At 38.8% G+C, this 72,089-nt stretch overlaps 1 protein-coding gene and 1 non-coding gene across 2 annotated transcripts; both read right to left on the bottom strand.

Annotated features, from left to right (window-relative positions):
* Positions 1-18,303: 18,303 nt before the first annotated feature.
* On the bottom strand, positions 18,304-18,409 carry LOC140858962 (small nucleolar RNA R71). The gene has a single exon (XR_012142365.1). It is a non-coding gene; the product is annotated as a small nucleolar RNA R71 (small nucleolar RNA).
* Positions 18,410-30,460: 12,051 nt separating this feature from the next.
* LOC105034000 (uncharacterized) lies at positions 30,461-45,488 on the bottom strand. Its single transcript, XM_010909019.3, has 3 exons — positions 45,314-45,488; positions 45,134-45,200; positions 30,461-30,805 (listed from the first exon to the last, which is right to left on the bottom strand). The coding sequence occupies exons 1-3, from the start codon at positions 45,447-45,449 to the stop codon at positions 30,661-30,663; spliced, it is 348 nt and encodes a 115-aa protein (XP_010907321.1). The 5' UTR covers positions 45,450-45,488; the 3' UTR covers positions 30,461-30,660.
* Positions 45,489-72,089: the final 26,601 nt, after the last annotated feature.

Here is a 72,089-nt window from a genome sequence, read left to right as displayed (position 1 = left end):
GCTGACTACGCCTTGTGGGAGGTGCATGAAGGAATCTGCGGAAGCCATCTGGGGGCTAGATCTTTATCCCACAAGTTGCTCCACCAAGGATATTACTGGCCGACGATGCATCATGACTCGATTGAATACGTCAGAAAGTGTGACCGATGTCAGAGATATGCCAACATCCAGAGACAGCCCGCCACCAAGCTTACACCTTTGAGTGCCCCATGGCCTTTTGTGCAATGAGAGATGGATATCCTTGGACCCTTTTTCGTGGCATCGGGGCAGAGGAAGTTCCTCCTGGTAGCGATTGACTACTTCACCAAGTGGGTCGAAGCCGAACCACTGGCGAAAATCACAGAAGCTAAAGTGCAAGATTTCGTCTGGAAGTCAATCGTTTGTAGGTTTGGTCTGCCAAGAACCCTAATCACTGATAATGGGCGGCAGTTCGTGGGAGCAAGTTTCCCCGAATTCTGTGAAGATCTAAACATCTCCCACAACTTCACATCAGTAGCCCATCCTCAGGCGAACGGCGAAGCTGAAGTGACCAACAGAACCCTGCTGCAGGGGATCAAGACAAGGCTCGAAAAGGCGAAGGGAAATTGGGCAGACAAACTTTATCATGTGCTGTGGGCATATCGAACTACCCAAAGACAGCCCACGGGGGAGACCCCCTTCGCTCTAGCCTTCGAAACGGAGGCTGTTATCCCAATTGAGCTTAAACTCCCGTCGGCACGAGTCATAGCATTCAACAAACCTCACAATTCGCAAGGTCTTAAAGCAACCTCGACTTACTGGAAGAAAAGCGGGAGGTAGCTCAAGTTTGGATGGCAGCCTACAGACAGAAAGTCATCCGCTATTACAATTCCCATGTCAAGAATAAAGTCTTTAGAGCAGGAGATCTAGTGCTTCGATGAGCCGCTGTCTCGCAACCTCAGGATCGAGGGAAGCTTGCCCCAAATTGGGAAGGCCCGTACAAAGTCAAAGAAGTAGTCCAACCCAGAACTTATTACCTCAAGGAGCTCAGAGGAGTAGACCTCCCGCGACCATGGAGCTCGAAAAACTTACGAATGTATTACCGATAGCTTTATTTTAAATAAAAGTTGCATATCTACATGTCTTCTCCCTTGGCACAAGCTTATATCGACAGGACAGTCAAAATAAACTGTGTCAGAAGCAGGAGGAGAACTTCATCTCGACAAAATTGAAGGCCCGGTTCTCCTTAGATCGGATGGGGGGAGAGGCTCTGCAACGTCCACATGTGCCCCCACAGCCCTGTTAGGGACAGGAGGGGAACCTCGCCCTAACTTGAGCAAAGTTGAATGCCCGATTCTCCTTAGACTGGATGGGGGGAGAGGCCAAACAGCGTCCATATGTGCCCCCACAGCCCTGTTAGGGACAGGAGGAGAACCTTGCCCTAACTTGAGCAAAGTCGAAGGCCCGGTTCTCCTTAGACCGGATGGGGGGAGAGGCCAAACAGTGCTCATATGTGCCCCCACAGCCCTGTTAGGGACAAGAGGAGAACCTCGCCCTAACTTGAGCAAAGTCGAAGGCCCGGTTCTCCTTAGATCAGATGGGGGGAGAGGCCAAACAGCACCCATATGTGCCCCCACAGCCCTGTTAGGGATAGGAGGAGAACCTCGCCCTAACATGAGCAAAGTCGAAGGTCCGATTCTCCTTAGACCGGATGGGGGGAGAGGCAAAACAGCACCCATATGTGCCCCCACAGCCCTGTTAGGGACAGGAGGAGAACCTCGCCCTAACTTGAGCAAGGTCGAAGGCCCGATCACATTTAGACCAGATGGGGGGAGAGGCCCCGCATCGCCCATATGTGCCCCCATAGCCCCGTTACCGACAAGAGGAGGACCTTGTCCTAACCAGAGCTAAAATCAATTATGTCAGAAATAGGGGAAGAACCCCGTCCTGACACCAATTAAGGTCTGATCATTCATGATCGGATGGAAAAAAGGGGACCTTTCCAGCGGCCCCTTCGTGCTCCCGCAACCCCACCAAGAGCAGAGGGAAAAGCCCCACTCAAAAAAGAAAAAGGAGAAAGGGGAGGGGAGTTAAAAAGGAAAGCGATGGACTGCGTCAGCGACAAATAGAAAACAAACGGCATCAAAGATGTAGGGAACCCCATCCCAGCAAGGATTAGGGTTCTTATCAAAAACCCCGGCCTTCAAGAAAGCCCTTAACGTAAGCCCGAGATAAGACGACTTCCTCAGGGTGACGAGAAGCTCGGACCTCCGAGCTTGAACTCTGAGAGAGGGCGTCAAAACTGAGCGGCCCCGGACAAATCTACGGCCATGGATGAAAGGATGGGTCAATGCGACGCAATCGGATATCTCCGAATGGCATCGATTTCAAGCAAGGCGAAAGCCGAAAGAAGCTCGACAAGCGACAATTCAACACATGAGTAAAAGAGGTAGCAGAAAATTTCTTTCTCATATTATTTATTAAATATGCATTACAGAGCCATTAAGGCTTGTTGGGTGTAAAACCCCCCAGCCAAAGTTCATGTCAGGAGTGACCCCTCGGGGATTCTACCGGCGTCCGACCTACGGCGGTGGGGAAACTTTGTCCGGACTCCTACGGGAGCCGGACTTCGTCTCCGACTCTAACTGCAAGAAGACTTCATCTGAACTCCTATGGGAGCCAGACTTCATCCCCGACTTCAGCAGCAGGAAGACTTCGTTCGAACTCCTACGGGAGCCGAACTTCATCTCCGACTTCAGTAGCAGGAAGACTTCGTCCGTACTCCTACGGGAGTCAGACTTCGTCCCCGACTTCAGCGCAGGAAGACTTTGTCCGGACTCCTATGGGAGTCGGACTTCATCTCCGACTTCAGCGGCAGGAAGACTTCGCCCGAACTCCTACGGGAGCCGGACCTCTTCCCCGACTCTGGCTGCAGGTAGACCTCGTCTGGACTCCTACGGGAGCCAGACTCTGCTCACGACTTCAATCACAAGTAGACTTCGTCCGGACTCCTACAGGAGCCGGACTCCGCCCATAACTTCAACCACAGGTAGGCTTCGTCCGGACTCCTACGGGAGCTGGACTTCGCCCCCAACTCCTATTGCAGGTAGACTACGCCCAGACACCTACGGGAGCCGAACCTCATCCCCGACTCTGGCTGCAGGAAGACTTCGCCCGGACTCCTATGGGAGCCGGACCTCGACCCTGACTCCAGCTGCAGGCAGACCTCATCCAGACTCCTACGGGAGCCGGACTCCACTCACGACTTCAATCACAGGTAGACTTCGTCCGGACTCCTACGGGAGCCGGACTCCGCCCACAACTTCAATCACAGGTAGGCTTCGTCCGGACTCCTACGGGAGTCGGACTTCACCCCCAACTCCTATTGCAGGTAGACCACGCTCGGACTCCTACGGAAGCTGGACCTTGTCCCCGACTCCAGCTGCAGGAAGACTTCGCCCGGACTCCTACGGGAGCCAGACCTCATCCCGACTCCGACTGCAGGCAGACCTCATCTGGACTCCTACGGGAGCCGGACTCTGCTCACGACTTCAATCACAGGTAGACTTCGTCTGGACTCCTACGGGAGCCGGACTCCGCCCACAACTTCAATCACAGGTAGGCTTCATCCAGACTCCTACAGGAGCCGGACTTTGCCCCCAACTCCTATTGCAGGTAGACTACGCCCGGACTCCTACGGGAGTCGGATCTCATCCCCGACTTCGGCTACAGGAAGGCCTCGCCCGGACTCCTACGGGAGCCGGACCTCATCCCATCTCCGGCTGTAGGTAGACTTCGTCCGGACTCCTACGAGAGCCGGACTCCACCCACAACTTCAATCACAGGTAGGCTTCGTCCGGACTCCTACGGAGAGCCGGACTTCGCCCCCAACTCCTATTGCAGGTAGACTACGCCCGGACTCCTACGGGAGCCAAACTTCATCCCCGACTTCGACTACAGGAAGACTTCGTCCGAACTCCTATGAGAGTCAGACTTCGAGCTCCTGTTGCAAGCGACCCACTCCGAGTTACCGCTGCAAACGAACTACTTCAAGTTCCTACCACGAGCGGCCTTGGCCAAGACTCCTTGACAAATGATCCCCGTTCGGGCTTCTACGAAGATCGGACTCCAGCCAAACTTCGACCGACAGGCCTGGACCCCGTGGCGAGCCGCAGTGACGGCCACAACTCTGCTCCACTTTCTACAACAGATTTCGTACGGCTCCATCACTCCCTGGCAGGCTGCGGTAACGACCACGATACTGCTCCACTTCCTGCGATAGATTCCGCACGGCTCCATCACTCCCTGGCAGACCACCATAATGACCACGATTCTGCTCCACTTCCTATGATGGATACCACGCGGTTCCTCCACCCTCTGGCAAGTCGCGACAACGGACGCCGCTCCACTCCCCACAACAGACCCCACGTGGCATGTCCCAGTGATGGCCACAATCCCACTCCACTACATTTGCAACAAACTCCTCCTGACCCTGGGCAATCCACGGCCAGACGGTTACAGACATCGCTATCAGTCTACGACTAGCCACGACTCCACCCCATTACTCTTCATGATAAATTCCTCCTGGCCCCGTGCGGCCCACTACGAGGCGGTTACAAGCGTCGCTATCAATCCGTTGCTCCTTCCGCCTATAAAAGGGGGACCCCAGATACGTTATTCTCTAAGCTCTCATTTCTTACCTAAAAACTCTGCTAAAATTTTCGTTCGAGCACTCCATTCTTGTTGAGGCAGAGAACTGACTTGAGTGTCGGAGGGTCTTGTCGGAGCAACTCCAACTTCGATTTAGACTTCTTTAGCAGGTCCCGACGGTGACCGCGACTCCTTCGACTCTAGCTTCTCCGGCGCAGGTAAATTTTTGCACCAATAGGATTGGCCCTAGAAAGAGGGCCGTTTCTTCGCAGTACCCTTGTTCTTAAAGGAGCGCTCAACGAGACCGCCTTCGGTTATCTTTTCCGACGTCCTCTCCTCCTTCCCCCACTAGATCTTCGCCCGATGCCTTCTCGCGAAGCATCCACACGACGACCCACGGCCTCCGCGGCCAAATCTCAGGCTCTAGCCTCGCCTCCAATTTCTTAGGCCCCACATCCTCCGGCAACGGCCGCTGGCATGGAGCGGTCGGACAATCAGCCTCCGATGGATTTCGCCAACACCATCTCAGAAGAATCCTGATAGGGAGTGACCGACGTATTGGTCGGACCTCCCAAGCGGAAAAAGATCGAGGAATCCATAACTTTCATCGAAGAAGATGCTCAGGGAGTTCAATTTCCTCATAACGATGCGGTTGTAGTTTCCTTGAATATAGCTAATTACGACGTCTGCCGCATTCTTGTCGACAATAGAAGTTCGGCCGATATTTTGTTCTATGATGCCTTCTCAAGAATGTCCATCCTTAACGGTCATTTGGGGCCGATTAGCTCCCCTCTAGTAGGGTTTACCAGCGATGCTGTCCCAGTGGAGGAAGTGATAACTTTGACTGTAGCTGCAGGTCGATATCCAAGACAATCCAGGGCTCTGGTGAATTTCCTGGTGGTGAAGGCGCCGTTAACCTACAACGCAATCCTCGGCCGACCTGGCCTCAATGCTCTTCGAGCCATCATGTCAACCTACCATTTGAAGTTGAAATTCCCTATCAACCAGGGGATCGGAGAGGTCAGGGGAGACCAAGCCCTGGCCAGACACTGCTACAACATAGCCTTGCAAAGAAGTGACCAATCCGACCCCTGTCCAGTTGATGGGCTGGATGCCCACGACGACCTCACTAAGGAGAGGGGCGGCCCAATCGAAGATCTGGTTTCGATCCTTTTGAACGACGGGAATGCGGAGCATGTGGTGAAGATTGGCTCCAACCTAGGGGAAGAGGTGCGGACGCATCTCATCGATTTTCTATGAAAGAATGCAGACGTTTTCGCTTGGGTTCCAGCAGACATGTCGGGGATTGACATGGAAGTCATGGAGCACCGCCTGGCCGTCGATCCCAAGCATCGACCGATGAAAGAGAAAATCCGAGGTCATGCACCAGAGAGGCAGAAAGCGATAGCCGAGGAAGTGGACAAACTCCTGAAAGCCGGATTCATTAGGGAAGTCAATTATCTTGACTGAATTTCCAACGTTGTCCTAGTCAAAAAGGCAAACGGCAAGTGGAGGATGTGCATAGACTTCAAAAAGCTGAATAAAGCCTGCCCAAAGGATAGCTACCCTCTGTCCAGAATTGATCAACTGGTGGATGCGACCTCGGGCCATGAGCTCCTCACCTTTATGGATGCATTCTTCGGCTATAATCAAATCAAGATGGCACCAGAAGATGAAGAAAAGACTGCTTTCATTACTAACCATGGCCTTTACTGTTACAGGGTCATGCCTTTCGGCCTCAAAAATGTAGGCGCAACCTACCAACAGCTGGTGAACAAAATCTTCAAGGAGCAGATCGGCCGCAATATGGAGGTCTACGAGGACGACATGCTCGTGAAAAGTAAATCTTCCATGAACCATGTCGCCAACCTTGAGGAGGCCTTCGGCGCCCTCCAGAAATATAAGATGAAGCTGAACCTGACTAAATGTGCTTTCGGAGTGACCTCGAAGAAGTTCCTGGGCTTTATGGTATCGGGATGCAGAATCGAAGCCAACCCAGAGAAAATTCATGCCATCCAGGAGATGGCCGCCCCGAAGTCGATAAAAGAGCTTCAGCACCTTATAGGGAGGGTAGCAGCCCTGAATCGCTTTGTCGCGAGGTCGGTCGAACGGTGCTTACCTTTCTTCCAAACCCTCAAGCGGCTGAAGAACTTCTGTTTAACCCCTGAGTGCCAACAAGCATTCGAAGAACTAAGGAGCTACCTCGGCTCACCTCCGCTGTTGGCGAAGCCAGAGCCTGGAGAGAAACTATTTTTATACCTGGCAGTCTCTCCCATGGCTCTCGCGGTAGTCCTTGTCAAGGAAGAAGGAAAAGTCCAACGGTCGATCTACTACGTCAGTCGCGCATTGAGAGACGCCGAGGCCAGGTATACTAAATTAGAAAAACTGACTTACGCCCTGTTGATTATAGCACGGAGGCTCCGACCATACTTTCAAGGGCACACCGTAACGTTGCTCACCGACCAACCGATCAAGGCAATTCTACACCGGGCGGATGCCTCCGGGAGGATGGTGAAATGGGCGATTGAGCTCACAGAATTTGACATCAACTATCGACCCAGGCCAGCAGTGAAAGCTCAGATATTAGCAGATTTCATAGTGGAGTGTACTATCCTGAAGGAGGCCGAACCTGAACAAGGTGAAATTGACGGCCTGGAGTCCCGATCGAACTCCCCCAAAGAAGAAGCAGATCCCTCTGGTTGCTTTTGGGCCCTCTACGTGGACGGGTCTTCCAACATGTCAGGCACAGACGCGGGCCTGATCTTGATCAGTCTAGAGGGAATCATCGTGGAGTATACTCTACGCTTCGAGTTCCCCACAACAAACAATGGAGTAGAATATGAAGCTCTGATCGCAGGACTGAAGATCGCCAAAGAGCTGGGAGTAGATCAGCTCCAAGTCCACAGTGACTCCCAACTAGTAGTGGGATAAGTCAACGAAAACTACGAAGCAAGGGAGAACAGCATGGCTAAGTATCTTGAAAAGGTAAAGGAGCTCGTCCCCACCTTCAGTAGCTTCAACATCAGGCAGATTCTGAGGATGGAAAATACCAGGGCCGACCTTCTCTCCAAGCTGGCAACACTGGCTCCGGCCGAATTGCCCAAGGGTGTTCTCTTTGAAGTTCTAAAGTATCCGAGTATGGAAGAATCGCGGCCCGTGATGAAAATTGACCACGAGCCCACTGGATCGACCCACTGATAACATATCTCAGAGACGGGGTTCTCCCCCAGGATGCACAAGAAGCTGGAAAGCTCAGAAATCAAGCCTCCCGATACATCCTTTATGAGGACAAGTTGTACAAGAGATCATACACTTTGTCCCTTTTAAAATATCTCCGGCCTTCGAAAGCTGACTACCCCTTGTGGGAGGTGCATGAAGGAATCTGCAGAAGCCATCTGGGGGCTAGATCTTTATCCCACAAGTTGCTTCGCCAAGGATATTACTAGCCAATGATGCATCATGACTCGATTGAATACGTCAGAAAGTGTGACCGATGTCAGAGATATGCCAACATCCAGAGACAGCCCACCACCGAGCTTACACCCTTGAGTGCCCCATGGCCTTTTGCGTAATGGGGGATGGATATCCTTGGACCCTTTCCCATGACGTCGGGGCAGAGGAAGTTCCTCCTGGTAGCGATTGACTACTTCACTAAGTGGGTCGAAGCCGAACCACTGGCGAAAATCACAGAAGCTAAAGTGCAAGATTTTGTCTAGAAGTCAATCGTTTGCAGGTTCGGTCTGCCAAGAACCCTAATCACTGATAATGGGTGGTAGTTCGTGGGAGCAAGATTCACCGAATTCTGTGAAGATCTAAACATCTTCCACAACTTCACATCAGTAGCCCATCCTCAGGCGAACGGTGAAGCTGAAGTGACCAACAGAACCCTGCTGTAGGGGATCAAGACAAGGCTCGAAAAGGCAAAGGAAAATTGGGCAGACGAACTTTATCATGTGCTGTGGGCATATCGAACTACCCAAAGACTGCCCACGGGGGAGACCCCCTTCGCTCTAGCCTTTGGAACGGAGGTTGTTATCCCAATTGAGCTTAAACTCCCATCGGCATGAGTCGTAGCATTCAACGAACCTCACAATTCGCAAGGTCTTAAAACCAACCTCGACTTACTGGAAGAAAAGCACTAGGTAGCTCAAGTTCGGATGGCAACCTATAGACAAAAAGTCACCCGCTATTACAATTCCCATGTCAAGAATAAAGTCTTTAGAGCAGGAGATCTAGTGCTTCGATGAGCCACTGTCTCGCAACCTCAGGATCGAGGGAAGCTCGCCCCAAATTGGGAAGGTCCGTACGAAGTCAAAGAAGTAGTCCGGTCCAGAACTTATTACCTCAACGAGCTCGAAGGAGCAGACCTCCCGCGACCATGGAGCTCGAAAAACTTACGAATGTATTACCGATAGCTTTATTTTAAATAAAAGTTGCATATCTACATGTCTTCTCTCTTGGCACAAGCCTATATCGACAGGACAGTCAAAACAAACTGTGTCGGAAGCAGGAGGAGAACTTCGTCTCGATAAAACTAAAGGCCCGGTTCTCCTTAGATCGAATGGGGGGAGAGGCTCTGTAATGCCCACATGTGCCCCCACAGCCCTGTTAGGGACAGGAGAGGAACCTCGCCCTAACTTGAGCAAAGTTGAAGGCCCGATTCTCCTTAGATCGGATGGGGGGAGAGGCCAAAGAGCGCCCATATGTGCCCCCACAGCCCTGTTAGAGACAGGAGGAGAACCTTGCCCTAACTTGAGCAAAGTCGAAGGCCCGGTTCTCCTTAGACCGGATGGGTGGAGAGGCCAAACAGTGCCCATATGTGCCCCCACAGCCCTGTTAGGGACAGGAGGAGAACCTTGCCCTAACTTGAGCAAAATCGAAGGCCCAGTTCTCCTTAGACCAAATGGGGGGAGAGGCCAAACAGTGCCCATATGTGCCCCCACAGCCCTGTTAGGGACAGGAGGAGAACTTCGCCCTAACTTGAGCAAAGTCGAAGGCCCGGTTCTCCTTAGACCGGATGGGGGGAGAGGCCAAACAGTGCCCATATGTGCCCCCACAGTCCTATTAGGGACAGGAGGAGAACCTCGCCCTAACTTGAGTAAGATCGAAGGCCCGATCACATTTAGACCGAATGGGGGGAGAGGCCCCGCAACGCCCATATGTGCCCCCATAGCCCCGTTAGCGACAAGAGGAGGACCTCATCCTAACCTAAGCTAAAACCAATTACGTCAGAAATAGAGAAAGAACCCCATCCTGACACCAATTAAGATCTGGTCATTCATGATCGGATGAGAAAAAGGAGACCTTCCCAGCGGCCCCTTCGTGCTCCCGCAACCCCACCAAGAGCAGAGGGAAAAACCCCACTCGAAAAAGAAAAAAGGAGAAAGGGGAGGGGATTTAAAAAGGAAAGCGATGGACTGCATCAGCGATAAATGGAAAACAAATGACATCAAAGATGTAAGGAACCCCATCCCAGCAAGGATTATGGTTCTTATCAAAAACCCCGGCCTTCAAGAAAGCCCTCAACGTAAGCCCGGGATAAGACGACTTCCTCAGGGTGATGAGAAGCTCGGACCTCCGAGCTCGAACTCTGAGAGAGGGCGTCAAAATCGAGCGACCCCGGACAAATCTGCGGCCATGGACGAAAGGATGGGTCAATGCGATGGCAATCGGGTATCTCCGAACGGCATCAATTTCAAGCAAGGCGAAAGCCGGAAGAAGCTTGGCAAGCGACAATTCAACACATGAGTAAAAGAGGTAGCAAAAAATTTCCTTCTCATATTATTTATTAAATATGCATTACAGAGCCATTAAGGCTGAAGAAGAAGGATGACTGGAAAGGCGAGCCGATGTGGCAACAACCAGTAACCTCTGGACGACGTCAAAAAAAAAAAAAAAAAAAAGAAAGAGAGAGAAGGGAATACAACAATAACAATGGTAAAGGAAAGAAGTTCGGTAGGTAGCAATTCGACGCAAAGTACGGATGAAGTAACAAAATCTCCTTCTCATTTTTTGATTAACAAGATGTGCGTTACAAGACCCAGAGGGCCAGAAAAAGAAGACATTACTACAAGACTCGAAAGGAATACATCGGAGACCACTTCAAGCTGTCGACTTCTCTTCCCTATTCCGTCCTTCTCAGCAGTATTTTTCAGTGCATGTGATAAACCTCTCGGCTCTCGGACCCCACCTCATTTCGCTCCATCGTCGAAACCCCAACCCTTGGGGGAAAAGGATGGGATAGAATTCAGGGGGCAGCGAAGGCAACGGCAGCGGCGACGATGACCTGCATCAAGAAGAACCGGAGGTACCCCAGAGGCCACGATGGCGTCGGAGGCATGCGCCACCACCGTGTGCTCCACGACAACCACCGTCCTAGCTACTTCGGCAAGGTCGGCATGCGCTACTTCCACCATCCCCGCAACAAGTTCTACTGTCCCACCATCGACGCCGACCGCCTCTGGTCCCTCGGCTCCGACGACATCAAAAATCCCGCCACAGCTTGTGACGACAACTCTGCCCCCTTGACCGGTGTCGCCCCATTCAGCTACTCTGAAATTCTCGAGCGGAATGCATTCACTGGTCATCCCCGTTATTAAATCCCTGTTGTTGAAGGAATTCTCCCTCGAGACCCCTTTGAGATGATTGGAACCCTTAGTAACAGTTCGACGGTCGGAGAACTCGCAGGCCGCTGTCTTCCTCCTCACACTTCTCTTTGTCCGTGGCATTCTCTCGAGGGTGGCCTCCAGGGCGGGAGCCCCGACGGGAGAACCCCTCAGAGAGGCTCGGAGGACTGAAGACGGCGGGGAGCCGACGGGGATTGTGAAGACTGGTGCGAAGGGTGCTCGGAGTCGAAAAGGGCACTGATGGAGTGGCTGAGTGGCTAAACTCTCAGGTGGAAGAAAGGTATCGACCCTCAGACGAAGTGAAGCCCCTGGAGGAAAGGTGGGGGCTTAAATAAGCGATGGGGCCTGGTGCAGTTATGGTGGCAGATATCCCTAGGTCAACCAGTGCCCGCCACGTGTGCCACTCACCGCGGCATAGGGCTGACCGTTGGCGGACCATTATGGTGTGGCGCTTAGGATTACACCCTGGTGGGAGTTTCGAAAGGACTCTTCGGATCGTCTTAATCGGAAAAAGGCTCCAGCACGCGCGCATTAAATGCCAAGATTTTTTAGGGCGGTCGTGTGCAGAATTCAAGGAAATGACTTCAGCTGTGAAAATTTTCTGTACTTCCTTCGATCGAAACTCAAACTTAGAAGTAGGGGGACTGGCGTTGGGTGTAAAACCTCCCCAACCGAAGTTCGTGTCAGGAGTGACCCCTTGGGGATTCTACCGACGTCCGACCTACGACGGTAGGGAAACTTCGTCCGAACTCCTATGGGAGCTGGACTTCATCTCTGACTCCAACTGTAAGAAGACTTCGTCCGGACTCCTACGGGAGCCGGACTCCGCTCACGACATCAATCATAGGTAGACTTCGTCCGGACTCCTAGGGAGCCGGACTCCGCCCACAACTTCAATCACAGGTAGGCTTCGTCCGAACTCCTATGGGAGCCGAACTTCGCCCCCAACTCCTATTGCAGGTAGACTATGCCTGGACTCCTACGGGAGCCGGACCTCGTCCCCGACTCCGACTGCAGGAAGGCCTCGCCCGGACTCTTACAGAAGCCGGACCTCATCCCCGACTCTGGCTGCAGGTAGACCTCGTCCAGACTCCTACGGGAGCCAGACTCCGCTCATGACTTCAATTATAGGTAGACTTCGTCCGGACTCCGCCCACAACTTCAATCACAGGTAGGCTTCGTCCGGACTCCTACGGGAGCCAGACTTCGCCCCCAACTCCTATTGCAGGTAGACTACGCCCAGACTCCTACGGGAGCCGGACCTCATCCCCGACTTCGGTTGCAGGAAGGCCTCGCCCGGACTCCTATGGGAGCCGGACCTCGTCCCCGACTCTGGCTGCAGGCAAACCTCGTCCGGACTCCTGCGGGAGCCGGACTCCACTCACGACTTCAATCACAGGTAGACTTCATCTGGACTCCTATGAGAGCCGTACTCCACCCATAACTTCAATCACAGGTAGGCTTCGTCCAGACTCCTACGGGAGCCGGACGTCGCCACCAACTCCTATTGCAGGTAGACTACGCCCGGACTCCTACGGGAGCCGAACATCATCCCCGACTTCGACTACAGGAAGACTTCATCCGGACTCCTACGGGAGTCAGACTTCGAGCTCCTGTTGCAAGTGACCCACTCTGAGTTACCGCTGCAAACGAACTACTTCAAGTTCCTACCACGAGCGGCCTTGGCCTAGACTCCTCAACAAATGATCCCCGTCCGGGCTTCTACGGAGATCAGACTCCAGCCGAACTTCGACCGACAGGCCTGGACCCCCTGGCGGGCCGCAGTGACGGCCACGACTCTGCTCCACTTCCTACAACAGATTTCACGTGGCTCCATCACTCCCTGGCAGGCCGTGGTAACGGCCACGATACTGCTCCACTTCCTGCGATGGATTCCGTGTGGCTTCATCACTCCCTGGCAGACCACCATAATGACCACGATTCTGCTCCACTTCCTGCGACGGATACCGCACGGTTCCTCCACCCTCTGGCAAGTCACGACAACGGACACCACTCCACTCCCCACAACAGACCCCACATGGCATGTCCCAATGATGGCCACGATCCCACTCCACTACTCTTAGCAACAAACTCCTCCTGACCCTGGGCAGCCCACGGCCAGACGGTTACAGACATCGCTATCAGTCCACGACTAGCCACAACTCCACCCCATTACTCCTCATGATAAATTCCTCCTGGCCCCGTGCAGCCCACTACTAGGTAGTTACAAGCGTCGCTATCAATCCGTTGCTCCCTCCGCCTATAAAAGGGGACCCCAGATACGTTATTCTCTAAGCTCTACTTTCTATCCCAAAACTCTGCTAAAATTTCCGTTCGAGCACTCCATTCTTGTTGAGATAGAGAACTGACTTGAGCATCGGAGGGTCTTGCCGGAGCAACCCCACCTCTGATTTAGACTTCTTTTGCAGGTCCCGGTGGCAACCACGACCCCCTCGACTCTAGCTTCTCTAGCACAGGCGGATTTTTGCACCAATAGGATCCTTGATCCGATCGAAGTACTTTTAGAAATTTTTTGATTTACTTCTCTACTTTACATCTGAATTCTTTAAAATTTTTAAAAATTTTAGATTTGTATCTCATATACTTACCCATACCATAACTAATCATCGATAAAGGTAACGAGGTAGAGACAACTTCTTTTAGTTAATACATCAAATGGGCTACACACATCAAATGTGTACTAGGATAAGTATCTCAGTGATCCTTTTTCTCTTATCTCATAAGAGTAGCTTGATCATTTTTTCTCAAAGAGATGATGCTCAAACTAGATATGACTCAATAGTCAATGAGCCTAAAAGCTCATATTTCTCTAGTCTGTTAATCATTTTTTCTCCTATACGACCTAACATAAAGTTCCACATATACTTAAGTTTTATCTCAACTTTGGATCTCTCAGATCCAAAGGCATTCACTAATTGCTCAATTAAGTTTACAGATACATCACTATGCAAATGATAGAGACTGTTTCTAAGAATTAAATCCAAATGATAATCACAAATGATAGATACCCACAGCCACAATAGTTACTCTTATCATATTGTCAATTTTAAGGGTTACTTTCTCAGCCCTCTACCTTCCCATAGACTCTATACTAAAGTGCATAAAAACATGAGAGTCTAAACTCAACTGGAAGAAAAGAAAATTATAAGGATAGTATTGAGCAATTTCAACAAGCCTACTCAAGGTGTGTCTTTATTTCTTTAGGCTCTTCAGGTATGTACCTTTGAACTTTTCAAAGTTTCTTAGTTACCAATATTTTGACCAATTTAGATAAGATGCCAGGAAGGTCATTCATATGGTAGTTTACCATAAACTACCCATATAAACTAAAAAGAATTGCAGGATCAAATCTATAAGTAATTCCTTGTGTATGGCCATATCGAGCCTTTTAAGCTTCTTAATATCCTTGATTATTATCAAATAATGATCATAGACTACTGCCTATCATGCATCTCATGCACTGTGTGACTCTGATCATCTCACAATACTTGTAGATGAATCAATATGTCATTGATAGTGTACATGTGCTCATGCATATATTGCACTTACCTTTATTGTCATTGTCCATCCACTTATCAAGTATAGCTTGTTGACTTTAGATTGGACAGGCTGTTAATATTAGAATAATCTGGTAGAGAATATTGCTTAATTTTTTAAAATTAAGAATGATTCTTAAGTTTGTGAGCCAGCCTATGTAATTAATTTTGGTTAAATAGTTGATATCTAGGATTCGAGCTAGAGGGTTGGAAGTTGACACAATAAACAGTAGAGAGTAAAGATTTTAGTTAGATATTTATACTCATTTTATAATTTACTCTAAAAATTTTTAGATGTAAAAAGACTCTCATTATTTTATCAGATCTCTCACACTCTCCGGGTGGAAAAATAAAAATTCTAATGCGACAACTGAATTTTTAGTGGGTACTGTGGTCCCACTAATATCGTGCACCTCACCTAACAGTTATTGATAACACACACATCGATGTATGGATAATTCTTTGCCCAGATACTTCTCTAAGTATGTTGCAGTGACTTGGTCTCTAAGTCATGTGAGCTCATCTAACAGTTATTGCCCACACTCCTTAGTTAAGTTAGACCCACCATTCACAAGTAGGTGTAAAGCCATCATTAGGTCCCTCACCTAACAATTTTGGGCCCAACTCCATCTTTACTTTGGAGCTACTCTTTGCTAATAGAGTGGTTGTATGTTCCTGATGCAACTGAACTACTGTGACTAGCCGTAAATAATCAACGTCGGTAGTATATCCGCACATCTACAATAGTGGAAGACCATAGGACTTGATATTTATAGAAAGATTTGGATTTAGATTTCATCTAATCAGCCATCACATGACTGATCTAATTGACATGAGCTAAACCAAACTGTCAAGCAACTATATTTGAGACTCAATCTTTCAAATTCATCAGGTAAGTGGAGATTGGTGGAGCCCCCCGTTGCTTTCCTTAGACATCAATAAATTAGCCAGATTAGCGAATAAAATCAATTAAATAATTATTTTTCAATTACTTGCCTTAGACATCAATTGATTAATTAGTCTGAATAGGTTAGTGATAAACACTTAATTTAAGTCATTTAAAGCAGAAAATCATATTTAATTTATTTTATTTATTAAGAATTTGATGCTTCTTTTTATGTTTTACAGGAAAGATGATCGCCAATACAAAGAGTCCAATTCATAGATCAAAAAGATTCAAGTTTGAAGAAATTTGGACTTAAAATAAAATTAAAATAAAAGAAGGATGCATACAGTATTATAAAAAATAAAGATACTATGCAAGAAATCCAAAAAGATATAGACGTCATTGTGAAGAAACAAAAGTTTCTTTTTGGAATACAAAAAGAATGTTTCACGTGGTAGTGTTCCTGAGTGAGCGCGTGAGCATGTGGGCGGGCGGGCGAGCACGGGCACAGGCGCGGCATCGCGCGGGTGTGGGCGTGCAGGCGTGGGTGCGAGCGCGGCGAGCGGGTGCGCGGCAGGCGGGTTCACGGGGAGTTTTTGCTGGCAGACGAACAGATACTTATTAAAGAAAAAAATTAATATTTAGAAATACTTTGAGAGGAAAGATTTGTATTTTCTTTATTTATTTGTGATCTTTCCATCTCATCCATCCATCTTTTAGTCTTTAGCATTTTTTTTAGTCCCACATCGAAAAATCATGTAAAACTCCTCCCTCCTAATACCTATAAAAAGACTTTTGTACTCCCATTGGAGGGGGAGTCCAGAAATTCTTCTAGAGCCTTGCATAGAGGAATAGAAAGGGACTACTTCATGAGCAGCTAGGTTAGCAGTCTCGGGAGTGGAGAAAAAATTTTGTAACGACACAGAGATGGTTTATTGTTCTAAACTTTCTTGTATTTCTTTATATGCAATAAAGATTATACTTTTTATTTAAATCATCATGAGTTCTTTATTTGCTCTCTTTCATATGCTTTTATTTATGCTTTATTGTTAGATTAATATTAGGAACAACTTTTATTTTTCGGCGACGCACCATGATCTACGGGTACGGGGCGTGCCGAAGAAAGATAGATATTTTTTTTAAGATTAATCGCATCTATTTAATTAAAAAAGAGATACAACTCTGCTAGTACAAAATTAATTCAAAACTCCTGAGTTCTTTATTTCTTAATTACATCAATTTTAAGATAATTTATTTTTTAAATAAAAAATGCTTCTTTCTTTTATTTTGCAATCTCAACTTAGCCCAAGGTCCCTGAGGATACGATCTCGACTCATCCTACCTACGTAGTGAGTAAAGTTATTTTTGGTACTATCAACGACTACGCATCAAATTTTGGCAACGTTGCCGGGGACCTTGGCACGGTTGAATTAAAAAAAAAAAACCATTGACATTTCATAACACTTAACTAAAATAGTGTAACCCCAAATATAAAAATTTCTAACTTGATTAGACACCTTGTTTCTTTGCATCTCATCTCCATAATTAATCTTAAGGACAATAACCCATTAATCAGATAAGGTGGGGATTTGATCACCCTTCCTTGGCTCACAAATCACTACCTTGTATTTGCATAACCTAGACCTTAATCTAAAATTAATTAGACGTTGACTCCTAAGGATTTCAAGCTCAATAGGATAAGAAAGCCCTAGAGTTGAACCGAGTGCGGATTGGTTAATTGCTCAGTGTCTAAGGCAAGTGGTTAAAGAAAGTGGTTTTCAATTGGTTCCGTTGACTGACCTGGCCAACTCAGTTGGTGTCTAAGGAAAGCAACGAGCAAGGAACCTCCCACATCTTACGCTTACCTGGCCGAGTCAGTTAGTCAGTCTTGAGCTTGGAGTGCTCAAAGGCAGTCTTGGAAGTTAGGAGCTGTCTAGATCTAAGTTAACCTTAGGATAGAGAGTCTATGCTTGTTTAAGTTGATTGCAATTAACATCTAAATATTAACTAATTTCTTTCTTTTCATAGATTTAAGATTCTTAGGTTCTTCTCTTTAGATTTTCTTCATTCTTTTCTCACTTTATTATAAAAATATATATATTATAAATAAAAAAAATTTTTGTGTTTGCTCTATAGTATAATTGTAAGGTGTATGCTTGGCCGTAGATCGTTACGACCAGAAATTCAACCTTTTGATCCAGAAATAGAAGGAACCTTTAGAGCCAACAGACGTAAAAATATGGACCGAAATCAGGAGAATGATCCACCCAAGCAACTGAAGGAGTACTTTACTCCTTCCACATATACCTACTCTCCTTGTATTCAAGTGCCCCCTGTGGAGGCCACTCAATATGAAATTAAGTCCAGTATAATCCAAATATTACCTTCATTTTATGGACTTAGTAATGAGGACCCTTATAAACATCTTGAAGAATTTCTTGAGATATGCTCAACTGTCAAAATTCACAACTTCTCCGATGATGCTCTTAGGTTAAAATTATTCCCTTTCTCACTTAAGGACAAAGCCAAATACTGGCTACATACTTTGGATTCCATGACTATATCAACCTGGGACCAGCTGCAAGGAGAGTTTCTCAAGAAATATTTTTCCATAGGAAAAACTAATCAAATAAGGAAAGCTATAACTAGTTTTTCCCAATTAGATGGAGAAATATTTCATGAAACATGGGAGAGATTAAAGGACCTTATTAAAAAATATCCCCACCATGCTGTACCCAAGTAGCAGTTAATCCAATATTTTTATGATGGACTCTCTGAAAGACATCGACAAATGGTCGATGCATCATGCGGTGGGACATTCATGCTGAAAAGTGAGGATGAGGCATGGCAACTGTTTGAAATTTTAAGTGAAAATTCATTACATCATATGTCTGCCTCTATTAGAGATAAACCCATGTTAAACCCAAAGAGAGGTGGAATATATGAAGTAGGAAATGCCATAGATATCCATCATAAGGTAGATGAACTATTCCAAAAATTAGATCGTCTTCTAAATACTGGACAATCTCCGATTCCACCTAACCCAATCCAAGAAGTTTGTACATTGTGTGCAAGTCCGAACCATTTTGTTAGTGAATGCCCAGCTGCATCTCAATTTCCTGAGTTTATGCACGAGCAGGTTCAGCAAGCTCAAGTCCAACAAGCTCGCAGACCAGGAAACGATCCATATTTGAACACTTATAACCCCAGCTGGAGAAACCATCCAAATTTTTTCTGGAGACCACAACCAGTGATTGGTCCTGCCACACCTCGACCTCAATATCAGGACCCAACATATAGGCATGGATCATACCATCAATTTTAAAATGTTCCTCAACCGTTTACTACTGGTCACAGCTCAGCTTTTGAGAAAAAAGTTTTGAAAGTACTAGAACGATTAGAAGTCAACACTCAGACCCTTAACTCCCACACACAATCCATTGCTAAGCTAGAGATCCAAATAGGTCAACTAGCGACTGCATTCAGTAGGAGGGAAGGAGAAAAATTACCTAGCCAACCCGAGAGCAACCCAAGAGGACAATTTGTGATTGAGAGCTCTAATACCCCAGAAGTTTTTTCTGAACATGCCAAATCAATCATGACTCTGAGAAGTGGGAAGGTCATTGAACACACTAGTAAAACCAATGAGACCGACCCTAAACCTCTAACCGAAGCCAAATCACCCAAGAACAAGGAGGACCTGAAAATAGAGAAGGAACCAACTGCACCGGAATCATCTTACTTGCCTAAAGCCCCATTTTCGGATGCCCTGAAAGCCCCTATTCCTGCAGATAAGAAGGGAGGAAAACTCGATGAGATGTTGGAATTGTTTAAGCAAGTCCAAATTAATCTTTCCCTTCTAGATGCAATCAAATAGGTCCCTACTTATGCCAAATTTTTGAAGGATTTGTGCACCCAAAAATATAAATCTAGATCACAAATCCCAAAGAAAGTATGCCTCACTGAACTGGCTAGTTCTGTCTTCCAGCATGCCACTCCTCCAAAGCTTAAGGACCTAGGAGCCCCCATCATTTTCTGTGTTATAGGAGATTATCACATTAAAAAAGCTCTTCTGGATTTAGGGGCAAGTGTAAATCTTTTACCTAGTTCGGTGTATGAACTTTTTGGATTCGGAGAACTGAAACCCACATTAGTCACACTGCAGTTAGCCGACAGATCAATTAAGGAACCATGTGGAATGCTTGAGGATGTCTTGGTCAAGGTAGATGAGTTTTACTTTCCAGTTGATTTTTTGGTTCTCAACATGGAACTAAGTGGCAACCCCAGACAAATTCCCATTATCTTAGGACAACCCTTCCTAGCTACGGCAAATGCATGCATTAATTGTAGGACAGGAGTCATGGACGTATCGTTTGGGAATAAGAAACTAAGATTGAATATGTTTGGTGCTTTCCAAGGACCATCAATGGATAGTTGCTTCGAAGTAGATACACTAGAAGATATTATAGAAGATGCAACACCCATAATTCTAACACCAGACCCCTTAGATACTTGCTTGGCTCACTTTGGAGTGTATGACTTTGAGAAATATATGAAAGAAGTTAACATCTTGTTGGATACACCACATGATAAAACCACTCCTCCATGGACAATCAAGTATGAGCCATTGCCCACATTAGCCAGTACACCAATAGTCCCATCTTTAGAATCACCACATATGTTAGAATTGAAACCCCTTCCTGCTACGCTCAAGTATGTATTTCTAGGACTCAATGACACCCTCCCGGCAATCATTGCATCAGACTTGACCCCTAATCAGGAAGCACAATTGGTTGGTATTCTGAAGGAACACAAAGAGGCTATCGGTTGGTCCATTGCCGATTTAAAAAAAATTGACCCCTCCATTTGCATGAACCATATTCATTTTGAGGAACATGCCAAACCCCATCAAGATATGCAGAGGAGATTGAACCCAAACATGCGTGAAGTAGTAAAGAAAGAGGTGGTAAAGTAGTTAGATGCTGGAATCATCTACCCCATATCCGATAGTAAATGGGTCAGTCCCACTCAAGTAGTACCTAAGAAATCAGGTATTACTGTGGTTGAGAATGAAGAAGGTGAACTGCTTCCCACTCGCATATCATCTGGATGGCGAGTATGCATATATTATAGAAAACTGAATGTCGTTACTAGGAAAGACCATTTTCCATTGCCCTTCATCGACCAAATCTTAGAACGGTTAGCAGGATAAAGTTTTTTCTATTTTCTTGATGGTTATTCAGGGTACAATCAAGTACCTATATTTCTGGATGACCAAGAAAAGACTACCTTCACCTGCCCCTATGGCACCTTCGCTTTTCGGCGTATGCCGTTCGGGCTTTGCAATGCACCCGCTACATTTCAAAGGTGCATACTGGTCATTTTTTCAGATATGGTGGACAAATATCTTGAAGTTTTTATGGATGATTTTTTTGTATTTGGAACCACCTTTGAGGATTGTCTCCATAATCTTTTCAAAGTTCTTAAACGGTGTATGGAGACAAATCTTGTCCTAAGTTGGGAAAAGAGCCATTTCATGATGCAGAAAGAAATTGTATTAGGACATATTATTTCTAAAAGAGGGATCGAGGTAGATAAAGCCAAATTGAGGTCATTTCAAAACTACCACCCCCTACTTCAGTCCGACAAATACGATCCTTCTTAGGTCATGCCGGATTTTATAGACGCTTCATCAAAGACTTTAGCAAGATTTCAAGACCCTTGTGCAATCTGTTGGCCAAGGATATACCATTTATCTTTGATGAATACTGTTTGAAAGCGTTCAACACATTACGAACAGTCCTGACAACAGCACCCATAATAAAATCCCCTGACTGGTCCATTCCATTTGAGATTATGTGTGATGCCTCTGACTTTGCAATAGGTGCCGTCTTAGGCCAAAAAATTAATAAGGAGCCACATGTGATCTATTATGCTAGCAAGACTCTTTCCAATGCCCAATTAAACTACACCACAACAGAAAAAGAGCTACTAACAGTAGTGTTCGCCCTTAAAAAATTTCGCTCATATCTGTTAGGGTCTAAGATTCTAGTTTACTCTGATCATGCGGCTCTGAAATATCTCCTCTCAAAGAAAGATACTAAACCGCGTTTGATCAGATGGATCCTTCTTTTACAAGAATTTGATCTGGAAATCTGAGATAAGAAGGGTTCTGAGAATGTGGTAGCTGATCACATCTCCAGGATCTTAGTTGAACACATGATAGGCATAGATGAGGTCAAAGAAAAATTTTCTGACGAACAACTTTTCGCAATCTCCTCTAGCCGTCCTCTATGGTTTGTCCATATTGTCAATTACTTGTCAAAAGGACAAGTACCTTCTCACTGGACAAAACAAGAAAAGAATCGATTTTTCTCACAAATTAAACATTATTTCTGGAAAGAACCTGAACTATTCAAATACTGTCCTGACCAAGTTATTCGCTGTTGTGTCTCCGAGAGTGAATTCCAAAGCATTCTCACTTTTTACCATTCTTCAGCATGTGGGGGACATTTTAGTGGAAGAAAAACTGCAGCAAAAGTGCTGCAAAGTGGGTTTTATTGGCCAACACTTTTCAAGAATGCACATGAATTTGGCCGAAGTTGTCTGCGATGTCAGCAAACAAAAAATTTATCCAAGAAGGATATGATGCCGCTGACCCCCATTTTAGTAGTAGAAATCTTCGATGTTTGGGGGATTGATTTCATGGGACCTTTTCCAGCCTCATTTGGATTTGAATATATTCTGGTGGTAGTTGATTACGTATCAAAATAGGTGGAGGCAATAGCTACACGGACTAATGATAATAAAATTGTAACTAGTTTTATCCAACGAAATATCATTAGTCGATTTGGCTTCCCAAGGGTGATCATTAGTGATGGGGGGACTCATTTTACGAATAAACATTTTGAAGCACTTATGAAAAAATATAATATTTCATACAAAGTGGCCACACCATATCACCCCCAAACTAATGGTCAGGTAGAGGTGTCAAATAGGAAGATTAAACATATCCTAGAAAAGACGGTTAGGCCTGATAGAAAGGATTGGTCTCTTTGCTTAGACGATGCATTATGGGCTTACCGTACTGCTTTTAAAACACCCATAGGAATGTCCCCTTATCGACTTGTATTCGGAAAAGCATGTCATATGCCGGTGGAATTGGAACATCGTGCATTTTGGGTCATACGGCAATTTAACTTTGATATGAAAAATGCAAGTTCCAATAGGAGACTTCAATTAAATGAAGTTGAAGAGCTACGCAATGAAGCGTATGAGAGTGTCAGAATTTATAAGGCTCGAACTAAAGCATACCACGATAAATTCATTGCATGAAAAATATTTGAGCCCAATCAAAAAGTTTGGCTCTTCAATTCTAGGTTGCATCTGTTTCCTGAAAAACTTTACTCACGTTGGGACGGACCTTTCATTATAACTTAGGTATTTCCTCATGGAGCTATAGAACTCAAAAATCCTAAACAGGAGAACACTTTTAAAGTGAACGGTCAGCGATTGAAACCTTACATAGATGGAATTAGTGATGGAGAATTAATTGAATCTGTTGATTTAGTGGATCCAAAACCACCATAATACTCAATTCAGTCTGGCTGAAGACGTAAAACTTAGCACTTGTTGGGAGGCAACCCAATGATTTCATATTTTTTTTACTTTACTGCAGCTGCAAAAATTTAGAACAAGAGCCTATTAATCAATGAAGCTATCTTCAACTTCCGAAGCAAAATTATCCCAGGTGCACTCTCTCCTTTTATTTTCTTTGCTTTCTTACTCCATTGAGGACAATGTAGATTAAGTTGGGGGGGGGAGGAAATTAATCAAATCCTCGAGTATGGTCAGAAATAATTAATTTTGTGTATCCAAATTTTATTTTGATTAAGAGTCAATTAGGCATCCTAAACAATGAATGATTAATGGTCAAGATAATTTTAGAGATACTGAAGAATAAATTATTAAGAAAACCCAATGAATGATAGGGTTTAGACTAGACCAAATTTTAGGAGTGATTCTACAACCCTCTTCTTACTGATCTCAATAAAGAATCTGCTTCATGAGAAATTGGGTGGAAAGGTTGAGGTATGCAAAAATTTTCCTTAAAATTTACTTAAAAAAAAATAAAATAAAAAATAACAACATTGATTTCCTACTGAGTAACCGAGCCCTTTCGCCTAAGTAAGTGTTGTGGTTCGCATAAAAAGATAGGCAATGTTAAAAAAATATATATATATATTAAGGAGACTAAATTGCAAGAAGATAATAAATCTCTTTCCCATTAAGTTAGAGGATTTAAAGAGTAAAATGGAGAGTTGGTGAAAGAAAAGCTCTTGAAATTTTTTTAGTTAATACTCAGCCACTAATTGGGTCAAATTGATAATCCAATGAAATATCTCTTTAATGGTCTGACCAGGTATCATCTACCTTTAGGGATGCCTCACCTAATTTTTGATTCAAGATCGAGTCGGTACACAATGCTGATATATCTATTTTACTCGAGGACGAGCAAAATTCAAGTTGGGGGGTGTGATAAACATTTAATTTAAATCATTTAAAATAGAAAATCATATTTAATTTATTTTATTTATTAAAAATTTGATGCTTCTTTTTATGTTTTACAGAAAAGATGATCGTCGATACAAAGAGTCCGATTCATAGATCAAAAAGACTCAAGTTTGAAGAAATTTGGACTTAAAATAAAATTAAAATAAAAGAAGGATGCATACGGTATTATAAAAAATGAAGATACTATGTAAGGAATCTAAAAGGATATAGACGTCATTGTGAAGAAACAAAAGTTTCTTTTTGGAATATAAAAAGAATGTTTCACGTGGTAGTGTTCCTGGGTGAGCACGTGAGCGCGTGGGCGCACGGGTGAGCGTGGGCACAGGCACGGCATCACGCGGGTGTGGGCGTGCAGGTGTAGGCGCGAGTGCGACGAGCGGGCGCGCGGCAGGTGGGTTCGCGGAAAGTTTTTGCTGGCGGACGAACAAATACTTATTAAAGGAAAAAAATTAATATTTAAAAATACTTTGAGAGAAAAGATTTGTATTTTCTTTATTTATTTATGATCTTTTCATCTCATCCATCCATATTTTAGTCTTTAGCATTTTTTTTAGTCCCACATCGAAAAATCATGTAAAACTCCTCCCTCCTAACACCTATAAAAAGACTTTTGTACTCCCATTAGAGGGGAAGCCCAGAAATTCTTTTAGAGCCTTGCATAGAGGAATAGAAAGGGACTAGTTCATGAGCAGCTAGGCTAGTAGTCTCGAGAGTGGAGAAGAAATTTTGTAACGACACAGAGATGGTTTATTGTTCTAAACTTTCTTGTATTTCTTTATATGCAATAAAGATTATGCTTTTTATTTAAATCATCATGAGTTCTTTATTTGCTCTCTTTTATATGCTTTTATTTATGCTTTATTGTTAGATTAATATTAGGAACAACTTTTACTTTTCGAAGATGCATCGTGATCTACGGGTACGGGATGTGCCGAGGAAAGAAGAGTTGTTTACCTAGTACTTTTCGGAGATGCACCATGATCTACGGTTACGGGGCGTGTCGAGGAAAGATAGGTATTTTTTCTAAGATTAATCACATCTATTTAATTAAAAAAGAGATACAACTCTACTAGTGCAAAATTAATTCAAAACTCCTGAGTTCTTTATTTCCTAATTACATCAATTTTAAGATAATTTATTTTTTAAATCAAAAACAATGCTTCTTTCTTTTATTTTGCAATCTCAACTTACCCCAAGGTCCCTGAGGATATGATCTTGACTCATCCTACCTACGTAGTGAGTAGAGTTATTTTTGGTGCTATCAACGACTACACATCAGTTAGCTTAGTTGAATCAGATTCGAGCCATAGAGCCAAATTAGGTCCTTAGATTAATTGATTCTATGTATGGGTATCAATTGATTCGATCAATAATAATTATATGATCTAAAGCTATATTGACCTAATCTTAATCAATACTTGACTTAATTTGATCAATTGCTAAATTAATTTTGATCCATTATGATCAAATCAGAAATCTTAGATATAATCCAATTACATGACCGAATTAGATCTACCCATGACCAATCCCTCATGTACAAACACTAATTTCAGATCTTAAATTTAAATTTTTAGATCTAAATTCTTTACATAAAAAATAAATTTTAAACTCAAAATAATTTTTCAGATTATACTTACAATCATATATCATATACATGAATAAAATTTAGGTCATAGAAACTGATTTCAGCCCTAAACATACTTTCATATATCATATATATGAATCAAAATCAATCTCGAAACTCTTTTCAGATCTTAATAATAAAATATATATCATATATATAATAAAAAAATAAATTTAAAATTTTATTTTTATTAAAAATTTTGATATCATTCTAGGATAACCATACAGCATAATAAATTATACCAGGATAACCTTATGTCAGAACAACATCAAAAATTTTTAGATCTAAAATTTTTTTTTAAAGATTTTTGATCTCAATCTTAATGACGTGGCCCTGATACCACTATTGTGATTTTATGATTTCATACATGAAAAAATTTTAAAATAAGTATGCAGCAAAAATTAAAAATTTAGATTAAATCTAATTTAATGTAAGCATGCATAAGATCAAATCTTAAAACCATAAAATAAGATCAATATATGTGAGATAGGATTCAATTATAGAAATCAAATAGAGAAGATCTAATCTTCATACTTTGGCACAGGTCGATCTACACCGTGAATTGATGATCGTGGATGTCTTCCAAAGGTTCTTTGAAACCACACAAGTGTCCGACCTCTATGAGTATCTACATGAGATTTTGATCTGATCAAAAGCTTTTTGATTTTACTGAGATGCTAGCTTCCGTGTAGAGATCGTATCTTGATAGTTGAAAACTTCATTTCTCTCAAGACCCTCTTAAAGAAGAAGAAGAGAATAGAAGGATGATGATCTTTACGCTAGAGATCATGAGAAGAACACTTTCTTCTCTTTCTTCATAAAATCCATTCATAAAATCTCTATGCTAGAGATCTAACAATATATGTCCAATTCTTGGACAAACAAGAAAAAAAATCAATGTCCAAACTTGGACAAAAGATGGAGAGAGAAGGCCCTAACAACCAACTTTTGGTTGTTGGTAAGAAAGAAAAGACAAGAACAAACAAACCTCATGCCTTCCCTTGGGATACCGCATCTCTCTTCCTTTGATTTTTTTCACGCATGCCTCCTCTAATTTTAGGCATCTTAATCTGATCAATATCAACCCCTTGTTCTCACCTCATATGATCCCATATTTAAATAGGGAGTAGATAGGGTTTTTGGTTAAAGAGATAAGAGTCCAACAATCCTAGGACTCTTGATTTATGCTGCCCACCCTTTTCCTTTTTGTGCCACTTTCTTACATGCTAACACTGTGAGATAGGAAGAGCACATGATGAAGTTTTTGGCATGAAAAGGTTGGTGCAAAAACAAATAGGCATGAGGCTTCCTTATGGTGCATGGAGAGATGGAGTCCTAAGTGATTAGGACTCCTCTTTAGGTGGCTGATTTAAAACAAATAAAACTCTAATCAATCCTAATCATATTAGAACTTGATTAGATTTAAATAGATTAAAATCCTAATCTGATTAGGAAACCAAAGTATTTAGATTAAAATCTAATCCAATTAGGAATTAGATGTCAGCTAATTAGAGGAGAATTCCTAGTCCAAATAGGAACCCAAAAATCTCTTAGTCAGATCTTAGTCTAATTAGGAATTAAGTCAAACTCAAATCCTAATCAAACAAAAAATTATTCTCTCATGCAATTTGATTATCTAATAACCCAATTAAGCTTGATCAAATCAAATCCATATCAAGTCAAATTGAATCTAATTCAATTAGACTCGATGCAAATCCCATTGATCAATCAAATTGAATCAATTAGTAATCTAATTGTTAATTAATCTTCCTATAACTCACTAACTCTTTAGCAAGTTACTTAATTATAACTTTTGTATTAGATTAATCATAAATCAAATTAATAATTAAATTTTATTATAATTCATAATCATAATTCAACTATCTGATCAGTTAAAAGCCTCTTTGTGTATGACTCCATAGATTCTATTCTATCTGATAGTGAGATATATTGTGATCCCTATCACCATATCATTAAAATTCTTTTCAATGGGTTGAAATCATTCCAACTTTGTCCATCAAAGATCATCGATCATCAAGATGATCCTCGTAGGTTTTATAATCCAACAGTGACATCTAGCAGTATGTAGTGGCAATCCAGCAGAATAAAAAGTGAAGAATCTCTAGGTGCAGTTAACATATGATACAGTCTCTCTATCGTAATTCTCGATCAAATGACAGGTCATGGATAAATTATCAAACCTCATCATCGATCATATGATAGATTCAATTAGCTCGAGTCCATGTATGATTCTTATGAAAATATTTTTTCATCAATCACACTGCTATAGCCATAGACTTAAGGACTCAACTTCTTAAATCCCATAGGACTACTCTCCTCTGCTGGGATCGATAGATTCCATCTAGGTGCACACCCTACTCCTACAGTGGACTAACTATCACCAACATCCACTACAAAGACTCATTGAGTCAATATTTATGTGTAGTCAAACTCTAGCAGGCTCACTGCGAGCAGTTGTAGCACCGCAGGTCAAAGGACCAAACACACTACTGCAGCATCGAGAAAGTCACTAACAAGTGAGCAGACATCCATATAACTTCTCATGTTGGTCACGCTCAGTGCTAGTTATTCTCTAACAATCACCTGCACTCTCGCTCCAGTGTCACTGCACTGCAGACTCGAGACTCATCTATCTGAAAGAAGTGATCCGTGCACTGATCTATCTGGATCAATCACCATCCCCATGATGATCTGATGATCAGGTATAATTTAAAAATTAACCATCAATGACATATGTCTCAAATTTTTAACTCTTTGAGAATATGTGTCATCATCTTATTAATCTCTCAAATGATTCATGGACATATAAAATATGAATGGTAATATAACTGTCCATTAAGTATAAAATCATATCCTAGTAATATAATATATGTCAGTCGAGATTGACTTCTAGGACATACATAGTTGTGAATTTGGATGTCATGTAACAATAAAAATTTATAAATTTATTATATTTTATTTTAAAAAATTTTATCAAAAATATCTTTATGAAGTATATAGGGTATATCATATTGTTATAAGATGGACATAATCATCCCATCTTGTATAAAAATAAAATATAATATAATATTTTAATATATAAAATATTAGATAATATCATCATCATATTATAATATTATGTAATATATTACTACATTATAGAGTAAGAGAGTTCGAATATATTTAGATGAAATAGATAAAAATTAAATTAAAATTTTTTATGTATATATCTTTTTAAATATTTAAATTTATATGAATATTATTATAAAATTACTATTTATATATATACTCTTATAATTTTTTTTTGCACATCTATTCATAAGGATATTTTAATCATTTAAATTTTAAACTATTAATTCTTTAACGATATCAAATGATGTGGGTATATATGCAAAAAAATAAAAGAAAAAAGAAGGATATACATGCAAAATAAATATTTTATGAGGGTATACATACAAATATCAATTTTGAATGGATATTTATACAAATTTGGATGTTTAGGAGGGTATGCATGCAATGTACCCAAAAATAATTAAGAAGTGTTTCTATGTTTTCTATAATGATTATTATGAGTTTCCATGCCTACCTAAAAGAATTAAAAATTTCTACTAGATTGGCACATTTTTTTTAAGGATTTTTTTTTTTCACATCAAATTTGAATAGGGCTCAACAAAAATTATCTAAGAAGAGTTTCTGCATTTTCTAAAATAATTAATAATATTTTCTATGTTTCCTAAAATAACTAAGAAAATTCTATGTGGAAGAAAATATTTCCTAAAATAATTAAGAAGTTGGCATCCTGAAATAATTCTTCCCTCTAACAAAATTACTAAATGAAAGGCCTCATAATTTTCCTTAATATTTCTAACAACTTCCTATATGTAAAGACTCTAATCAGGAGGCTTTAAATATTTCATAAAATGTCTGCATTGTAAAGTAATTTCTATATTTCTTGAATAGGCCTTGGCTAAAAATAGTGAAGATGAATTTATATGTTTTCTAAAATAATTAATAAGAGTTTTTGTGATTCCTAAACTAATTAAGAAAATTTTACATTGAGGAAAATATTTCCTAAAATAATGAAAAAGTAGGATTCCTAAAATAACTTTTTCTCCTCAAAGAAATTTCTTAATTGCTTGATTCAAATAATTTCTCCTTATAGTTAATTTTTAAAATAATTAAGAGGAGTCCTGCATGGTGATGCATGAGGTTACTACATGGGGACTCTAAATGGATGGCTTTAAATATTTTTAAGAATTTCTATACTTCTACAAAATAATTTTTGTGTGGGGTTAAATAATTTATCTAAAATAATTTCTACATGAGGGCTATAAATGGGCATCTTTGTGTTATTGAGTTTTCATAAAATAATATTAGATGTTTCTAAGCATAAGACAACTTTAGCATATATAGATATGTTTAATACACTCAGATTAGATAACTTTTTTTTAGTCACACTGGATATTCTTCTAATTTTCTTTAATTTTATAGACGGGTTGAGTTTGCATTTAATAGATGTAGAGATTCTTTGCACAATTTTCATTAACTTGTCATTTTAATCTATAGTTTTTTGCTTGAGCAAACATTTGTTGTTGACTAATAAAAACATTCAACTATTTATGAGAGATTGTTACAAAGGAACTGCATATACATAATAAAAGAAAAATTATAGATGCTTACTAAAAAAAGCAATCATGGGTAAACTTCAAGCTCAGAGTCTAGTAAAGTTGTTAGGACGTGGTTGGTTTGCAGTTCTTTCTTTTGCTCTCAGAGTCTTGTAGTTATTCACCTCATTGGCATCTTGATCCAGCCATTAGCAAAAGCGATTGCAAGGATGACAAAGGGTGTGGACCAGCCAAATATGATGATGTAAGGCAAAGGTGTCTTCATTGGATTTTCTCCCTCTCTCTCCCCTGCTGTCTGCCAGTACCTGCATTTCAAAGCTCAAACATCAGTGAGTTACGATATATCATCCAAACTCTACAATTCTTGAAAGTTATAAGATACAAGCTTTTTAGTGACATCCTTGGGAAAAGATTCTAATGCAGTTTTCGCACATGCTAATTATTGTCAAAACTTTGAGATGTTTTTGCTTAACAACCATCTAGTCATCTCATTATAGAGAATTAAATCTCATCATCATGGGTGTCAGGGGAACAGGTTCATGATAAGTTCCGACTCATCCATTCCCAAACCCAAAATATATAAGTTAAACCCAAACACCAACTCAAATCTAATCAAAACTCTAAAATGATATCCAATATTAGATCCAAAATACAATATCTTTTGGGTCTAATATTATACCCAAAAAATATTGTATTCTAGGTTGAGTTTCGAGTAGAAGTTTGGTATTTAATAAAGCATTTGCCACAATTTTGGACTATTTATCCAGATTATTTAATACATCCAAAATACTATCACATTAATTGTGAAACATAAAAAATATAATGAAATAAAAATAAAATATTATACCCTAGATGAAGGTATCTTTTCAATTATTAATCTTGTTAGCTAAGCATCCATGTAATTAGAAAACATGATGAAGGGAAAAAAATCCAACGATATCAAGCTGGGTATTTGTTAAACCACAACAAATCTATTATAAAAAGACTAATTTATTGGTAACAACTACTAACCATATCCGCACATGACATAGAAATTTGGTAGGACAAGATGGATTATGGCTTAACAACTCTCTACTTGAATTTTTTACGGCCGACAAAAAGAAAAAGAAAAATATAAACACATACCCGCACACACACATATATCCATTATGTATATGGATTCACCTAAACCCAAACCAAGCCAATATAATTCCATTTCTAAATTTGAGACCCAAACCAAGTGCAAAAGCTTAGTGGGTTTTATTTTTATACATAAAACTTGAGTTTAAATCTTATGACCTCTATAGAGACCCCTACCTATCATAGCTAGTAAAGCATGTCAATGAGCATTAAATTGGTATATATCTTTCTAAAAGATCAAATCACACTCAACATACATTGAAATCATATACAAAAGATTTTCTTATCATTATTTATAAATTGAACCAGAGAATATTAAGCTATATTGTAACAAACATCTGAGTTATTATGATTTTGTCAATAGATCAGGATGAAAATTTTATTTTGGGCATTAGGAAAGTCATTGTATATTTTAGGATGAAAATGCCCCTTTCTTCTTCTCCCTTCTTCCCCTTTCTAGTTGAAGGTACTACAAGAATACAAAATTTTAGTGACAAACTTTTAGTGACAAAACTCAAGTATAGTCACCAAAAGTCTCATATTTAGTGACAAAAATAAAAAAAGATCATGATAATCAATTTTGGCCAATATCTTTAATGACAAAATAAGATGTCATCACAAAATATATAAATTTAATGACTATTTTTCATTTGGTCATAAAACATGCCATTAAATAGAGCCTTTTTAAGATGAAAAATAATTGTAGCACCAAAATCAATTTTGATCAACTCACTAGTGATGATTTAATAATTCATCACTGAAACTTGTCTTTAGTGATGATATTTTAAAAATGATCATTGTAGATATATATCTTTAATGACAAACTTATACAATGGTCATTAAAAATCTATATTTTTAGTGTCAACATAGTATGTTGTTATAATTTTAGTGTCAAAATTGTTTTGACCTGACAAAACTCAAGTATAGTCACTAAAAGTCTCATATTTAGTGACAAAAATAAAAAATGATCATGATAATCCATTTTGGCCAATATCTTTAATGACAAAATAAGATGTCATCACAAAATATATAAATTTAATGACTATTTTTTATTTTGTCACAAAGCATTAGTCATTAAATAAAGCTTTTTTAAGATAAAAAAAATAATTTTAGCACCAAAATCAATTTTGATCAACTCACTAGTGATGATTTAATAATTCATCACTAAAACTTGTCTTTAGTGATGATATTTTAAAAATGATCGCTGTAGATATATGTCTTTAATGACAAACTTATAGAATAGTCATTAAAAATCTATATTTTTAGTGTCAACATAGTATGTTGTTATAATTTTAGTGTCAAAATTGATATTGGTCAAATCATTAATTGATAATTTTATAATTCATTACTAAAATATTTATCTTTAGGGATAATATTTTAAATGGTCACTTCATATGTAAACTTTTAATAGTGAACTAATAAAGTACTCATTCAAACTCTATATCTTTAGTCGATATAATATGTTGCTATAATTTTTGATAATGAACTCAATATTAGTCAATATATGAATAATGATTTTATGATTCATTACTAAAGTATATATCTTTAGTGATGATATTTTAAAATAGTTACTATAAGTATATATTATTAATTATTGAGCTTGTAGAATGGTAATTAAAAATCTATATCTTTAATACTAATACATTATGTTATCACTAAAACTTTATATATTAATAATAAAATAATGATATCATCAATAAAACTATCAATTATAACAATATTTGAATATATTATTAAAAAATACTTTATATTAAATATCATTACTTATTAATATCAATAATTTTAATCTTTAATGACCATTTATATTTCATCACTCATGTAGTAATTTTTTTATGACTCTATATTTTAGTCACTAAAATTTTTAGCCACGTTAACTTTAGTGAACACCTAGTGACAAAATATTTTTGATCACAAAATCTTTTAATGATGAAAATAAAAAAATTGTGACCAAATTTTTTATCATTAAAAGCCCGAATTCTTGTAGAATTAGCATGATCATCTTATTGTTTTGTGATCCCTACTAGGTAAAGAACCTCCCTTCTTCCCTTCTTTTGGATCCAAAAATTGATGATCACACTACCTTAAGGCTCTACATTATCAATATCTTTGGGTAGTGCCTGATCCAACCTAGCATCATGTCTATTAATGCTAGGGCTGCATCTTCACCTAGCTAGTTGATATGGCAGTAGAGGTGTAGCATCAAGTTTGCTAGGGTAGTTTATGCCCTAAAAGCCATTTTTGTTAATTATAAATATTATTTTAATTAATGCAAATATTTTTTCCTCTTATCAGAAGTGGCTCAACGATCGCACCATCGTTCGGTGCATTATGCTGGCGGTAATGAATGATGAGTTCAGCTGCAGGTTCGAGAATGCCCAGCCACAGGAGATGCTTCAAATGTTGAATGACTCCTTTGGCACGCTTGACGATATTGAAAGGCACAAAATTAGTTATGCCACTTTCATTGCTCGGATGAGGGATGGAGCCTCAGTCACTGATCATGTACTATACATGATCGAAATAATTGAGCGCCTAAATAAATTGGGCTTTCCTTGGCACGAGTAGCTTGGTAAGGATGCGATCCTTTATTCATTGCCCAAGTCCTTCCTCCCCTTTCTTACTCATTTTCGGATGACAAAGCCTGCAGTGAACTACCATGGCTTGTTGGGGTTGCTGCAGAACTTTGAGAAGGATCACCAGCTCCATAAGGAGTTGGTGAATGTTGTGGGAGGGTCTTCTTCTGGTCGTCGACCCTTTAAGAAAGGGAAGAAGAAGAACAAGAAGAAGAAGAATAAGAATATGCAGCTGCATGCTGGGATGTCTGCACAGGGTCAGATCAAGAAGCGCAAGCCCGACCAGAGCCAGGCGGAGTACTTTTTTTGCAAGAAGCAGGGGCACTGGAAGAGGAACTGTCCTCTATACATTGCTTCCCTAGACCCGAACAGGCCGAAGAAGAAGCAAGGTACTTATATGATAACACCTTGCAACTTTTCTATTTGTGATACTACTGCCTGGGTATTGGATATCGGAAGCCCTTATCATATTTGAATTCGATGCAGGATCTGCAGGTCAGTAGGAGATTTGATGAAGGCAAGAGATTCCTGAACGTTAGAGATGGAAGCAAAGTTTCAGTTCTAGCATTAGGAATCATGAACCTTGTAATCAATTCTCAAAACATAATTCTGAGTGAATGTCACTATTGTCCAAGCTTTTTATTAAATATTATTTCTGTAGGCCTTTTGGTCATGAACGGTTATCAATTTTTAATAAAAAAAAATATTTGTAATATCATTTTGAATGGTGTTATAATGTTTGTTGGACAACTTAATAATAGAATTTACTTTCTATCACAACCTGTTAATGTAGTTCAAACCTCCGATAAATGCCCTAGAATAGATAATGTGTCAGAAGTCTACCTTTGGCACTGTAGGCTAGGTCATATCAATAAGAACAGGATAAACAGGTTGGCTCAAGAAGGAATTCTTGAAGTAGGTGATTGTGAATCACTTCCAACCTATGAGTCCTATCTTCTTGGTAAAATGACCAAATCACCTTTTACTGAAAAAGGTGAGTGAGCCAGTGAACTCTTGGGTTTGGTACATTCTGATGTATGTGGACCCATGAGCTCAAGTGCAAGAGGTGGATATTTCTACTTCATAACCTTCATAGACGACCTATCGAGGTATGGGTATGTCTATTTAATGAAGCATAAATCGGAGTCATTTGAAATGTTCAAACTATTTCAAAATGAGGTAGAAAAATAAACTGAAAAATGTATTAAAACTCTTCGATCTGATCGAGGAGGTGAATACCTTTCCAATGATTTTCTGACATATCTTGGAGAGAATGGGATTCTCTCTCAGTGGACTCCTCCTAGAACACCACAACATAATGGTGTATTTGAAAGGAGGAATCGGACCTTGTTGGACATGGTTCGATTATGATGGGGTTTGCTGGTCTGTCGATCTTCCTTTGGGGATATGCGCTCGAATCAGCTTGTTACCTTCTAAATAAAATTCTGAGTAAGTCTGTAACCAAAATGCCATATAAGATATGGATAGGACGTAAGCCAGTACTCTCGCACCTTAGGGTTTGGAGGTGTCCGACTTATGTTAAACGTTTAATTATGGACAAGCTTGGACCTAGGTCTGACAAGTGTAATTTTATAGGGTACCCAAAAGAGACCAAAGGGTATTACTTCTACCTAGCTGATGAGCAAAATGTGTTTGTCAGCCTTAAGGCAATCTTTTTAGAAAAGGAGTTCCTTGGTGAAGGGACTGTTGCCTCTAAGGTCGAACTTGACGAAGTTCGATAGGTGGAAAAATTGACACAAGTTGCTGAACCTGAACCAGATTTGATTAGATCAGATCCGAAGCCCATTGTTCAAGCACTCTTAAGGCGATCTGGTAGAGTACCATGTCAACCGGACAGATACTATGGTTTTTTGGTCTGAGACGATGATATTATCGAACTTGATGAAAACGATGAGGATCCGATCACCTACATGGATGCAATGCAGAGACCCGACTCTGAGAAATGGCTAGAAGCCATGAAATCTGAAATGGAGTCCATGAAGGTCAACGATGTGTAGACATTGGTTGACCCACCCAAAGGATTAAAATTCATAGGGTGTAAGTAGGTCTTCAAGAGGAAGAGGGGCGTAGACGGAAAGGTGAAAATCTATAAAGTCCATTTGGTTGCCAAGGGATATCGTCAACATTATGGTATAGACTATGACGAGATATTTTCTCCTGTGGCAATGCTCAAATCCATTCGGATTATACTTGCATTAGCTGCTCATCTGGACTATGAAATCTGACAGATGGATGTGAAGACAACTTTCCTAAATGGAGAGCTGGATGAAGAGGTGTATATGATACAACCTGAAGGATTCACATCTATAGATGAGTCTAAGGTGTGCAGGCTATAGAGGTCCATTTATGGACTTAAGCAGGCATCACGGAGTTGGAACATACATTTTGATAAGATGATCAAGACGTATGGCTTCGTTAAGAATGGAGAAGAGCCATGTATTTATAAGTGGGCTAATGGTCCAGTAGTAGTATTTCTTGTATTGTATGTGGATGACATTCTCTTAATCGAGAATGATATCCCTACATTACAGGGAATAAAGATTTGGCTGTCATCACAGTTCTCCATGAAGGATCTGGGAGAAGCTTCCTACATCCTAGGGATGAGGATCTATAGGGATAGATCTAAAAGGTTGCTTGATTTATCTCAGTCCACGTACATTGATACTATGCTGAAGAGGTTCAGCATGAAGAATTTCAAGAAAGGCTATCTTTCCATAGGTCATGGAATTTCTCTCTCGAAGAGGGATTGTCCGACAACACCTCAAGAGAGAGAGTGTATGGGTAGGATTTCATATGCTTCGACAGTGGGATCTATCATGTACGCCATGACATGTACACGACCAAATGTGGCATACTCACTAAGGGTAGTGAGTAGATACCAATCTGATCCAGGGGAGAATCACTGGAAGGTTGTTAAAACCATCCTGAAGTATTTAAGAAATACTAAGGACCAGTGGCTTGTTTATGGTGAATCAGACTTGAGACTTATAGGGTTTACAGACTCTAATTTTCAGTCTGATCATGATGACAGTAAAAATAAGTCGGGATTTATTTTTACCCTTAATGGTGGGGCTATCTGCTGGAAAAGTTTCAAGCAGCACACAGTGGCTAATTCAGTTTGCGAGGCGAAGTATGTCACCGTATCAGATGCTGCCAAAGAAGCGGTGTGGCTGAGAAAATTCATCATCGAGCTCAAAGTAGCACCCTCCCTTGTTGGTCCAGTTTTGCTCTACTGTGACAGCTCTGGAGCCATTGCTCAGGTGAAGGAACCAAAGGCACACCAGCGGACGAAGCATATTCTGCGCCGCTACCATCTCATCCGAAAAATTATGGATCGAGGTGACGTCGATCTTCAGAAGATCGATGGGAAGGAGAACCTGGCTGACCCATTCACTAAAGCCATTGCGGTGAAGGAGTTCGACAACTACAAGTCGAAGATGGGTATTAGATACTACACCGATTAGCTTTAGGCCAAGTGAGAGATTGTTGGAAATAGTGTCCCAAAGCCAATCGTCAGCCTGTTGACGGTTGTGCTCATTTTTATATTTATACATAAATTATAAATTAATAAAAATTATTTTGATATTTTTCATCACAAAATATTTCATTTTCTAATGAACTCCTATGTTGTGGTGAAGTCCTTAGGACTATTTAGACTCGACAAAGGAGGATTTATCGTTTAGTCCTTAAATCTGTTCGTGACCAAATGATACGTTGTTACCAAGGATGATAATATTTATCAAGCATAGGTCATTGTGTGCCATATAGGTTGGTTGTCCTCTTAACCAATGAGTGTGGAGACACTGGTATGGCATACAGGTGAGATGTAAGGGTACATCTGCACTGAACGTGACTGACTCTGGAGCTATTTCTACTATCAAGATTTGCTCCGATGGAATATGGGTATAAATATCCCTCCGACCTGAGACCGCCACGGTGACTTGCAAGCAACTCACTGCACTTAGGCACTGGACTATCTGAATTTTTAATTCAGTGACGGAAGGCTGCTGGGTGTAGTCAAGTACTTGACTTGTCGGTGCATGTGTCAAGATGGGATTGACCACTCCAGTTTAGGAGCTGTGTACAGTCGTATTTCAATTTAGCAAAATCTTGGTCAGGGTAGTCCTTGTGAGGAATCACATGACTGTTTGAGTTGAGCATGATTCGAATGATCTGATCAGGGTTGACAGTTTAACCCTGAGTTGTCCTAAACACAGGGGTCAAAAGGATGAATTATACAGTAACCATATTCATGTAGGTTCTGAGTGTTGCGATTGCGACTCTTCGACCTATCTAGATGTCGGGTACCATTGCTAGATGGTCACTTCAATTAGTACAGAAATTGATTTCTGTGCTACCGGCTTAGGTTCAAACTTGCGGGGTCACACACATTAGAGGTTCCTATCTGATCTGATAGCTGATGTAAAATTCAACATGTTTAGGACTCAGTGATTGAGAATCAGGATTCTCTGATCATGAGTTCCGCACATTATGGGTACCAGGGTCAAGAGTCCCACTGGTTGGGACTTTTTGATCAGGATTACATATCGATGAATTCTGATGCCTGATTGCCCATCGGATTTGGACTCAGTATTTATGAGAAGTTTAATTAGTGATTTGATCGCTAATTAACTCAATTTGATTGAGTAATTATTTTTGGATCAAGTCTAATTGAATTGGATTCAGTTGGGTTTGACCTGATTAGGTAAAGAGTTGACTTAATCATCGAGATGGTTTGATCCTTGATTTGATCAGAGGTTGGACTTAATCAATTTTTGATTTGATTAGGATTTTATTGAGCCTAATTAAGCCTAATTTAGTTAGGTTTAAATTAGTCTAATTGGATCTAACTTATTTGGTTCAATTAGGTTGGTTTAAATAATTAAACCACCTTGACCCAATCTCCATGCGCCACCTCACTTCCATTGCACCCATTTGAATTCATGAGAAGGAACTTCTCATGAATTATTTTCTCACGCCAAGCCCTCTCCACGCCCCACTTTAATGTGCCATATGAATGGATAAGGATGATTAGTTAGCCATTCAAATTCAAAATAAAGTTTGAATTTGAATGGGCAATCAATCTTTGCACCTTATCCCTTTTTTTACGCTCCATTTATTACATGAGAAAAAATTTTTCATGAAATCACTCCATGCACAATTTAAGCCATGCCTCACGCCTTTAGTAGATAAGAGATGAGTTGGTATCCATTTGAATTCAAAATTTGATTTGAATTTAAATGTGCAATTACTCATCTTTATCCTTTCTTTTGGATAAGACATTTGACGTTGTTATAAAAGGAGGATAAGAGTGGGGCATGCAATAAGAAGAAGATTTTTGAAGAAAAATTTTGGGATGTGAGAAGTCTTGTGCATGAGAAGGAAGTCCATATCCTTCCAAGAGAAAAAGAAAGAAAAGAAAGAAAAGTGGGTGCAAGGTTTCCGGTGAGTTCCCTAGAGTTTTAGCCTGGGGTTCGGGAAGTGAGAAAGTGAGATACGAGTGTCGTGAGTCCATAAAATCTTAAGAAGATCTTCAACATTTTCTCAAGCATGTTTGTTGATGATCCGGAGCATCCGAAAAATCGACAGACATCGATCGAAGGAGTTCGATCAGCATCGGCCGTCAAAAGAGCTCTACAACGAGCTAGCACTCGTGCAGAGTCAATCAGACTGGAAGCTTCATGTGGACGATCCGTAGAGATCAGACATGCTATGTGGCTGCATCGCGATGATCAGACTCTCCTGACAGTGATTAGATTACAGCGATCTTCTACCCGCACAAAGGTATTGTGTTATGAACACATTATAGTAAAGTTTTTACTGTTCGAATTTGAATTTCAAATTTAAATACATGCATACTATATATCATGTTTAGATCCTAGTATAGGATAAATTTATATTAATTAATTAGATTAATTAATATTTTTCTACTGTAAAATCATAATTTTGAAAAAGTTTTAAAATTATCATTTTACCCCTGCACTGAATTTTGCTTCAGTGACTTGCCAAAGAGTTCGGGCCTGATGGCTGAAGCTCGGTTGGAATGTCTGATGGAGCAGAATGGCTCTCTGTCTCAGCAATCTAAGAGAGGCTCGAATATTTTCGAGGTTGCTGACGAGTCCACTATTGTCGGGTGCCTTCGGCGCTGATGCTGCAGGTGAAAGTCATCTGCTGTAGAAGCTCGGATGGAGATTTTTTGTTAGAAAAGTCTGGTAGAAGTCCGATTGCTAGAGAAGTCCATCTGTATTTTGCCTGATGTAGAAACTCATCTGTGGACTGTCCGCCAGAGAGGTCCAGTTTCTTGAGGAATTCGATAGAGGGTCGACCGACAGTGGAGTTCGGATGGCGTTATGGAGGTTCGTCTGCTGGAGGAGTCTTGAGGACACTGTTGAAGGTCGAACATTGGAGGAGCCCGGGATTCAATTCTGCTGTTGAAGTTCAGACGAAGATCAGTTGTCGTGAAAGTTCGGATGGAGACTTCTTATTGTAGAAGTCCTGCTGCTAGAGAAGCTCGGACATTGACGAAGTCTGGAAGAAGTTTGGAGTAGAGATCCAGTTGGTGGAGTCCGTCCATGTAGGAGTTCATCTGGAATCCATCCGCTGTAGAAGTTCGGCTGGGATCCGGCTCTCGTTGGAGCTCCGATGAAATCCGAAAGGTGGTCGACCATCATAGAAACTTAGATAGAATCTGATTACTGTAGAAGTCCTGTTATTGGAAAAGCTCGGACATTGATGAAGCCCGGAAGAAGTTCGGAGTAAAGTCATTCATGGTCGGAAGAAGTCTGGAAGAGGTTCAGAGAATAGTCGATCACTGTAGAAAATCGGCTGATAGTGAAGCTCGAAAAGTGCTTGGAGCCGCCCGGTAGATGAATGGAGGAGCTCATTATCAGAGAAGTCTGAATGATATTACGGAAGCTCGGACGGTCGGGGGAGTTCGAAAAGATGCCACATAAGGTCGGAAGTTGGAAGAGCCCTGGAAGGGTCTACCTTTTACAAACTTCGGCTGGGGTTATTTTATACCCAACATCAGTCCCCCTACTTTCGAGTACGGGTTTCGAATGAAGGAAGTACAAAAAAAATTTCACAGCTGAAGTTGCCTCCCTCAATTTTCGTACTCGATGCTTCCAGATATTTTGGCATTTGGTGCACTGGTGCTGGAGCCTTCTCAAATCGAGGTGATCCAAAAAGATTTTTTTAAAATTTTTGCTGGAGCATTGCTCTAGATACAATGCAATAATAGTTCTATCAGTTGTCAGCCGCCTTTAGCCACCTACCACGATGAGTGGGCAACGCGGCGGTTATAGATCGGCCAGAGAAAATCTGCAGTCATTATTGCGTCAGATCTCGTCGCCTATTTAAACCCGCCTCCCTCCTTCAGTGATCTCACTTTGCCTGGAAGTTTCTTCGGTCCCTCCTTCTTCCTGAGAGTTCCGTTCTTCCCCAGCGTCCTTCTCGGCCTTAGGCATTCTTCGAGTCGTCCCAATCTCTGCATCTCTGCATCCTTCAAACCAGCCTAGGTTAGTTCCAGAACTCCCCCTTTTTTTTTGTGACTCTGTTTCTAAGCTGTGCCGATCTTCTTTTGTTGTAGATATGGACGCAGACGTGGCTTGGATGTTAGCCAGGAGTCTCAAGGCCCACAAGATGAAAGGCGCTGCAACTTTTGGATCGGCGAAGAAAGCGAGGGTAGAAGAGATAGATCCGACTGTACTTCGCCTTGATCGCCCAGAGCCGCGCTTGTGGTACATCTTCGACTGCGAGTACTTCCTGATCTCATGGAAGGGGGAAGCAAAAGGGGGACTGGAAGAAGAGGTTAAGTACTTAAAGCAATCTTTGATGATGGCTGGAATCGAGAGTTCGAAGTCTGAAGAAGCCAAGCTTTCTTAGAGCTTTTTTACCTTTTATTCTATGTATTCCTTTCTTTTCTTGTTGCTCTTTTTTTTCGGCCTTCAAAGGCTTTGTAATGTGCACTTTACTAATGAAATGAAAAGAAAATTTTTCATTACTTTGTCCATTCTTGCATTTAGTCATCGTTTACCGAACTTCTTTTGTCTTCTGTCTTATTCGATGTCGACGTTGTTTGAAGATTTCTGATCATCGCCGTATTGATTCGCCTTTAGGGACTGGAGATTTTTGACAAAGATTTTCTTTCTCGTTGAGATGAGGTTCCTTGAACCTTGGATGTAGTTCAATTTTTTTTTCTCTGGTGTAGCTCGTCTCTTTTTCTTTTTTTTTTTGTGTTAGGGTGAGGTTTTCCTTCTGCTCCTACCGAGATTGTAGGGGTGTAGAGGAGTTGCTGAGGGGCTTTTCCTTTCATCCGGTCTCAAACGATCAGACCAGATCTTCATTTGTGTCAGAATGAGGTTCTCCTCCTGTTCCCGACATAATCAATTTCAGCTCATGTTAGGACGAGGTCTTCCTTCTGCTCCTAACAAGGCTACGGGGGCATATAAGGGGCGTTGCAAGGGCCTCTCCCCCATCCGATCTCTAAATAATCGAGCCTTTAACTTTGCTCATGTTAGGACGAGGTTCTCTTTCTGTTCCTAACATGACTGTGGGGGTGCATAAGGGTCGTTGTAAAGGCCTCTCCTCCCATCCGATCTCTAAATAACTGAACCTTCGACTTTGCTCATGTTAGGATGAGGTTCTTCTCCTGTTCCTAACATGGCTGTGGGGGCACATAAGGACCGTTGCAAGGGCCTCTCCCCCCATCCGGTCTCTAAATAATCGAGCCTTCGACTTTGCTCATGTTAGGACGAGGTTCTCCTCCTGTTCCTAACATGGCTGTGGGGGCACATAAGGCCGTTGCAAGGGCCTCTCCCCCCATCCGGTCTCTAAATAATTGGGCCTTTGACTTTGCTCATGTTAGGACGAGGTTCTCCTCCTGTTCCTAATATGGCTGTGGGGGCACATAAGGGCCGTTGCAAGGGCCTCTCCCCCCATCCGGTCTCTAAATAACCGGGCCTTCGTTCGTGTCAGGACGAGATTTTCCTCTTGTTCCTGACATGCTTAATTTTGATTGTCTGAAGGAGCTACTTCCTGTCGTCATAAGCTCATACCAAAAGAAAAGATATGCGAGTATGAAAGAAACTTTTATTTAAGGCAAAGTTATCGGTAATACATTCGTAGATTTTTTGAATTCTATGGTCGTGGAAGGTCTGCTCCTCCGAGCTCTTTTAAATAGTATGTTTTGGGCCGAACCACCTCCCTGACTTCATACGGACCTTCCCAGTTAGGGGCGAGTTTTCCTTGATTCTGAGGTTGTGAGACAGCGGCTCGCCGAAGTACCAAGTCCCCCGCTCTGAAGGCCTTGCTCTTGACCCCGGAGTTATAGTAGCGGGCCACTTTCTGCTTGTAGGCGGCCATCCGAACTTGAGCTGTCTCCCGCTTTTCTTCTAATAAGTCGAGGTTGGCTTTGAGATCCTGTGAATTGCGCTGCTTGTTGAATGCCACAACTCATGTCGACGGAAGTTTGAGTTCGATGGGGATCACGGCTTCTGTTCCGAAAGCTAAGGCAAAGGGGGTCTCCCTGATGGGCAGTCTTTGGGTAGTTCGGTATGCCCACAACACATGATAAAGCTCATCTGCCCAAGTTTTCTTTGCCCTTTCAAGTCTTGCCTTGATTCCTTGCAGCAGAGTCCTGTTAGTAACCTCGGCTTCACCGTTTGCTTGCGGATGGGCTACTGATGTAAAGTTATGGGAGATGTTTAAATCCTTACAAAATTCAGCAAACCTTGCCCTAGCAAATTGTCACCCATTATCAGTAATGAGAGTTCTGGGTAGGCCAAACCTACAGGCAATTGACTTTCAAACGAAGTCCTATACCTTAGCTTCTGTAATTTTCGCCAAATGTTCAGCTTCGACCCACTTGGTGAAGTAGTCAATTGCGATCAGGAGGAACTTCCGCTGCCCGAATGCTATGGGAAAATGTCCGAGGATATCGATCCCCCATTGTGCAAACGGTCATGGGGCACTCAAGGGTGTAAGTTCGGAGGCGGATTGCCTTTGGATATTTGGATATTCTCATGTATGCCTTTGGAGCCGGGGCGTGACATGCCAACTAGTCATTAAACTAATATTCAAAATAATAACTCAGATTCATCTAATTTGCATCAATCTAAATAGAAAATTATGCGTATAATCCAAGTCAAGCAAAAGCTCTGAGACGTAACCGATCCATTGAAAGACCAGATCAAAAGATTCGGCCCATGACTTGACCCAAACTAGAAAACCCACTCAACCTAGCTAAAGCAGGGATGCACTATGTTGCGTTTTCAAGACAGACAATTTCTGCCCCCCGTAGTACAAAGAGCCAAACTCAAGCAACCAAACATTACTCTAATTATGCTCATTTGTAATCCAGTCCACTCTTTTAATTTCAAACAAATCATGCTTTTCATAGACAATTTGTTTAAGAAATCTGATGGGAGCATGAGGTTTATTAAGCTCTTGAAATGCATCTAATTTCCATATGAAACAAAATTTCCTTGCTTCAAAATAAAATAACATAGTATATGGGAGCTTAACGGAGCCAAATATGAGGGGGCAAAGCCTAGCTTTTCTTCAGTTTGTTTACTAGCAAGGGAACTGAATTATGAGCTGCTCATACAACCTACTTATTTTGACATTACTAGTTGCAGTCTCTATACGTTTTGGTATGTAAAATAGCATATATAAACTTATTAATCATCAAAAGGAATGCTCAAGTTTCTAATGTTGATTACTTCTCCTATTTGTGGGTTTATTCATCTGAGCTAGTTAGGAAGCTGAAAAGGAAAGCCATACAAATTCATTGCTAAAATATTTCTCTAGGAAATAGAGATAAAAACCAATCAAATTCGTTTTATTTCAAAAAGAAGAGAACAGAAAAGAAAACCATTTAACAAACTTTATTTCAGAAAAAGGAGGACAGAGAAAGCTTACTGATCCGGTTGTTCTTCTCTGGTGATGAACTTCTTTCCAGCACGCTTAGCTTCGCCATCACCCCCACCTATAGAATTCGCAAGCACTATTTTAACGAGTCTACATGACAGAAGTTATCACTTCTTTTTGCTATCAAACTATCGTATACACATATGAATGCTGATATAACACATCAGTTACCAAGTTTTGCTTGGATTTTCCCTGGCTGGATGCTTGTGGATGCCCAGTGCGAGGAGGAATTGGGAAGAGTGGGAGGGGAAAATTTGGGCACAAATGCACTCGCAAAGGTTGGCGGGGACAGCGCTACCATGGCCATTTGCCTTTTTCAAGGAAATCTCTCTACCATCACACATGGGTCTTATAGTCCAAGGATGTAGATAAGGTGGCTGGAACTGAACCGGCCGGCCCGACTGAACCCGTTTTGGACCGGACTTGGGACCATACAAATTTTACTTTAGATTGGATTGGATCGGATGACATGATTTATTTCTTTTCATTGATGCTGTCATCATAGAGAGCAGGTTAATTCAGAGTCCGGTTGCTCAGCGACAGCTAGCTTGAGATAGAAATGGTTGTCACACCTGAAACATTCCGATCGAAAGCAAAACGGCTCAATAAAGCAACTGACTGTGACTGGAAGAAAAATGAAGGCCAAATGAAGCGAGGCTACGCAGCTTCACACTATCTTACAGGCCAAGCTACCATGCAGCGAAAGTGGAGCAAAACATCACACGAAAGGCTTGCAATTGGGTTAAGCTAGGTCTTGATCCAACTTTGACCTAAACCCTACATGATGTAGCTGATTTGGACTCATAACCAACCCTCACTTGGTGGGTTGGGATTAAGATGACTCTCCTTTCAGATTGAACCCAAGGTAAGGTTTTCAAGTCTATAGATGGACTTGTCAAATAATTTTAACTACACAAATCATATCCTTTATATTTATTTGATGGGTTGATGGGATTCATACCTGATCTAATTGGAGCTGGGGTCCTAATTTGGAAACCATGCCCAACTCATGGCTGATGGATTTTGTGTATGCCCCAATCTATGTTGGGTCTCATCAGGTCAGATCCAAGTCCATGCAAACTTAGCTCCTAGTAGCCTGTGATACCCCAAAATCCTATCACACGAATCTCAAAGCATCAAAAAAAACGAGAGAAAAATAAAGAGAAGACTCTCTTCCATAGACTCGATCTCGATCGGAGTTGGAATCCAATGCTTGACTCCTCCCCATCCCCCCCGTGGACTCCTCCCTGGTGTGGGGTTTCGATTCTGATCGGGAGTTTATAGAAGAGAAGAGAAGAAGACTCCTAACATGAGTCTTCTCTCTATTTTTCTCTTTTTTTAATTTTTTTGATGCTTTGAGATTCATGCGATAGGATTTTGTGGTATCACATTCTTCCTTCCTAAAAAAAAATCATCTTCAAAATTTTTTGCTCAAGTCCTCAAAAAATTAGGATCACTTTTTCCTCAAATCATAGTCATCATTTACTTTCAAAATCAAATCTTTCATCATAAAATCCTTGAAACCAGATTCTCCTTTTGATTAGCTTAAAAATGATAGAAAAATTTAAGATTAATGTGCAATGAAAAAATAATAAAAATAATTTTTTGATTAAGCATGCAAGATCCCATCTCGAAACAACATGAAAAATCCAGATCTCTCAGTTTTAAGATTAAGATTAATAAAAGAAAGTGAGATCAAAATTGTCACCTTTGCATGGATAGATCTTTACCGCAATTTGATGATCACGGATGTTTTTGGGATCCTCTTGAAGCCACATAAGCATTCATCCTCTATAGGTATCTACACAAGATTCTGATCTGATTAATGGTTCCTGATCTCATTGAGATGCTAGCTCTTTTATAGCGGATTCTTTTTCTTATTCCTTATTACTGAAAATTTTTCTCAAGGATTTTAGTTTCTCTCCTCACTGTGAGATAGAACACCGTGCCCCCTTTTCCATGGGACATCCACCCTCTTTCCATCAACTCCCTTGGGTGTGACCCAATCACATGTGAGAAGGTTTTTAGCATCAAAACCTTTAATGCTAATTCTCTTGGAGCACGAGGAAGTGCTTCACATGAGAAAACTTAAGGTGTCCAAACTCTTCGGGCATCCTCTCGAGGAAGGCATGAGAGATTGAGGCATTTAGATAAGGTGTGTCGTGAGGCTTCTTAAGGGAGGCGTCAAACCTTTTGACGCGATCTCCTTTGGGCATCCTAATTCCTTTTGGTGTTAGACTTTTTGACATATCAACCTTTGACTGTCAAAGGTTGTTAGGAGTCCAATTGCTTTGGAGATTTGATCACATCAACCTTTGACACATCATGTTAAAAAAGGGGTTGACATGTGCAGCGGAAAGAATCATGAAATTAATTTTTAATTAAATACATAAGATCTCATTTAAAATTTGGTTTCCTTATAGCTTTTAAGATATAAGATTAATATAATAAAGTGAGATCAAATCATCATCTTTGCATGGGTGGATCTATGCCGTGATCTGATGATCGTGGATATCTTCATATGTTTTAAAGCTGCACAAGCATCCGACCTCTATATATATCCATATGATGCTCTGATTGGATCAAGGATGTTTGATCCCATTAAGGTGCTAGCTCCCTTATAGAGATCCTTTTTCTGATGGTAGATTTTTTATTCTTATTATTGAAAACTTTCTCAAGGATTTTATCTTTTTTCCTCTTCGCAAGATACTTTGCGAAGAAACGGATCTAGGACTTTCCTCAGCCTTTCTTAATTTCCTTCTCAAAGAAATCTAGTACTCCCTCTCTCTTCCTTTGGCATGCGCCCACACTTGGGCTTGAAATCCTTCCCACATGAGGAAGAGGATGAGGCATCCCAACTCTTTGGGTGTCAGATATGAAGGGCATGAGACAAGAGGGGCATAGGATTTACCTCGAAAGAGAGAGGCGTGAGGCTTGATCCTTCTATAATGTGAACTCTTTCACATGAGAGTCCCAAGGCATCAAGGCTTTGACATATCAAACTCTTTGACTACTCAAAGACTTGGGTGTGAAAGACTCTTTGGACATCAACACCTCTAGGCGTCTAACTCTTAGGTGCATGAGAAATTATGGGGTGTGAGAAAACAAGTGCACAACCAAGGAGGCATTGCGATTTACCCAAAAGGGCATGCGTAGGGAAGCTTTGTGATGCGATAACTCTTAGGCACCAACACTTGGGCATGAGGAGTCTTTCTGTGTAACACCTCACCCCTAGACCGGACAAGGGTACAACAAGACTATAGCTGAGCTAAGCTTTATTAATATCTTTTTAAAGATACTATAAATCTCAACCATCTTTTGATAACTTGATCTTATTTAATTCAATTAGCTTCTCAATCCACTAACACAAGCATTTCAATTTAACTCATCATCTCTCAAAATCAAACCCAAGGTTTTATTCATCATATTATGCTCTGTATATATAGTTCAAAAAAACTAAAATACATATAATATTTACTGATTTTCACAACTCAAATACATATAATATAGCTCAAAATATATTCCTTTCATAAGTAACATGAACACCTCAAACATACCAAATATCACAAAACATATCCTTCTTATTAACTAACATGGCCAGTCTTTTTCAGTACTTGTGCTAATAAAAATGCCGATATTTTACTTCTATAGCTGGCTAAGATGCTCCAAAACTCTAAGTAAAAAAAAATGAGGGGGAATGAGACCTAAATCTTATTGAGTGGATAAACCATCTAACAATAGCAAAATAGAAATGTTTAGCTGTAATACTGAATATAATACATAGAGCTGAAACTACTGATACACTTTCAAAACTTTAATATGCTAGACAAGAATGAACCATGTAATGAACTATGTTGCTACTGGGCTACTGCCGACCACCACAGAGCACCACTTCCATGGATAGTCGATGTGTAGCAATGCATGCTGCTAATAAGTCCCACCGAACATGCTGAATTTTCTGTTGTTTATTATTGTTTGTGGTGTCAACTATTTTTATGTTGTATAAAATACTCATGTTGGTGTTAATACTAATACTAATGCTAAATAAAGTTTCAAATGCTGGAAAACTAAATTTCAAATATTGAAGAATTGACTCAAAAATATTTCCAACCCAAAATGAACTTCTGTTCAAACTAGATATACATACACATATATATTCTTTAATAATATTTCAATAAGATTCACTTCTTGTTTTCATGCTTGCATATATATATACATATGCTGAGGAATAATAGAAATTAAACTCACTTTTTAATATTAGTCTCTTTCATAACAAATACCATAAGGAAAAACACCAAGATTAGATAGAAAAATCTACTCACCTCAAGATAGCTACTATACCATCTTGATGCTTAACTCACCCCAAGCACCCCTCTCAAGAGCCTTTTTCCTCTCTTAAAACATTAGTAAACATTGATAAATACAATAGTATATGATGCATGAACAAAACTATGCATACTTTACTTTTAGGCTGATTCTTTAACTCTTCTAGCTTTCACTTTTGTTCTATCCCATTTTGCCCTATTTAGGGTTAGCTAAACCTCAACATAAACTTTAGAACCTCTAGCAATTTAACTATTTTTCACTTTCATTATCTATCCCAAGTTCAGCCAACACCTTAATATATCAACAGAAAATGAAGGATTCATAATATATAGTGATGCATCTAAAAAAGAACTTGGTTGTGTATTGATGCAACATGGTAAGGTTGTGGCTTATGGCTCAAGACAATTGAAGCCATATGAATAGAATTATCTGACACATAATTTGAAGTTAGTAGTAGTAATTTTTGCCCTAAAAATCTAGAGACATCATTTATATGGTGTGCAGTGTGAAGTATTTACCGATCATAAGACTTTGAAGTATATTTTTATACAGAAAAAATTAAATATGAGACAGAGAAGGTGGTTAGAACTGTTAAAGGATTATGATTTAAGAATTCATTACCATCCTAAAAAAGCTAATGTTATTGCTGATGCCTTTAGTAGAAATCTCATCTAATTGTTGAGATAGTTCAGCCAATTTTCAATAAAATCAGCAACAACATTGGTTCTCCAATTCAAGTTCATAATTCATATTTTTCAATTCTCCAGAACATCAATTCTTATAATTATTATTCAAAATTCAATCTAAATTTAGTCTAGAGTTTGAAGTTCTTACCTCAATTAACTGCAACACTACAGCCACTAACACAATCCTCTTCTCCTTCCTGTCATCAGCCATCTTTTCTTCCAAATCGGGTTATCAATAGATCACCTTCTTCTTAGCTGAATTTTTCTATTTTCTAATTGAGAACATGACCTTCTCTAGCTCCTCTCCCTCTCTAACACTTCTATTTTAACTCAAAAATTAAAACTATAACAAGAAGGAATCAGTGGACAAAGTTTGGAATACAAATAAAATAAGGAACAGCTTGACACCTTGCTTGCTAGGTGTCAATCCCATAGAACCCAGCAATTAATGCACTTGCTGATGTGCTAACAAAAACAATTTCAGCCCTTTCTTTACATAACAAAGCTACTGAGTTAGCCCCCCCTAAGATTATCTTTTAAAATCAGAACTTAAGACATCTGGGACCCACCTATTTTTGTTGTTTTGTTGTAATTGAGTCTGCTCACCACACACATTGCTACCCATTTATATATATGTATACAATTCATGTAATTTTCATCTAATTAAAATCTTCAATTTCAACTCTGATTAATTGTTCATTCTAATCCGATTCAACTCGGATTAATTATGCACCTTTCCTCCATGCCATTCAAGTTTATCTCTTAATAATCACTAAGCTATTCTCGATAAATTTTTCTCTCTATATTCACTATTTCTCTTAACTTTAAATTTCATGAATCTATACTACAAAATCTGCCATGTTTATCATTTAAGATATTCCTACAAATATCAGTTCATTCTATGCTCAATAACTATAAAAAAAAAAATTAACTTCAATCCTACTATTATTGATCCAGTTTCTCAATTATTTTTTTTCTTAAATAATAATTAGATTTATGCTTTATTAATGTTAATCAATTAATATTCAAATGCTCAAGTATATCATGAATAAAATGCTATGCCAAATATATAAATGAATACTTCATACGAATTTAAGTTCTAAATGTCACAAATCACAACATTCTCGGTTCGGGGTGTTACAATTCTCCCCTCCTTTAAAGAATTTTATCCTGAAATTTTGTTACCTTTAGCTTTGAAATAAATGTGGTTATTTGCTTTTCATTTTATCTTTTCTTCCCCATGTGATATTTTTCATACTATGGTTCTACCACAAAACTTTAAACTAATGGTATAACTTAAGAGCACAACTATTTCTCTTCTCTACACAATTTCATCTTCTCCACCTCTGTTGCCCATCTATGCAACCCAAGAGGGTGGGGAGGGGGGCGGGGGGGGGGAAGGGGGGTGAATTAGATTTTTTAAAAAATAATTAAACTTAACTTACAACAATGAAGATTATTCAACAATGAGCAAGATAAGTATGGAGAGTGTAATTTATGCAAGGTGTAGAAGTTGGATGCAAGAATGCAAGAGGATAAAAAAATTTAAAAGAAGAGCAAGTAAGCACAATACAAACAAGAAGATTTATAGTGGTTCGGTGCCAACCTTGCACCTACATCCACTCCCCAAGCTCCTACTTGGAAATTTAAATCCACTAGACTGTATTCAACCCGAATACAACATCGGAACCTCCGACTCTAGCTATCCTAAGCTAAAATATTTGTTTCTCGGGTACAAACCAACCCAATACAATCCGATTCAAGGTTCGATCAACCTTTTCACATTTTGGATTCCTTCCAAAACAAAATAAATAACTCAAAAATAGAGTATAGGAGTTAATCACATAAAAGTACAGATGTAGCTCCTTTAATGAGCAAATAATACTTTAAATACACTTTACACAATTAGAAGGAAGCTCTTTCTGATTTTTTCAAGGTGGTTGGAGACTTGAATGAGCTCTTGAGGAGTTGGTGAACTTGAAATAAAAGCTTCTTGACTTTTTTAAGTGGGCTCTTGCTTATGGTTGAAATGAATGCTTGAAGAACCTTTTTCAAATCTCTTTCTTGTCTTTGATTCCCTCCTTTAAGTGCCTTTTATAACTTTAAATAATGATGGAGAGTAATCTGGACTGAAATAGAGCTGTTAGAGCATATTAAATGAGCATTAAATACAATCGAAACGGGTTAAAAACTAGCCATTGCGGAAATTTTTCGTCACAGAGGTCGACTCATAGGATCGACTCATGCTCATGGGTCGACTCATGGGGTCGACCTTTGTGGAAAAGAGCAAAAAATGACTGTTCTGTAATTTTGGCCTGCAGAGTAGTAGAGGTCGACTCATAGGGTCGACTCATGCCAAGGGGTTGACTCATGAGGTCGACTCACAGAGTGTGCCAGCAAAAAATTTTGTGTGCCGTTCAGCCCTTTTAGTCATGAGTCGACTCATAGGGTCGACTCGAAAATATAAACCTGATTTTCTTACAAAATATACTTCCAAAAATATTGAAATTACCTCCAATAGATTACATATCTTTTGTTCTTGCTCTTGAGGCTTCCGAATCAGATCTGATAAAATTTTGATTTTGCCCCTGAAATATAATAAATCTTTTTTCAAGTCAAAATCATTAGTAATCCCCTCAAATGCTTTGTAATCATCAAAATTAATTCAAGGAGCAACAATCTCTCCCATTTTGATGATGACAAAACACTTGAGCAAAAACATATATAAAGTATTGAACATGAATTTCAAATTTATGAAGATGCATCACTTAAATATTATAGTCAAGTATTTGAATGAAATGCATCATAAGCAGTTTGAAGATAAATTTGAAATTTGCTTATAAGTTCATTTGCTTGGAAAAAAAATTGATGATTTTGATTCTTTAACACATGTGTCCATTTGCTTAACAATTTACTTATTGCTCATTCTTTATGCTTATTGCTCAATCTTGATTTGTTGCTTATTGCTTAATCTTGATTTTGATTCTCTACTCTTCCTTTTTGATAGCATCAACTAAGATTCTCTACTCTCCTTTTTAAGGATATATTTTCTCTATTTTTTTCTTTTTGATGGGATCAATTTTACTTCTTTATCCCCCTTTTTTGATTGCTTATTTCTCTATTGCTTATTGTTTTACTCCTCCTCAATATAGCAAATATAAAAGATATACCAATTTGCTCATTTAGAAGATATTGCAATTCATAGTATTTTACAACATAAATATAAGTTATTTTTCATATCTCATAATTAAAAGTAATTCAATTTGATCACATTCATAGACATTCATTGAAGGTCAAAGTATCTATATATATATTCAAAAAGTGACTGAATACATCGGTGTTTCAATACATATGAGTCAACTTAGAGTACAAAATTCATGGATAGAAACTATCCAAGAGTCAATCAGTCAACACATTACATAGCCCACAAGATAGATCCTAGACAAAAACAAAAAAAAAGGACAGACTACATTGGATCTAATAGATGTCATGGCTGGAAGAATGGGAGTCTGATGAATCAGAGATAGGGTGAGGAGATGTAGGATCATGTCCACGAGCTCGACCTCGACCGCATCTGCCTCAGCCATGGGTAGAGGTGCCAGCACGAGTAGAGGGGTGAGAAGATCCTGAAGCCTGAGAAGCTATGGACTGAGCTACGAGTGAGAGTCTGATGGTGTCCAGAAGATTCAAAGCTCTCGAGACAGACTGCATGAGGGCACTGAACTGAGTAGAAGCATGTTCAATAGAGCCCCTGATCTCTCTCCTCAAGAAGTCAAAACTACTCTCTAAGACTCCTCAAAGTCTGGCCGCCTCTGCAGATAGGTCTGAGACCTCTAAGATGCTCTCATGCAGCTGGGGATGGGCTAAAGCTAATACTTGCCCCTGTAAATCTAAAACTCTGTCTGTCAATCTCAGAATACATCCCTCAAGCTGCTCAATACGTACCGACTGATCAGTGAGCATCTGAAAAACTGTAGAAATATGAGGGATCAGTGTCTGATCAGATACATCCTGAGATATCGATCCCTGTGCAAAGATTGAAGTACCAAACTATCGAGATAGAATGGAGGCTACACGCTGAGATATCATCTCAATCTGATCATCTGTCAATCTGAGCTCTGAAGGATGTGCCCTGCTATCCGACTGTGGAACTGAAGTATGTCTCCTCGCAGACTCTGACGGGCCAGTCTCATGATCAGAAACAAACTGAATATCTGGTGATGCTGCTCTGTGATCACGAAGGGGTAAGGATGGTCCTTCCTCCTCTGCTCTATCCTCAGCTCTCTCTTCCACACCTTTTATCCAACCACCATCAGTTTTAGAAAATCTCATACGGTGCAATGTGTGGCGGTTGATAGTGTCAGAGTGGGATAGTCTAGCTACAGCCTCCCCCTCAAAACTAACTCCGAACATCCTAAAAACTAAGGTGAGAGCCATACCAAAAGGCAAGTGTGCCTTGGACCTATTCAAGGTCTCTCTAATGGCCTCAAACATCAATACAGGGAGGTTCAGGAGGGTTTGTGTGATCACATGGTACATAATACAGATGTTCCTACCAGAAAGAAGATCATGTCTACTACTTCTAGGGAAAAATAATTTGGTTACCATGTGGTGTAGCAGTCTCATCTCAATAGAAAAAATCTTTGCCTCTAATTTATTCAGACTTCCAGTGAAGGTTCTCCCTAGGATAACATTTATTCCTTCTTCTTTAATTGGGAGCTCCATGTTGGTATACCCCTCACATGGTAAATGAAGTATCTGCCCCAAAAGCACAAGATCTAGGCTAATGTCCATACCCTTCACTGTGGATTTCACTGTTTCATTGCTGTACCCCAAATTTAGGTAAAATTCTCTGACAAGATCGACATATGTATTTTCTTTTAAGGAGCAGTAAAATTTTCATCCTTGGTCCTTAATCTTTGATCCAATGGTGAATCCTTCTTTTTCAAAAAACTTAAAATTAATATTTTTCTCGGATTCTACTTTTCTATTAGAGAGGGGTACCTTACTGGGGCTGATTGGTGACCGGGTTGAAGCTGAAGCTAAACCAGGAGCAGGGTTTGAAGCAGAAGTGGTCTCGATTTCTAGTCTCTTTCAGCACAGACTTTTCTCCAATCCGTGAATGGATTTTCTCCTTTGTGGAAGCTTCATCTTGGGAGCCATTTGCACAGGCAAGACTAGCACGAAACTTAGGAGAGCAAATGTGAGGGAGAGATGAAGGGTTTTTAGTGGAAAGATAAGGATTTTGGAGAAGTGGTGTGCCGATTTGGAGAAGACGGGTAGAGCCTAGGGTAAGCTCGAATCGCTTCAAATGAAGAAGGAGAAGGGGAGGAACTTGGTTCCTAAGTGGACGATTTGGAGTGTGAGAGTCGGTGGGAGAGGAATTTTGAGGAAAATCTTGGGTTTGAGGAAGAAGAGAGGGAGACCTTTGATTCGGCGGAAGGAAGAAGGTGGAGAGTTGGGTTGGCTCAAGGAGAATTTTCAACAAAAAGAGAGCGCCCGAAGGATTTTGTCATAATTACAAGTTTACCCTAGGGTCAACCTTGGGGGTTGACTCATGGCACAGAGAAATTCAAAAAAATGATGAAACAATTTCGAAAAAATTTAAAACATTACGAGAAAGATGTTTATCCAAAAAAAAATTGATCATGTGAATGATAATTTTGAGCTTTTGAGCTCTTAAGACAAGATGAGAATTGAGCTAAATGAATTTTTGGCATTGAGACCTTGGAATCAGAGAGATACTTAAGCTGATGGATCAAGGATTCCTAGTTCTCTCCTAATTTCACAAAATCTATCTTCACTTAAAGCCTTGATAAAGATGTCAGCTAATTATTTTTCAGTACAAACATAGTCAAGAATTATGTCTTTATTTTGGACATGTTCTCTTATGAAATGATGCCTGATTTCAATATGTTTTGACCTAGAATGCTGAATTAGATTTTTAGTGAGATTTATAGCACTAGTGTTATCACATCTTATGGGAGTTTCATTGAGTTTGATATCAAAGTCTTTGAGTTGTTGCTTAATCTATAAGATTTGAGCACAACAACTTCCGACCGTAATGTATTCAGCCTCTGTCGTAGATAGTGCTATCGAATTTTGTTTCTTACTAAACCAAGAGATTAGGTTAACTCTAAAAAATTGGCAAGTTTCACTAGTACTTTTTTTATCTAATCTACATCTAGCAAAATCGGCATCTGAATATCCTATTAAGTCAATTAATGAGTCCTTAGAATACCATAATCCTAGAATTTGTGTATCATTTAAATATCTAAGGATTTTTTTAACTGCATTCAAGTGTGATTCTTTTGGATTTGATTGAAAGCGAGTATATAGATAAATACTAAACATAATATCAGGTCTACTAGTAGTTAAACATAATAGAGAACCAATCATGCCTCTATAAAATTTTAAGTCTACACTTTTACCTTGTTCGTCCTTGTCAAGCTTACATGATGGGCTCATGGGTGTGCCAATTGCTTTGGAGTTCTCCATTCCAAATCTTTTGAGTAATTCTCTTGTGTACTTGCTTTGAATAATGGAGATTCCTTCTTTTGTTTATTTAATTTGGAGTCCGAAGAAGAATGTAAGTTCTCCCATCATGCTCATCTCGAACTCTCCTTGCATGAGCTTTGTAAAATCTTGACAAAGAATTTCATAAGTAGACCCAAAAATAATGTCATCAACATATATTTGTATAACTAATATATCATCTTAATTTTTTTTAATGAAAAGGGTTGTGTCTATATTTTCTCTTAAAAAATCATTATTAAGTAAAAATTTGCTTAGCCTTTCATACCAAGCCTTGGGTGCTTGTTTTAAACCATATAGAGCTTTATTTAGCTTAAAAATATGATTAGGAAAAGCATAATTTTTAAAATCTGAGGGTTGTTCTACATAAACTTCTTCAGCAATATATCCATTTAGAAAAGCACTTTTGACATCCATTTGAAATAACTTAAAATTCATAAAGCAAGCATATGCAAGTAGAAGTCTAATTGCTTCTAATCTAGCAACAGGTGCAAAGGTCTCATCAAAATTAATTTCTTCTTCTTGATTATAACCTTTTGCAACTAATCTTGCTTTATTTCTTATTACATTTTTATGTTCATCTAATTTATTCCTATATACCCATTTTGTGCCAATTATTGAATAATTTTTAGGTCTTGATACTAAAGTCTATACATTATTTCTTTCAAATTGATTAAATTCTTCTTGCATTGCATTAATCCAATTATAATTTTTTTCAGCTTCGTCTATGGTTTTAGGTTCAAGATGAGAGACAAAAGCAAAATGGTTGAATGCATTTCTAAGTGAGGAACGAGTTCTTACACTATGTGTAGGATCACCAATGATTAGTTCCTTGGGATGATTGTGACCATACCTTCATTCTTTGGGTAGATCATTTGTACCTTGAGATTGTTCTTATTGTTCTTCACCTTCCTCATTCTGTTTGTCTTCATGTTCTTCATCATCTTGAATGGTTGAATCTTTTAGAGTGATCTCCTTCATCCCTTCTATAAGAAGATCTGCATCATCAATACCTTCATTCTTCCTTGAAGGAAGATCGTTAGTTTCATCAAAGACAACATGTATTGACTCCTCTACTACTAAGGTTCTTTTGTTGAAAACTCTAAAGACTTTACTAGAAGAGGAGTAACCAAAAAAAATTACTTCATCGGATTTTGCATCAAATTTTTTTAGTCTTTCTTTACCATTGTTTAACACAAAACATCGGCAACCAAAAACATAAAAATATGCAATGTTTGGTTTTCTTTATTTCCAAAGCTCATAGAGAGTTTTCTTTAAAATTTATCTAATTAAAGCATGGTTTAATATGTAACATGCCGTGTTAATTGCTTTCGTCCAAAAGTATCTTGAAAGGTTGCTTTCACATAGCATAGTACGGGTCATTTCTTCAAGAGTTCTATTTTTTCTTTCTACTACCCCATTTTGTTGGGGTGTCCTAGGTGCCGAAAAGTTGTGGCCAATTTCTTTTTCATTACAAAATTTTTCAAAATCCTGATTTTTAAATTTGGTTCTATGATCACTTTGAATATTTTGAATTGAAAAACCTTTCTCATTTATAACTTTTCGATAAAATTTAGAGAAAACATGAAAAGTTTCATCCTTATATGCCAAAAAGAAGACCCATGTAAAATGAGAGAAATCATCAATAATTACAAAATTATGTCGTTTTCTACTTAGACTAGTAGTTCTAGTAGGTCTAAATAAATCCATGTGCAATAGTTCTAATGGTCTAGAAGTTGAAACAACATTTTTAAATTTGAATGAAACTCTTGTTTGTTTACCTAGTTGGCATGCATCATAAATTCTATCCTTTTTAAAGTTCAATTTGGATAAACCGATAACCAATTCCTTCTTAATGAGTTTTGAAAGTGAATGTATGCTAATATGTGCAAGCCTACGATGCCAAAGCTAACTAGTCTCATTAATCTTGGCGTTCAAAGCTACTAGGCATTGCATGTTTATTTTGGATAGATCATTCAAATATACTATATAAACATTACTATGTCTATGTCCAACAAATTTAATGCCTTCATTAATAAGATTAGTTACTATGCAAACAAAAGATTCAAAAATAACTTTGTATCCTTTATCACAAAATTGACTGATGCTTAATAAATTATATTTTAAACTATCTACTAATAAAATATTTTTAATATACTTCGAGGGAGTGATACCAATGTTACCTATACCGATGATCTTTCCTTTGCCATTGTCTCCAAAAGTGACCATCCCTCCATTCTTAGCATCAAGTGTGATGAATTAGAATTCATCACCAGTCATGTGTCTCGAGCATCCACTATCAAGATACCATTTTCGATTTGCTCCTTGGGATGCTAGACACACCTGCAGGCAAAAGTCAAGTTTTTACTTTAGGTACCCAAGCTTTCTTGGGTCCTTTTTGGTTCGTCACAATGGTTCTTTTTGGAACCCATATTTTTTTTACATTAGAATTTATACATTTGTTAGAGAAATAGGTATATGACTTGTGTCCTACTCTACCACATTTGAAGCAAGTAATGTTTGAAAACTTGTTACTTGAAGAGTTTACATAGATATTTTTTAGAAACTTTTGTTTCCTTAAGGGGTTGTAGCCAAGACCAGCTTTATCATAAATAGCCTTTTGATTTTCAAGTATCATATTAAGTTTATTTGAACTTAAGGTAAATTTTTTAACCATTGGTTTTAGCTTGGCAATCTCATCTTTTAAGTTCAGATTTTCTTGAGATATGATTGATTTTTCATTAGAAATACTCTCATTTTGTTTTAGTAAGTATTGATTCTTTGATTTTAACTCTTTGTTCTTTACCCCTAGCTTCTTTAGTTCATCAATTAAATCATAAAAAGCTTCATGAAGTTCTTCAAAGGTAAAGTCAATAGGAGTTTCAGAATTTACCTCATTTTTATGTGCCATAAGGCACAAGTTGGCTTGTTCATTTGAGTCTTCTTCTTCGGAGCTTGACTCATCACTTTCACTCTATGTAGCCATCATGGCCTTCTTCTTATACTTCTTGGGACCCTTCTTCAGTTGTCGGCATTCAGACTTAAAGTGTCTCGATTTCTTTCATTCATAGCAAATAAGAGGTTGCTCCTTATCTTTCTCTTTGCTATGTTCCCCTTTTATGGGTGGCCTCTTCCTCATCTCTTGTTTTCTTTTCTTTAAAAACTTTTTAAACATTCTAATAATGAGAGCCATTTCTTTATCCTGCTCTTCATTTTTCGTATCATTAGTTTCTTCATCAAGTTGAGCCGTAGATTTGAGGGCGATTGTCCTCTTCTTTTTGACTTCTTCTTCTTGATGTTGTTTCATGCTCAGCTCATGTATCATCAGTGATCCTAGAAGCTCTTCCAAGGGTAGGATGTTCAGATCTTTGGCTTCTTGGATAGTGGTCACTTTGGCTTTCCAAGTTCTTGGTAAGGACCTAAGAATCTTTCTTATGAGATCACTGTTAGAATAAGACTTATCAAAACTTTTTAGATCATTTATAATATCAGTAAAATGAGTAAACATTTTAGTTATAGATTCATCATGCTCCATTTTAAAAAGTTCATATTTATGCACGAGCATGTTAATTTTGGATTCCTTTACTTGATTAGTTCCTTCATGAGTTACTTCTAATCTATCCCATATTTTCTTAACAGACATGCATGTTGAAATACGATTGAATTCATTAGCATCTAGAGTACAATACAAAATATTCATGGCTTTAGCATTTAGTTGAACCATTTTCTTATCAACCTCATCCTATTTTTTTTCGGGTTTGGTTGATTCCACACCATCAATTAATTTAGTGGGTGTGTATGGTATGTTTACTATGATACTCTATATATTATAGTCAAGTGCTTGAATAAAGATTTTCATCCGAGCTTTTCAATAGGTATAGTTTGACCCATTGAAAAGTAGAGATCGATTTGTGGACTGCCCCTCGGCTAGAGAAGTTCCAACTTGAGTTGCCATAGATCTTTAGCTCTTTGATGGTTAAATCAAAGTAGGGCTAGAGCACCGAGCTCTGATACCACTTGTTGCCTAGCTATGCAACCCAAGAGGGGGGGGGGGTGAATTGAGTTTTTTAAAAAAAATTTAAACTTAACTTACAACTATGAAGATTATTCATAATGAGCAAGATAAGTATGGAGAGTGTAATTTATGAAAGGTGTAGAAGTTGGATACAAGAATACAAGAGGATAAAGAAATTTAAAAGGAGAGCAAGTAAGCACAACACAAACAAGAAGATTTATAGTGGTTCGGTGCCAACCTTGCACCTACATCCACTCCCCAAGCTCCTACTTGGGAATTTAAATCTACTAGACTGTATTCAACCCGAATATAATGTCGGAACCTCCGACTCTAGCTATCTCAAGCTAAAATATTTATTTTTCAGGTACAAACCAATCCAATACAATTCGATTCAAGGTTCGGATCAATCTTTTCATGTTTTGGATTTCTTCCAAACCAAAATAAACAACTCAAAAATAGAGTATAGAAGTTAATCACATAAAAGTACAGATGTAGCTCCTTTAATGAGCTTTAAATACACTTTACATAATTAGAAGGAAGCTCTTTCTGATTTTTTCAAGATGGTTGGAGACTTGAATGAGCTCTTGAGGAGTTGGTGAACTTGAAATAAAAACTTCTTGACCTTTTTAAGTGGGCTCTTGCTTAGGGTTGAAATGAATGCTTGAAGAACCTTTTTCAAATCTCTTTCTTGTCTTTGATTCTCTTTTTTAAGTGCCTTTTATAACTTTAAATAATGGTGGAGAGTAATCTGGACTGAAATAGAGCCGTTAGAGCATATTAAATGAGTATTAAATGCAATCGAAATGGGTTAAAAACTAGCCGTTATAGAAGTTTTCCATCACAGGGGTCGACTCATGCTCATGGGTCGACTCATGGGGTCGACCTCTATGAAAAAGAGCAGAAAATGACTGTTCTGTAATTTTGACCTGCAGAGCAGCAGAGGTCGACTCATAGGGTCGACTCATGCCAAGGGATCGACTCATGGGGTCGACTCACAAAGTGTGCTAGCAAAAAGTTTTACGTGCCGTTCAGTCCTTTTAGCCATGAGTCGACTCATGGGGTCGACTCAAAAATATAAACCTAATTTTCTTACAAAATATACTTTCAAAAATAGATTACACATCTTTTGTTCTTGCTCTTGAGGCTTCCAAATCAGGTCTGATAAAATTCTAATTTTGCTCCTGAAATACAATAAATCTTTTTCCAAGCTAAAATCATTAGTAATCCCCTCAAATGCTTTGTAATCATCAAAATCAATTCAAGGAGCAACAACCTCTATTTTCTATTGGTGGCTATTCTCAACCAAATCCTGATATTGCTTATACTATTATATCATTTTTCTCCAAAACATAATTGCAATCATCAATTTCACCAACCTTAAAGATAATTTTAATGATGACCACACATTGAAATATGAAAATATACTATTATCTTTCAAATTCTTTCTAAAAATATTTTTGTAAATAGAAAATATCATTAAAATAGGATGGAAACCAATTAAGAACATCTTGAGCAAATTAGACATAAATTGGAGATAAATTTTATGTAACAAGTTCATCTGAAGAAATTAAATCATCTCAAGATAAAATAGAGTCGGCTTTGACATGCTCTGTGGCTTAGTACACACGATTGGTACGACGTTGAGTCGACTCAATTCCAAACTAAGTCGACTCTAATAGAGAATCGAGTTGGCTCCAAAAAAAAATTTTGAGTCGACTCAAGAACTACTTATTCTCTTTTAAGTTAGTTTGCTAGGCAATATTATTTACAATCAATTATGCTATGCATGTGCCCATTCAATTTATTGGCAAATTCCACCATCTTTGCTCATATATCAGCTCACAACTAACATCTTAATAGTAAAGATACCCTTATTCAATCTTGGACATTCTTTCAATTCAACTGGATCATTTTAACATTTATTCCCCTATAGCCTTCCTCTCTTAGCCATCATAATTCCAACTAATTTTTTTTTTATAAGCTACATCCACCTTTATTCTTCTGAACTCTAGAATATCCCTCTATTTGTCATGCTTATAACTTTTATTTGAATCCTTACTTTTCTTTCCACAAATGTTACTGTGTTTAGAATATATCAAATCTCTTTCAAAGAATGATAGCATGATTCTTACTCCCCACATACTACCTTCATGATCTAATAGTTCATAGCTTTCAATTTCTAAACCATTAATAATTTATAGCATCATGATTTATTTGACTTTTAAGATCTATCACCAAATATGCTAATACTCAGAAGACCTTTCATTTCATTACTTGTATCTATGATGATCAATCAAAATATAACTTGTTATTCAGCTAATATGCCAATCCATCATAATGACATACATAATTATACTATTTCTTAAAAATATGAATATCACTTTGAGTCTTCCAATATAAACTAGCATTCAAATAAACTCAAATTAGAATATTTTCAAATATCAAATATGCATAAACTTATTCTGAACAAATAATAATTCATACCTTTCTTATTTTCTCTAATTCTGGTTGCTTTACTCCTCTTGGCTACCATCGACTTTCAATTTTATAAGACTCATTCTCTCTCATCACAATATTTACTTATGATTACACATACTGCCCACCACACTTCCACTATGCTACTCTAATTCATTTATCTTACTAAATACTAAATATTTATGGAAGTCATTCTGATCTTCGAATATTCATAGTATCACAAAAGATTGTATCTTAATTTTTGGCAATCATCTAGCTTATGCTCAAAATATATCAGCTTCTAGGATCTAAAGAAATACTTATAATTGAACCACTACTTTTCAATATTACTTGCACTATATTTTTTAATAATTATAATCCAAGTTCTTATACCACTTGAATCATAATCCCAAATGATCATAAACCTAGGCTTTGATACCAAACATATAATATGAAGGAAATAGAGATAGTTCTATGCATGCAATTTTAAAATTTTATAGTGAAATCATGTTAGATTAAATAATTTAATCAAAATTATATGCAAGAGATGTGATCTAAACTATCATGCCAAAATCTATAACATGATTTGAGATGCAATTAAAATCTAAAAATAATAAAAACTTGCAACGATCACATTGATGCCCTAGATCAGATCTACTATTAGATCTGATCTGATCTGATTTAATGAGTTCAGAACCCATTATTTTTGCATGGGTTAATGAACATCACTGATAATCACATGGATCAGAGGTCTTGCTCAATGTCATACAGCTACACAGAATGTTCGATTTCTATAGATCATCCACACAAAGCCCTCGAACATTGATCCGTCTTTTTGAGAGTGCTAGCTTGTTGGAAATTATATCCCAAAGTCAATCATCAGTCTATTGATGGTTGTGCTCATATTTATATGTTGAATATAAATTTTTATTAATAAATATTATTTAGCCTTTTCATCATATTTTATCCATCTTTTTTAAACTCCTGTGTAGTGATAAAGTTTTTAGAACTATATTTAATCGATAAAGGAGGATTTATCGTTTAGTCTTTAAATATATTCGTGATCAAATGATATACTATTAATAGGACGATAGCGATATCAAGTATAGATTATTGTATGCCATATGCGTTGGTTGTCCTCTTAATCAAGGAGTGTAGAGATACTGGTATGGCATGTAGGTTGAATGTAAGAGTATATTTGCACCGAACATGATCAATTGTAGAGTACTCTACTATCAAGAGTAGCTAGCGAAGAGTATGGATATAAATGCCCCTCCGATCTGAGATCACCATCATGACTTATAAGCAACTCATTATACTTTGATACCAGACTATCTGAATTTCTAATTCAGTGATGGAAGATCTTTGGGTAAGTCAAGTACTTATCAAATCAGTGTGTGAGTCAAGATGGGATTGACTCCTCCAAATAAGTAGAAATTAATACATCAGAGTATTTCAACTTAGTAAAACCTTAGCCAGGGTAATCCATGTGATAGATTTAAAGGGTTGAAATATAATGTGATTGACCATGTCAAGATTGACAGTTAAACCTTAGGTCACCTTGAGCATTAGGATCAAAGTGATGAATTATACGGTAACCATATGCCAATAGGTTCTTGAATATTGTTTTACAATCTTTCGGTCTATTCAAATATCAAAACTCATTGTTAGATGGTTACTTCGATTAGTATAAAAATTTATTTCTATACTACTGACTTAGATTCGAACCTATGGGTTCATACATATTAGAAGTTTTAATCTGATCAAATAGCTAATCTAGTGAAGAGTGTTGGAGTTTTATGGTTTCATGCATGCAAAAATTTTTCAAAATGGATATGCAGCAGAATTTAAAATTTTTAAATTAAATTTAATTTAATCTAAACATGCATAAGATCAAATCTTAAAATCATAAATAGGATCATCATATATGAGATAGGATTCAGATATAAAAATTAAATATAAAAAAATAAATAAACTTCATACCTTGGCACGAGTTGATCTTCATCGTAAATTGATGATTATGGATATCTTTCGAAGGTCTCTTGAAGTGACACAAGTGTCTGACCTCTACAGATATCTACAGGAGACTTCGATCTAATCAGAAATTTCTTAATCTCACCGAAGTGCTAGCTCTCTTACAGAGATCGTATCTTGATGGTTGAATAATCTTCTTTTCTTTCAAGATGTTCTTAGAGAAGAAGAAGAAATAGGAGGATGATGATCTCTACACTAGAGATCATGAGAAGAACTATTTCTTCTCTTTTCTTCTTAAAACCCATGCACCAAATCTTTACTCTAGAGATGTAAAAATTTTATCTAATTTTTGAATAAAGAAAAAAAAAAAATTCATGTCTAAACATGGACAAAAGAGAGAGAGAAAGGAGGCCCCAACAACCTACCCTTGGTTGTTGGTAAGAAAGAAAGGATATCACCTCACCTACCTCACACCCATGACATTCACATCGTGCCCTCTCCCTTGCAATTTTCCATGCACATATTGCTCTGGTTTTGGCATCTCAAATCTGATCACTATCAGCCCATCAAACCATCCCATAAGGTGCTGGGTTTAAATAGGAAAGGAGTTTGAATTGGGTAGGAGATAAGAGTCCAATAATCCTTGGACTCTTAATTTTATGCCGCCCAACACATAAATATTTTGCACCCCATATACCTCACGAAAGAAAAAGGATTTCTCTTGATTATTACACACAAAAGAAAGGGAGGTTGTGGCATCCAAAAATCTGGTGGGCGTGGGCTTCTTATGGCGCATGGAGAGAGTAGAGTCCAATCCACATGGGACTCCTCTTTAGGTGACAGATTTAAATCAAATAAATTTTAACCAACTCTAATCATATTAGAAATTAATTAGACCCAAATAGATAGAAATCTAAATTTAATTTAGAGCCCAAACTATTTAGATTAGATGTCACCTAATTAGAGGAGTCCTAATCCTTTTAGACTCTCTCTTGATGCTTGAGTCAAACTCAATTTAATCTCAATCCAATTAGAATTTGGTGCACCCATAAAAAGAAGAATTCTTAGTCCAAATAGGAACTCAAATACTCTTGTTTAGATCCTCATCTAATTAAGAATTAAGTCAAACCCAAATTCTAATTCAACAAAAAATTATTCTCCCATGCAATTTGATTATCTCATAACCTAATCCATATCAAGTCACATTAAATCTAATTTAATTAGACTTGATGCATGCCCCAAAGTTCAATCAAATTGAGCCAATTAACAATCCAATTGTTAATTAATCTTTCTATAACTCACTAACTCTTTAGCGAGTTACTTAATTGCAACTTTTGTATTGGATTAATCATCAATCATATTGATAATCAAATCCTATCACAATTCATAATCATAATTCAACCATCTGATCAGTCAAAAGCCTCTTTGTGTGTGACTCCATAGGTTCATTTTGTCTGATAGTGAAATATATTATGATCCTTATTACAATATCATTGAAACTCTTTTCAATGGATTGGAACCATTCCAACTCTATCTATCAAGAATCATCGATCATCAGGATGATGCTCATGGATCTCACAATCCATCAGTGATACCAGCAGTATGTAGTGACAATCCAGTAAAATAAAAGGTGATGAACCTCTAGGTGCAGTTAACATATGATACAGTCCCTCTATTGTGAGTTCCGACTAGATGGCAGGTCATGGATGAATCGTCAAATCTCATCTTCGGTCATATGATAGATTCAATCAGCTCGAGTCCATATATGATTCTTATAATTTTTTTTTTTTATTAATAACACTGCTATGGCTGTAAACTTAAGGATTCAGCTGCTTAAATTCCATAGGACTACTCTCCTCTGCTAGGATCGATAGATTTTATCTAAGAAACATCCTACTCTTATAGTGGACCAACTGTCACCAACATCCACTACAAAGACTCATTGAGTCAATATTTATATATAGTCAAACTCCAGTAGTCTCACTGTGAGCTACTGTAATACCGTAGATCAAAGAACTAGTCATACTACTACAACATCGAGAAAGTCACTAACAAGTGAGCAGACATCCATGTGACTTCTCGTGTTTGTCACGCTCAGTGCTAGTTGTTCTCTAACAACCACCTGCACTCTCGCTCTAGTGTCACTACACTGCAGACTCGAGACTCATCTATCCAGAGAAAGCGATCCATGCACTGGTCTATTTGGATCAATTATCATCTCTATGATGATCCAATGATCAGGAGCAATTTAGGAATTAACCATCAATGACACATATCTCAAATTTTCAACTCTTTGAGAATATGTGTTATCATCTTGTTAATCTCTTGAATAATTTATGGACACATAAAATATGAATAGTAATATAAATATCTATAAAGTATAAAAATATATCCTAGAAATATGATATGCATCAGCCAAGATTGGCTTCTAAGACATATATCTAACAATCTCCCACTTGCACTAAAGTCAATCTGCCATGTACCAAGTCCCATCTTCACATGACAGGCTTTAGTTTTTGGCTAGCTAAGTGACTTACTAGTGGGTGAACCACATCTCATGTAGAGTTTGCTCTCTGCACCTTAGTATATTTCTACTTGAGATAGTCGCCTGTTCTGTTGCTCTATGTGTTTGGATATCTGATGAGACCTAGGCTCCTTAGCAAGGGCTATAGTGCCATTATCTTTGTAGTATAGTGTCAGAGCATTTGATGGTTGACATCCAGTTCTGCCACTAATATTAGAACCAGAATGCATTCTACAGATCTACAGTGTACTCAGCTTTCATTGATCGATTGCTTGAAACCCTTCAAAGATATCAACATGATTATACCTATGATGTAGACATTCTACCATCAACATCAGATATAAAATCTGAATTGGTATATCCTCCCTCTCCTAGCTTTGATCTTTCTCCAAAATTAAGAACATATCCTTAGTTCTTCTCAAGTACTTAAGGATATTTTCACAATAATCCAGTGCTCTCAGTCTGGATACAATTGATATCTACTCGCGACATTCACAGTATTAACTATAGCAGTTCAAGTATATTACATGACATACATCTATGCCCGAGAGGGTAGCAAACCCCTTTTTGAGATTTCTATGTTGAATCCTTTCAGTATCTAGTCTCTGTACTTTATCTGTGAAAACACAAGCATCCAATTGTATCTATCTCTATAGCTCTTAAGGATGCTTACTTTATATCTTTCATGGAGAATTCTATATACAACCATATTTTAATCAATGTCAGTATTGGACACTCTCACTGATCTTTTTGGAAATACATAATTCTTCATTTTTGATCAAATAATTTGATCATATCATTGAAATAAATATTCAAACTCTAAGATTATTGTAGATTTTGTGATCTCTTATCACAAAAAGTGAAATCCATAAGCTACTCCATACAAAAATCTTCAAAAAATATCTAGTTAGGAAAGCTATTTCACATTCCTTTCTTGGAGTTGATGTTTAACATCTCCTCGTTGTAGGTTTTGAGATCATCTCTATGTTCCCTATCTTCTACGAGAAATAATTTTTCTCTACATCCTCTGTTAAGCATACCCAAGTACCTTTTAAGAGGATGGGAGATCCTAATATATGTACGAGGTGGAGAAGGAATATATATATACTGGCTCATATGAATAGGTTCTTTAGATCTTATGGCTCACTGTTCTTCAAAGACACTCTCTTCGAGCTAGACTTTCCTCCCACTGCTTCATCTTGGTTAAATAATTTTTCAAGAAGATAGCATGTTGGGTCACAATCACATTGTGATCTTTTCAGAAGAAAAGTAGTATCCTAAACTCTTTTCAGATGAGCTTTATAGACCTATCCTCTAACACATCCACCTAATGTCCTTGACACAGACTGGATATCCTTGGATCTCTAATAACCAAGATTCAGTTCTCATCATGCTATATCCCATATGATGTGGTAGGAACAGATTTAGAAAGAATCCTATTCCATAGAAATAAAGTATGTCCCTAAAGAAATAATAATAAATCAGTAAATTTTATTATGGATTGGACCATATCTCATACAGTCCCATGACTCTTCTTATCTCATTGAACTGAGATGTACTAAGAGAGGTCAAATATGAAACTATGCCATTTTATGAGATAATTAAATTTTTTTTTCTTTGATATTGAATCCTCGATTCAATCAAAGTACCTTTAGGAATTTTTTGATTTACTTCTATACTTTACATCTGAATTCTTTAAATCTTTCAAAAATTTTAGATTAGTATTTTATATACTTACCCATACCATAACTGATCATCGATAAAAATAACAAAGTAGAGATAACTCCTTTTGTTAGCACATCCAATGGGGGCTACACACATCAAATGTGTACTAGGATAAGTATCTCAGTAGTCCCTTACCTCTTGTCTTACAAGAGTAGCTTGTTCATATTTTCTCAAAGAGATGATACACAAACTAGATTTGATTCAACAGTCAATGAGCACAAAAGCCTATATTTTTCTAGTCTGTTAATCATTTCTTCTCCTATATGACCTAGCCTAAAGTTCCACATATACTTAAGGTTTATCTCAACTCTAAATCTCTCAAATCCAATGGTATTCACTGCTTGCTCAATTAAGTTCACAGATGCATCACCATGCAAATGATAGAGATTGTCTCTAAGAACTAAATCCAAATGATGATCGCAAAGGATAGATACCCATGACCACAGCAGCAACTCTTGCCCTATTGCCAATTTTAAGGGTTACAACAGCAACTCTTGCCCTTTGCTAATTTTAAGGGGTACTTCCTTAGCCCTCCACCTTTTCATAGACTCTATGCATAAAAAGCTCTAGGGTCTTTAACTTAATTGGGAGAAGAAAAAATTGTAAGGATAGTATTGAGCAATTTCGACATGCCTACTTAAGGCATGTCCATGTTTCTTTAGGCTCTCCAGGTATTTACCTTTGAACTCTTTCAAGGTTCCTTAGTTACTAACATTTTGACCAATTCAGATAGGATGCTAATATGATCATTCATATGGTAGTTTACCATAAACTACCCATATAAACTAAATAGAGATCACGGGATCAAATCCAAAAGTAATTTCTTATGCATGGTCATATCGAGCCTTTTAAGCTCCTTAATATTTTTGATCATCATCAAATAATGATCATAGACTGACTGCCCATCGTGTATCTCCTGTGCTATGCAACTCTGATCACCTCACAATACTTGTAGATAAATCAATATGTCGTTGGCAGTGAACATGTGCTCATGCATATGTTGGAGTTCATCTAACATGGACTTCAACATATAGCACCTATCTTTATTGTCATTGTCCATCCACTCATCAACTATATCTCGTTGATGTTAGGTTAACATTGGAATAACCTAGTAGAGAACATTGCTTAATTTTTTTAAATTAAAAATAATTCTTAGGTTTGAGAGCCAATCTACATAATTAGTTTTGGTTAAACGATTGATATCCAGGATTTGAGTTAGAAGATTGGAAGCTGATATAATAAATATCAGAGAGTAAAGATTCTAATTGGATATTTGTACTTATTTTATAATTTGTTCTAAGAATTTTTAGATGCAAAAAGACTCTCATTATTTTATCAGATCTCCCATACTCCACGGGTAGAGAAACAAAAACCCTAACATGACAATTAAGTTTCTAGTAGGTGCTGCGGTCCTATCGATGCCATGCACCTTACCTAACAGTTATTGATCACACGCACACTAATGCATGGATAACTCTTTGTCCAGATACTTCTTTAAGCATGTTGTAGCTACTTGGTCTCTAAGTCATGTGGGCTCACCTAACAGTTATTGCCAGCACTCCTTAATTAAGTCAAACCCATCATCTACAAGTAGGTGCAAAGCTATCATTAGGCCCTCACCTAATAGTTATTAGGCCCAACCCCATCTTTATCTGGGAGTAACTCTTTGCTAATAAAGTGGTTGCATGTTCCTGATACAATTGAACCACTGTGACCGACTGAGAACAATCAACGCTGGTAGCACGCCCGCACATCTATAATGAAGAAAGACCATTAGACTTAATATTTATAGAGAGATTTGAGTTCAGATCTCATCTAATTAGTCATCATATTACTGATCTAATTGGCATGGGCTAAATCAAACCGCCAAGCAACCTAATTTGAGACTCAATCTTTCAAATTAATCAGATAAGTAGAGATTGGTGGGTGTCTCCCCGTTACTTTCCTTAGATACCAATAAATTGATCAGATCAGTGAATGAAACTAATTAAATAATCATCTTTCAATTACTTGTCTTAGACACCAATTGGTTAATTGATCAAAAAAGGTTAGCTCAGGTGAATCAGATTCAAGCCATAGAGCTAAATTTGATCTTTAAGTTAATCAATTCTACATATGGGTATCAATTGATTCGATCAATAATAATTATATGATCTTAAGCTCTATTGATCTAACCCTAATCAATACTTTACTCAATTTGATCAACTACTAAATTGATTTAGATCCAATATGATCAAATCAAAAATTTTTAGATGTAATCCAATTACATGACCTAATTTGATTTATCCATGACCAATCCTTCATGCATGAACACTAACTTCAGATCTTAAATCTAAATTTTTAAATCTAAATTCTTTGCATGAAAAGTATATTTTGATCTCAAAATAATTTTAGATCATACATACAAACATATATCATATACATGAATAATGTTCAGGTCATAGAAATAAATTTCAGTCCTAAATATGCTTTCATATATCATATATACGAATCAAAATAGATCTCGAAACCCTTTTTAGATTTAAACAATGAAATAGATATCACATATATGCTAAAAAATTAGATCTAAAATTTTATTTAAATAAAAATTTTAACATCATTCTAGGACAACCATATAGTATAAGAAGTTATGCCAGGGCAATCTTATGTCAGAACGACATCAAAAACTTTTGGATCTAAAATTTTTCTCTATAGATTTCAGATCTAAAT

The sequence above is a fragment of the Elaeis guineensis genome, chromosome 6 (assembly GCF_000442705.2).
Source record: "Elaeis guineensis isolate ETL-2024a chromosome 6, EG11, whole genome shotgun sequence".
In the NCBI taxonomy this organism is placed as follows: Eukaryota; Viridiplantae; Streptophyta; class Magnoliopsida; order Arecales; family Arecaceae; genus Elaeis; species Elaeis guineensis.
The sequence above is the reverse complement of the archived record's forward strand: the minus strand, read 5'-3'. Positions and strand labels throughout refer to the sequence as shown.

Coding starts and splice junctions, on each gene's coding strand:
- LOC105034000 (XM_010909019.3), bottom strand. CDS start 45,449: ATGGCCATGGTAGCGCTGTCCCCGCCAACCTTTGCGAGTGCATTTGTG. Junction 45,201..45,313: donor GAAAATCCAAGCAAAACTTG/GTAACTGATGTG, acceptor CGAATTCTATAG/GTGGGGGTGATGGCGAAGCT. Junction 30,806..45,133: donor AGAGAAGAACAACCGGATCA/GTAAGCTTTCTC, acceptor TTTGAAATGCAG/GTACTGGCAGACAGCAGGGG.